The sequence below is a fragment of the Elephas maximus genome, chromosome 10 (genome assembly GCF_024166365.1).
Source record: "Elephas maximus indicus isolate mEleMax1 chromosome 10, mEleMax1 primary haplotype, whole genome shotgun sequence".
Lineage (NCBI taxonomy): Eukaryota > Metazoa > Chordata > Mammalia > Proboscidea > Elephantidae > Elephas > Elephas maximus.
In genome coordinates, this window is record NC_064828.1 from 26,144,833 (window position 1) to 26,216,921 (window position 72,089).

Sequence of the window (72,089 nt, forward strand, 5' to 3'; positions counted from 1 at the left end):
TCCACACTTCAGAGATGATAAAACTGAAGCATGGAGAGAGTAGATAACTTGTCCAATGTCACAGAGCTAGTGAGTGGCAGAGCTGGTATTTGAAACCTAGACAATGGGGCTTCAAAGTTTGTTTTCTTAATGATCGTGCCTGCTGCAAGGAGCCCTGGTGGCACAATAGTTAACTTCTCGGCTGCTAACCTAATGGTGGGCAATTCAACCTACCAGAAGCTCTTCAGGAGAAAAGACTTGGGGATTTGCTCCCATAAAAATTTCAGCCTAGGAAACCCTGTGGAGCAGTTACACTTTGCCATATAGAGTCCCTATGAGTCAGAATTGACTCAACAGCATACAACAACAATATGCATGCTGTTAGGGCTGATGGCATCAAAATCACCATATCATCTTACTCACCTGAAAGTCTGAAAAAAACTCCTTTTCTGCTGATTATGAAGAGTCTGGTCTATTCTTTTAAGCATATCAGTATTTAGATATAAAGACTACAGTTGCAACTGGCAAGATCATCATAACATACATAGTTTGTGCTCAACTTTGCTCAAATTAAACTTAGAATGGTAATGCATTAACAAATGATGCCATTTTGATCATAAATCCAGACATTATTTCACCTGGAGGAGATCTGCATGTAAACTAATGATCAAGGCAAGGATGCCTTTCCAAAGAATATCACCACTGTGTAGAATTTTGAAAGATGAGTCAGGGTTAACCTAATAATGAAAAAAAAAATTGTGGAGTGTGGAGACAGAAGAGTGAAGAGGGCAGGAAGGACATTCCAGGCCAAGTGAATAGCATACATGCAGATATAATGGTGTAATGGCATCCTCTGTGGAAAATGCCTATAAGTTTGACATGATACAGGACAGAATCTAAACAAATGTTGGAAGATGAGGCTGGAAAGATGGCAGATCCGAAATCATAAACATTCTTGGGCGTTAAACTGGAGAGAGGAATTTATCTTGAATAATTTGGGAGACCATGAAGAAAGATCACTCCCACATGAGAAGCGCAAGTAGAACGGGAGGTGCTAGAGAACAGTTTTTACAAAGAAGAAGCCTGGAACCCAGCTAGCCAAGATTCAAGCCTCAGCTCTACCACTAACAGTATTTTAGGCAAGTTGTATGCCTCAGTGTTCTCAACTGTTAATGTGATAAGAATAGTACCTATCTCATAGGGTACTGTAAGGATTGATTATGTGCTACATATAAAGCACTTATGTATACGACACACTTTAAGTGTGTTACCCATCTTAGCAACTAGAGGTTGATTGGAAGCCTGGAGAGGCATAATCTTTGGACACTAATATCCTGAGTATGGACATCTTCTAATTCCCACTTATATATATTACCATGCTTGTTGAAATCCTAGAAAGTACATCTACTGCTGACACCCTTCCAAATATATTCTTTTGACTGGAGCAGTAAGAAAGTATAGCCCATATCACCGTATGGTTTTCCTTAGAGTTCAAGCAAGGATACTCAAAGATGCTTAGAGTTGCTGTATCCCTCCTGAACAGTGACAACTTGTCTTTATCTGGGATATATCTCAGGAGCACAGAAAATTAAGAGTAGTCTAGGACTCATGATATCTTTCTACCATCTTCATTGGGAGAAAGAGGACAGGACTTAATGATAGAAGAACTGGACTTAACTCCCAGCTCTGCCTCTTACAAGCTGTGTGACAGTAACACAAGTTTCCTAACTTCTATGAACCTCAAGAGTCCTTCCCTATAAGTAAGTTAACAATGTTGCCATGGTAAGGATCAAATTAGATATAGATGTAAAAGCATCAAGCAATCTACAAACCTAAGTCAAGATTGTTTTGTGGTGGAATTTCAGGAGTATTAGTATCAGACATCTGAACTCTGTAGATCAGAAAGTCTATGGAACTAATTGATTATTCTCCTCGGTTTGCCCAGGTTCTTCAGTAAAATTTGGTCTCTCTAGGATGATGCCAAGGAGTATATACTAGTTATAATGGGATCTGTGCTGTTACAGAAACACCGCTGGTCCTTTATTTAACCCCATAAGTCCACTTAAATTACTTCAGATAGAACAAATAGAAAAGAATGCAGCTTCTGAAATCCTCCAAGAGGGAGCTTTAGTCTTAGTTTTTCCTGTGAGTGATTTGAAAAGGAACGAGATCAAACATTCAGGATCTCTTTCTTAATAGCAAGCTCCTTCCTATGGCAAGGTCTTTGCGAGACAGTGTTCTTGACTTCAATATCCCTCATAGAGACATTGTGACACATTTCATGTTTTAATATATCTGGTCAATTGTCATCATTTTATTAACTACCAATTCTTTAAAATTTTACCCATAGAAAGGTTTATAGTCTCAATTTTTTCTGTTCCTATAATTGTCCATAACTAAGTAAGCAATTAACTGATTGTGGGGCTAAGAGATAAGTAAAACTTTGAGAAAATCTACAAATGACTTAAGAGGCCTTCACAGAACGCAAGGTAGAGACTTTTAAGTTATGATCTATTTGATCCTCTATAGTTCCCAGAGCACTAATATTTATTTACCCTTTCATTCAATCAATATTTATTGAGAACGATCTTCGTTAGGCACTGTTCTGGGAATATAAAAAGATTACTGGAAATCATTTTCTTACATTAGAGTAATACCTTTAAATGACCTTTCAAATTCCCTTTAGATTGAACCATTTCTTATGCAAAAATCCTATACATGGATAAAAAGAATATTAGTGATCACTTGATGTTATTCCACTCATTTAACCACTGGTGAAACAAATGAGGTTCAGAGCACAATCTGAATTATCTAGGCTTCACTGTTAGTTTCACCATTAGTTAGGAGAAATTCCAGTTGAAATAATACTGATACATGCTTTCAAATGTTGCAAACTGCTCTCTGAATAGCTTAATTGAATTACTGAAAGAAATGTTGTAAAGTGGGTGAAGAATTTAAAGATTCCTCCTTATGCCTGAATATAATTTGAATCAGTGAAAATTGTCCTTGCCTTTTTCACTGATAGCTGAAGTTCCAGTCCAGATAGGAAACTCACTCTTCTTGAGCGTGGTCCCACAACATGGATTTGGACAACATGAAATCTTGGATCAATAAACCCCCCTGGGATATAAATGTTATCTCAATTCTGTGAGACTGAGGTCTTCTGTATAGTGATTGTTCTCTTATGCGTGTGTAATATTTCTCGCTAAAGAAACAGTCCTGAATTTGTTCTCGCTCTCTCTCTCCCTCCCTCTCCTGCAAAGATAAGTTGTTATGTGTTTAGAGCCATGCCATGGTTGCTGATCTTGGTCTGCAAGAGCCTCTGGGTCTGTGGCTGCCAAGAAGCAGAAATCCTCGGTAATCTTTATGCATCACTGGAACCCTGAGGGAAATGCTGGGCAGTGATTGGGTAGCAGCTAGAGCGTTATCAGACAGAGAAAGGACAAGTGTAATCCTCATTAAATGATTATTTTTAAAACTATATGAAGACTATTTGGTAAGTAACGAGTTAATAAATATTCATGTATTGTCACAATTTCCAAATTTATTCAAAGTCGGGGCAAGGGAAAAGGGAGGATGATACTGGGTATTATGACATTGAACCACTAACCCAGCAATAAAATAGTTTCTTTGCTTATGAAACTATTAAAATATTTTACTTTCTTTTAGTAATTACTGCAGCTCATTTGGGCAAACAAAATGTTTAATTTAGTGGCACAGTGAATATACTGCCTCAGTCCCATTATTATATGAATGCGTTTCTAAGGGATTTAGATCAAAAGGGCTTGAGCAGAGTTGGGGAGTACCTCTGTGAAATCTAGTATAAAATTTATCACTAAATTGCAGTGTAAACTCTTTAGGCCAAGCTTAAAGTTCTGTGTGTGCTGAACTTTGGGACAACCGTAATAACAGGAAAAAATGCAGCACTCACCTTAGAGTGATTTTCTGGGGCAAAAAGGATTATCATGTTACAGCATAAAAGTGCTTTATGTTGTCGTTATTGTTAAGGTTTTATTGCTCTATGAAGCTCTAGGTTACAAATAAAGTGGCTGTTTAAACAAGGAAATGGCTAATTCTGACTGTGCTATTTTCAGTGGGTTGTTCTCTCCACACAAAAAATTCCTTGAGATGAAGGTCTGTGCAGAACTCTTTTCTTTCTTCTTCTTCTCTCTCTCTCTAAATCTCTTTTTCCCTTTCTCTAAATTTCTCTCATTCTTTTCTTCCTTCCTAAGTTCCTTTCTTTTTTTGTTTCTTCATTTTCTCCCTTTTGTTCCTTCCTATCTCTCCTTCTTTTATTCTTACCCTTCCTGCCTTCCTTCAAAGCAGCATTTATTGAGCATTTATTTGTGTGAGATACTGTGCTGGACACTGTCGCTACAAAAACCACTGACTAATGCGCAGCCCAACAAGTAAGAAGAAAATAGTAATAAATATGGTAAGTTCTGTGCTAGCTACAGATATGCACAGCATGCTGTGAGAATCTATATGAGAGTCAGTTAATGAAACTATACTACAGCAGGATCAAAGGTGGCTTCCAAGAAGATGAGACTTTCAATCTGAGTATTGAAAGTGAAAACTGGGTCAGTAATTTAGCAGAGGAAGCAACATGTTCAGCAGCATAGAGGCAAATGGAACTGCAAATAGTTCAGAGATTTCTACAGTGGGACAGGCCTGGGACAAGACGTGGGAACCAGAATAAACTCTTAGTCTCAGAACAAGCTTAGCCACTAAAACTGGGCCTGAGGTTTAGAGTGGTCCTATACCAAAGCTAGTACTATGGAGACCCCTGGGTATTATCCTAGATATTCTTATCCTCATGCATACCCCATAGCCCTACAGACTCCCATGATAATATATTGTATCAGAGTCTGGAACAGGATAGAACTTACAGATGAGAAACTACAGCCTTGAAGAAACAAGAAGAGGATACTGGTGGGAAGAGGAAGTCAAAGAGTTACTCACTTAAGAGATAGAAACTAGAATTGTACTGTATTTATATCATAGGTTTTATGTTTCCCTTAAATAACATAAACTCATCAGATTTGTTTAAATGTTTATTTACAGAATAATTTAAAAAAAGATTCTAGGGAAAAGAAAAAGCATATAGACAATAAATCAATAAATAAAGTGATTGGCATGACAAATAAAAAATGGATAACCTTGGGTAATCTACCCATGAAAGAAAAACCATAAAATCTGGGAAAATATGCAGTTTAATTAATAATAATAAATCAATATTGCTTCATTAGTTGTGACAACTGTACCGTAGTAACATAAAATGTTAACAATAGGGGAAATTGAGTATGAGATAGATAAGAACTCTTTGTATTACCTATGCAACTTTTCTGTAAATCTAAAAGTATTCTAAATTTTTAAAATTATTTTAATTAGGAAATGATGCCATAAAAGCCTTGAAAGTAATGTTAGCCAGAACATTTAAAAAAAAAAAAAAAACACTTAAAATGATTTTTTATGTAATATCTAAAGATATATATATCACCTAACATGAAATCTCTTCGTCAAGGCTGATATCAGTATGAAACCCAGTGCCGTCGATATCAATATGAAGAGGGGGGTTATTAAAGTTTTTGCTATTATGTGGCAAAATCATTAGTTCATCTTTCTTTCTTGTGATTCTCCAGGATCAAATAATCGTGTAATCTTCTTTCAGCCTACATTTCCTTTTAATTTGCTTGTCACAGTAATGACAGAACCATTAGTAATAATAGCAATATTTGCATTCACTAATTATTGAGTTCTGACCATCTATAGATACTCTTATTACAGCTTTACAGGTATTACTTTGTTTAGTTTTCCTGAGAACTCTGTGAGGTGGATACTATTATTGTTCTTATTGTAAGACAAGAGACAGTTGAGAGAGTTAGTCCCTTGTTCTGTAGTAAGTGGTGGAGCTGGGCCATGATGAGGCTGTCCAACTCCAGAGTCTACACTTTTGACCTTTCTACTCTACCATCTCCAATTGTCTAGGGTCACATATTGCCCTAGAATACTTTTCACTTTCCTTTAGTTGATGTTGAGGGACTCTGTAATTGAATATTTAGATGATATAGCAATGTTTGGTGGAGGATACAAATAGCAAGATGTCTACCACATTTCCAGGCAAATAAAAGGCATTTGACAAATAGTTGTTGAACTAATTAATGCATAATTACTTGATAATGAATTAATGAGTGAAAAATGAATGAATGTTACAAGATACTAAAATCACTAGGATAATTAGAGGAAAATCTTCTAGAATTTTTCTTCTCTAAGTTAGGAGTAAATGTTGGGATGGCATGCTGATTTCTTTCTAACAACACCTCGTAGTTTCTAGGGCTTTTAGAAGGAAAAATTTGGCAGTGAGGTAGAGGGAGGGGAAAGCAAAATTCCTTAATTTACATAAACTTATTGGTCCATTGGACAATGTATACTTTGGAATTAGGCTATAAATATGCATAACATTAATTTCCATGATGTATCCTGGAAATATGAAGTCAAAAAATTCTGCCATGATTTCATGAATCAGAATTGCTTTGTCTCCTTTCAGTTATTTCAATACCCCAAAGGGTCGCAGGTTCTGGAAACCGAGGGCAGACCCATCTCAAATACCTGTGGGACCCAATGTAAAAATGGAGCCCATGAACCATATGTCTAAAGACTTAAAATTATAAATCAAGCTGACAAAATTAAAAAAAAGAAATTCTTATACTCTCCTAACAACTGAAAGGCCAGTTGCAAATTTACTATCCTCAGCCTCCTGGATGTTCTATGCCAGGATATAACGGTGGAGAGAGAGCAGAGCTCCAGCCCCCGGCTCCCAGCGGCCCTGCTTCTCATTCCGAGCTCCACCGCGCTCTCTGCATGAACGTGGTACTGCAAGCACACGTCCAGGCTCCGGCCACGGGCTTTACACACAGCACCCCTCGGCCGCCCCTCCGGCTTGGGGTGCACACGCCAGGGGTGTTGGCCCCCCTCAGGAGGACAGACCCAAAGAAAAGACCCAGGAAGGACCTGGAAGCAGGATCAGGGCATCTGAGAAGGGAACGCTGGAGCCCCAGGTACCCGGATAATATCAGTCATGTACAGTTAGGAAAATGGAAACTTTACCAATTATATTAATAAAGAAAATTTAATACAGGTAATTGGTCAAACATGGATTAGAAGATTGAAAATGCAAAAGGAAATACACAAAATTCTTGATTTTCTGAATATAGTGCTACCATTTCCAGCTGTTGGAGTCCTGGTTGCCCTGTGGTTAGGCGTTCAACTGCTAACCAAAATGTTAGTTTGAATTCACCAGCTGGTCCTTGGAAACCCTCCAGGGCAGTTCTACTCTATCCTACAGGGTTTCTGTGAGTCAGAATCAACTCAACATTTAAAAGGGTTTTCCGAGACCCTAAACTTTGCTACAAAGGAGGAGCATCAGAAATGAAGGATGCTGCAGCCAGCTGACGCTAAAAGAAAGCCTGGAGCTTCGTGTGCCTGGCTGACACACGTCACTCTCTGATTGGCAGTTTCCGCCCGTCTGCTCTTCTGGGTATTCTTTGCAGTCAGAGGAGCCCTGTGGAAATGTCGAGGAGAGTAAAGTGAAGAAAGGAGTGGTTGATCTGTAGTAGGGATGCCATTCCCACCCTAAACCATCCTATGTGGAAATCACCCAATGGCAGCCTTCTTCCTGGCTCATGAGGAGTCCTTCTGTGCACAGACAGACATAATTTCTTAAAGATAAAGTCATTAAGTCTCTCTCCAAAATGAAAATTCAATCCTTGTTCCAACATAAGGAAAGCTCTTACATGATTGGGGATATTGCAAATTACCCAGTAAATCCTGCTAATACTGGAGTTTTAGATTTTTTTTTTTTTTTTTTTTTTGCCAAGGGTTAATTTTCAGCTGGCTAATCAAAAAACTCCTCTCCATAACAGCTGATTATGAAATAAAGTGAGCTAACATAAAAATGGAGTCTAGTGGCACAGTGGTCAGGAGCTTGGCTGCTAACCAAAAGGCCAGCAGTTTGAATCCATTAGCCGCTACTTGGAAACTCTATGGGGCAGTTCTACTCTGTCCTATAGGGTCATTATGAGTTGGAATCGACTCAACAGTGATGGGTTTTTAGGTTTAATACAAAAATATCACTAAAAGTTGATAGATAGATTTTTGTTTAGTAAATCAAATATCTTCCTATAGCCATGAAAAGTTGCAGGAGCTGTATGTATGTCAGAAATAGATAACTTAAATATAAACGTTTAAGTAACTATTTTGTTTTTCAGATATCCTAGCTCTGAAGCTCCTAAACACATATAATAGAAATTAAGAATTAGACCAGATAATGGAGATAAATACTCTTTCTGGAAAGCAAAATATTAATTTGATATTAATTTTATAAAATTACTAGTTTCATTAGTTGGTTACACTTTTTCTAAGCCATCTTAGGTAGGTCAGTTAATAACCCTGGAGTTCATTTATAAAAATGAAGTTGAATAATGTAACCTACTCCTCAAATCACTTTTGAGACTCAGTGGTAATAACTACAAGCACTAAAAGGACAGGGATCAGGTGGATAAGTACATGAAGCCCATAGCTTTTTTCTTACTTTCTCTTTTCTTTTGAAGCTCAAAACTCTTAAACACTATGAGCAGTTTATCAACTAAAATTTCACCCAAGGAAAATCTCAAGGTGAAAAAGGATGTGTCCTCTAGAGAGGCCTCTGCAACAGAATACTAATAGCTTCTATCACCCAAGGACTCCCAGACTTCCTTTCTCTCACGTGCAAACTGGCTTAAGAGCATATGTTCAGACAAGTGAGTTGTTCAACTGCATTTCTAAAATTTGGCATAATATAGAACACCATTCCTTGGTGCACATTAATATATAGGGTGATTAGTGCTGTTTTCAGGGTCGGTTAGAAACAGGGCAAAAGGAATTCACACAGCTCCAGAAGAAACTCTGATGAGACACCGGAAGAAATGTTCTGACATTTAGGCATTGTTAAACCTTAGAGAAGCAGGACTGTAAGTCCTGCATGGAGGTGGAATGTCTTCTTTTATTTGAAAAGGTAAAATGAGTTGAATAAATAGAGCCTGTGTACAGACAAAAGGACAGAAGGATTGATATTTCAAGTGACCTCTGACCCTAGCACTCAATAATGCCTCTTAATATTCATAGTCCAGTATGCGGTCCTGAGTTCCCTGCTTAACATGTAACACCCAAAAAAAAGCCACCTATGCTTCCCAGTTATACTCTAGAGCAGTGTGTTGTAATTTTTATGTCATCTTCTCTTTTATCCCAAAGTCACCAAACTGATTTTTATTCATTCATTTATTCTCTGGTACAGGATGAGTTAAGAGCACCTCAAGAAAGAGTATGCTTTCTAAGTCATCTCTTCTTGTTTATCCTTCAACAAAGCAGCAGAATGCCACATGCTTTTTTTCTCAGCTTCTGCATAGCTGTTTTCATATCAGTATTTCTAAGTGTTAGAGGAGGGGGTTCAACATAGGTGTGATCACTGTATAAAATATAGCAAATACCTTATCCAAGGAGAAGCTGCAGAAAGGTCTCAAGTAGATGAATATACATGGCACAAAGATAAGGCTGACCACTGTTAGGTGAGAGGCACAGGTAGAAAGTGCCTTGCTCTGGCCCTGGCAGAAGCAAGTCCTCAGGGTTATCAGGATGACAGCATAGGAGAATAACAAGACCAAGAAGCAGATGAGAGACAGCAAACCACTGTTGGAGACCATCAGCACCTCTACTACATAGCTGTTCATGCAGGCCAGTTTGATGACCTGTGGGACAGCACAGTAGAAGTTATCCAGTTCATTGGGACCACAGAAGTGCAGTTGGATGATGAGAACTACCTGTGTGATGGAATGGATGAAGCCACCACACCAGCAAGCAAAAAACAACTGAAGGCATAGCTGGCGGTTCATGGCAGTCAGGTAGTGCAAAGGATTACAGATGGCAACATACCTATCATAGGCCATGTCTGTCAGCAGAAACATCTCGCTGGCTCCCAGAAAGTGGAGGAAGTAGATCTGGGCCAGGCACCCTGAAAAAGAGATGGTTTTGCCCTGTCTTAGGAAATCTCCTAACATCTTAGGCACAGTAACACAGCTCAGGAATAAGTCAATGAAGGAGAGATGGCCCAAAAAATAGTACATGGGAGATTGGAACAGGTGGGCATCAGCCCACACTGTCACCACTATGAAGAGATTTCCCAGGACAATAGCCATGTAAAACATCAGAAATAGTGAGAAGAGAAATAGTTCCAGCTCCCAAGAGGATGATAGACCCAGGAGAACAAATTCTGACACCTTCGAATCATTTCCATTTTTCATCAAGCCAAGAACACCAAGTGACCTAGAGAAGAAAAAAAAAAAAAAATTATATTGGAACAAAAGTCTTACGTAAGACAAAAGGCAAAAAATATATATCTGTGTTACCAGATTTTGATTTTGGGCATTTATAGAATCATATTCCAAGATGAAAAGAACTTAACTTCTGAAAGGTAGAAAGTGTACACTCCCGTACAGATATAACAAGAATTTTTTTTCAATCTCTTCCAATTCTAGTTCTGAAATGCTTTTTAATTATATTTTCAACAACTGGGAAGGGAGACAATGATCTAGACATGAAGGTGATTACAGGCAAGTGGATTATTCTATTTTTTAAATAGAGAGATGTAATAATATACTTTAAGGACTGGAAGGAAGTATCCAGAGTCAATTCCCTGCTCTACTCCCCTCCAGTGGAGTGACCTCTGGCAAGAGATTAAACTGTTCTGAGTTTTAGTCTTTGTTTATTCAGTCCAGGGCCTCTAACTGTTTCAAACTGGTTCAGTTATGGTCAACAAAGCGAAACTGGAATAGACCTGAATTTTTATAGTTTGGGTGCTCTGGAACGATCACTGGAATGGGAAAATTGTGAGTCAAAGCCCTGGAATGGGAAACTTGGAAGAGATATAGTGAGCCCTTTTGGAACCCTGATGTGTGAGGCTGAATTTGCCAACACTGTGGAGAGCAACACACATTCAAAGCAGTATAGTTGAGAGCCATCTTTGAGTGGGGCACCGCTATTTCCAGGTCTGCTCAAAATCTGTTGGGCAACACATAGGCTACTCTTGTTTCCTAAGAGGGAGATTAGATTTCTAGCAAGGATTGACCCATAATTTTTCTCATTTTGGTTACCGTTCCAGTTCATCCAAATTTTAAAAATTTAGGTCTGTTCTGGTTTCACTTTCATGGCCATGACTGAACCAGGAAGAACCGTTCTGAAGCCTTAATTCAATCTAACGTAGGGATGATAATGTCTCACAAGGTCATTTTGAGAGTCAAATGTAATATGTCTATGAGCACCACAAAAAATAATTGACTAAGTTTCACAAGGTGAGGGTATATTTCTTACCCATCTTTGTACTCCATTACAATGTCTACTGTATAGCTAACCTCTTGCCATTGAGTCGATTCCAACTCATAGTGACCCTATAGAACACATTAGAACCATCTCACAGGATTTCCGAAGCTGTCATCTTTACAGAAGCCAACTGCCACATCCTTCTCCCAAGAGCAGCTGGTGGGTTCAAATCAGTGACCTTTCAATTAATAGCTCAGTGTTCAACCACTGCACCACAAGGGCTTCTTTACTGCATCGTAGGAGCTCAAGTATCTATCATATTAAGTGAAGAATACTTTGTAAATTACAAAGTGGTATTTTGTACAAATGTTACAAAGCCAAAACCAAACCAAACCAAACCCAGTGCCGTCAAGTCGATTCCGACTCATAGCGACCTTATAGGACAGAGTAGAACTGCCCCATCGAGTTTCCAAGGAGCGCCTGGCGGATTCGAACTGCCAACCCTTTGGTTAGCAGCCATAGCACTTAACCACTACTCCACCAGGGTTTCCCAAATGTTACCAGTTATTATAAATGTATATACTAGAAAACTTGAATCACATAGGAAGTATTAAAAAGAAGCTTGCATCTTTATTATCCCAGGTTGCGCACTGGGGAAGTTTGGAAAGACTGGGTAAGAAGAAATAAAATCTTTACCCTGAAAGTTTAGGGAACCATCAGACTCAGTGTAAGTAGGACAGTGGCTGGAACATACTACTCACCAAGAGAAGAGATGATGGGCAACATCCCATGCTACTGAAACATGTACAAAACAGCCTACCATGACCCAGTTATAGGGAAGGATAATAAGAGGATCAGAATTATGTGCTTCTGGATTTTCAACAACCACAAGCATACTTTAAGAGAAATAAATAATACATTAAAACAGTCATCTTTCTCCTGCTATACATTCACCCTCAGCATTGGATGGGAATATCCTGGATCACAATTAAAAAATTAGAGAGCAATGATACATTTTTTTTCCACCTCTGTCTAGATTAGGGTATTTGTTGTCTAAAAGAATCTCTAGACAAAATATGAAGTGAGACAAAATTTGTTTTGTCTGCCCCATTTACCTATTCTCAAGTCATCCACAGAAGAGTATCTGATACAATTATTCATACTAGGGTGTCAGGGATTTACATAGAGAATGCAGAAAGGTACCTGGATTTAAAAAAAAAAAAAAACAAAACAATGCCAAGAGATCTCTCTAGGATATCATTTCAAGTGGCAGAGAGATTGGGGGCCTGGAGAATTTTGGTGCTTTTCTCACACCACATGTGTGTCCATCCTCTTCACCTGCCTATAGAGCAGGTGCACTGGTGCCTCTGAATCTATAGACTCAAAATTAATGGAAGGAATCACTCACCCTCTAGAATCAGTTAGAATACAAAACAAAGCGAAAAATCCTGGATGGGAAGTCACGTGCTATCACACTTACAGCCCTACTTGAGTTCTGCTCTATTTAAAAATTTCCAGTCTTCCCTGAGTATACCAAAGACTGTGAATTTTCATGTGGATGTGACATTCTGATCTTCTTTCCAGTTATTATTTAAATTGTCAGATTAACAGGGGTCAAACTCTCACTAATATTCTGGATCTAATTTCCAACATCATTTTGGGAAAACTGGAAAGAGTCTGAGAAAGAACAACCAAAGTTATAAAAATACTGAAAAGCGGTTTCTGAAAAGCAGAATCCAAAAAAAAAAAAAAAAACTCTGTAATTTAGTCTTAGAATATGCTCGAGAAATCACGAGTTCTTAAAGTGAAGAGTTAGTATTTGAAGGGCAGTCATTTGTATTGTACACTTGTTATTTACACAGGATAGATACAGAGAAATGCAAATTTGTATTAAAACAGACAAGGTAAGAAATCAGAAAGGTGGAATAAAAGGAGAGTGTGTAAAATATATTACAAGCAAATTATAAAACAAAATATTTTTAAGCCCTAGTCTATGACATACCTCTTTAAAGTGACATTTAACTTCAGATAATTTCGTACAATAAATATTTTTGAATAGTTCCTAGGATGTTGCTGTAATAGGATTTTGGCTAATAGTAATTACAACTTTATATTTTCATAAGATAAAATGGGCAAACTGCCTGGTGTGAATGTGTCCCGTGAGGCTGTTTCTAACAGCAGTAGTGGTTTATCTCTATTCTCCTCTTCCACCTAAGTGCCTGCCACCACCCCTTGGAAGATTTGATGGACATGAACCCCCTGAGGCTCCAAAACTGTCTTTTTGTCACAAATGAAAGGCCAACAAAGATTATCACTTCAAGGTGGATAGTAATGAAAATGAGTACCAGTTATCTTTAAGAACGGTCAGTTTAGGCGCTGGTGCAAAAGGTGAATTGCACGTTGTTGAAGCAGACAGCAATGAATTATGAAGGCTATGCCATTAAAGTAACATTGGCAACTGTAAAAATATCTGTACAGCCCACAGTCTCCTTTGGGGGCTTTGAAATCATGCCACCTTGGGCCTTAGGCTGAAGTCTGGCTCAGCGCTTGCGCACATTAGTGGACAGCACTTAGCAGCTGTGGAGGGAGATGCAGAGTCAGATGATGAAAAGTATAAGGATGTGAAACTCTTAGGTATATTACGAAAGCCGTCGGCCCCTGCAGGTGGTAACAAGATCCCACAGAAAAAAAATGGACCTTGCTGCTGATGGAGACTATGATCATGATGATGACGATGATGATTTTGATGAGGAAGAAACTGAAGAAAAGTACCGGGTGAAGAAATGTATATTGGATACTCCAGCCAAAAATGCACAAAAATCTAACTAGATTGGAAAAGACTCAAAACCGTCAATACCAAGATCATGAAGTCAAGAGCCCTTCAAAAGACAGGAAAAAAAAAAAAAAACCTAAAACACCAAAAGGAACTAGTTCTGTAGAAGACATTAAAGCAAAAATGCAAGCAAGTATAGAAAAATCACACTGAACAGTCCTGGGCATGACTGGTAAATTAAGCCCAATGTTGAGGAGAGGAAAAGGAGAGAAAAATATAGTCCATACTGAGTATCATGAACAATCCGGACTGAAGGCTTCTATTTTAATCTCAATCCCCTTTCTTGATTTGCCACCCACTCACACCCCGTTGCAGGCTGGGAGGAATCTCACTCTTGATTTCCTAAAGACTTTCCTTTGACTGCTGTGATTTGGTGAACTGTTTCTGCTTTCTCAGTACTTGTGCATTTATCTTTTTGACCATGTAGCTCCCTAGGTGCTCAATAAATATTTGAATAAATCAGACAAATGACAACAACAACAACAAAAAAATAGACCACCCTCTACCTTGGCTATTTGAATTGTATTCAAGGTAAGGGCTGAATACTAGTTATTCTAGGATTTTCTTACCAGCTTGAGGAATTTTCTCCCTTTAGATAATATGAAAAAATAATGCTAACCAAGATAGAAAGTTCACTTTGGGTGTTAATCAAATTGCCACATTTGGTGAAGAACTCTTCCAGCTTCTATTTTTCTGAGGTCTCTAATTACAATAAGAAGCTCAGCCTATTACTGTGAATAATGAAAACAGCATCATGTTTGTCATCATGAATGAATGTCCATCCCCCAAAACCATCTCCCACCACAACAGTTTCTGATGTCAAACCCCGCCAGGAGCCACGGAAGAAATATTCAAGAATGGCAACTCCATCACTACATTGCTAGCAGTAGGATCAGGCCAAACCAAAATTTCATGCTTCACAACCTAAAAATAACCTAGAAAAATTACAAATGGTAATAAAAATATTTTTAGGTTACAAAAATAAGCTGAAGGAGTTGAGAATACTTAATAAGAAATTAAAGTCTTTATGGAAAGGCCCACTGCTGAATGGAGGGAGAAAACTATACAATGAAGGTCTTTAAATAACCAAGGGCTATGAGGGAAAGCCAAGCAGCTATTCTCTAGTTTTTTCTAAGCGGGGAACCAGAGAAGACTATAAGGACAACACTGAGAAGGAGAGTAAAGTTTTTCTCATGGGAATTGTACATTTTTTATTTGTTGTTTGTTTTTTACATCAGAGTATTGGTATTTTTTCTGTTGATTTTTGTCTGTGTTGAACAGAAAGCGTTCTGTCTTACGGTAAGAAACCAGACTACACTGAGGACAGAAAAAGATGTGCCCGTTGGAATTTAAATTTCATGTTTTTGGGGATATGTACTATGTTTTCTAATTTCTCCTGAAATACAAGAAATGGTCACCATTAGTTGGAGATGGTGCTCGTGATAAAATTTCCTGAGAAGAACATAACCTTTCCGCTCTAAACGTTTTTGGCCTGTTTCTACATTTTAAGTTGCATTGGGTGGTGGAGTGAACAGAATTTAGTAAAAAAGCAACTAAAATAATTAAAGGAATAAAAAATAGCATCTAGGAGGGACTGTGGTAGCATTAGGTAGTCTGAAGAGAATATTAACATGAATCCATTGCCTTTTTATATAAAGCCCATATCTTATCCAAACCTTATAACCACCTACCATGACCACCAGCCCTAGGCTTCCCTGATGCTGTGAGAATTTCATAGTTCTGTGAATGCTTCTAGATGTTAAACCTATAACAACAATACTCAAAAGACTTCCTAAATTTAAAACTGATGTTAGAATATATTTTTTTAAAGGGGGGTAGGGTAGGGACAACAGGAGGCATAAAAATGGTATCAGAAACAGAAAGAAGGGCATGTAGCTTTCAATAAACACATCTGAGAAACTTACATCATTGCATGTCAGAAGTTGTGCGGTTTCAAGGGAGGAAAATGTTACCCTCCCATTCATCTCACCAGCCTCCTCTTTACAGTCTTAAGCCAACAAAATGAGAAATCCTCAGATGACCATCATAGTTGCCCAGTCTGTGCCCTAACTCTTTCCTTATAATCCAAACCCTAGTTAAGGGCTAGCTGTGTGAACTGGAAAGATCTCTTGTCCCCAGGGCTCTGGCAGTATGTAAGGTTTTTAAGGTCCTTATACCACTGCTCAGGCTAATGAGCCCTGGAATTCCCTAGGCTGCTGTTGTCTAGATTGACTGAATCTCAGTTCATGCTAGAAAGCTGATCCTGGACCCTGCAGGCTTAGAAACAGCCCGACCTGATTGTTCAACACAACCTACTCTTTTTACTTACTTTGGACTAACGTAGCGTGTTTACCACCCCTTTATCGCCTGAGGAAAAAGGATCACACTCCCTGTAGTGGGTTACCAAAAAAAAAAAAAAAAAAAACACAAACCCTTTGCTGTCGAGTCCATTCCAACTCATAGTGACTGCGTACTGTCAAGTTATACCTAGAATCTGCAGAATTAGAAACACTTCCTTGAAGGTGTTACACAGCCAAGGTATAACACTTGAGTCTCTTGATGATACCTCAAGCAGTTTATCTAACCTGTTCATGGATCTTATCCAGAAAACAAAGCTGTTGTTGTTAGTAATTAGATATTGCTTAGCAATCCAGACTTTCTAGAATCAATGAAGGCTAGACGAATCCCTGAAACTATTGTCCTGAGATAGTCTTTAAACCTTAAGCCAAAAATATCCCCTGCCGTCTTCTTAAAACCAAACAATAGCTTGACTATTCTGCATTGTGCTCTTTTAAGATGTATTTGTATGCCTTGAGCATTGTGCTCTTTTAAGGTCTATCTGTACGAGATCAAATTGACAGCAATAACTCGGAAGATTAGAAAGGAACTTTAGGGGGCAATGAGTTTATGTTAATGGGAGAGGAACAACTTAGAAAAGGAGGGTGAGAATGATTGTACAACTCAAAGAATGTAATCATGGTCACTGAATTATACACGTAGAAATTGTTGAATTGGTGTATGTTCTGCTGTGAATATTCTCAACAAAGAAAATGAAATAAATTACTAAAAAAGAAAAATATTGCTTAGAAAATGTTGCTAAGTATGATTTGTAAGTGCTAAAAAACAATTCTCATGCAAATAATGAACACATGTCAAAATTGTATTTAACTCATTAATGAGTGACAGCAGGGTGACAAAGCCAGTTCAAAAGAGAATAGGAGAAATTAGATTTTATATAATCAAAGAAAAAAACAGAATGCTGAAATATGATTTCTGAACTAAATTTAAAGTAGCTAATTTCTGAAAGGGCAGTACAAGCTTATCTTTTCTACCTCGCTAAAAAAAGAAAGAAATCAACACAATTTAACACTTTTCTTTAACTTTTAACTTATGTAATTGTACAATGTTTAAGTTCTCATAAATAGTAAATTAAACAAAATTACATCCCCTTGACAGTCAGAGGACCCTTAGGTGAGCTTGTTAAACAATGTTTTAACATGATGTCAAAAGATCACACAATTATTGCTTTTACTTATTTCCAAGTTTTGGATAATTTTTATTAAGAGTCCCCGCTTTGTGATCATAAACAGTTCCAAAGATATTCTAAATCACGAAAACATTTTATTTCATTGCATTTTAATTTTATTTGCCTTAATTTATTTATTAGTACACAAAAATCTCCTTGTTATATAGTCAGCAAATCACGAGCAACTAAGGCCAGAGAATTCACTTCTGTCTGAAAGTCATGTAAATAGTCTAGGACTGTATTTTTCAATAGCTTTATATTTCCAGAAGTGCTTTTTTATTGCTTTTATTTGTTTGCCTATTTAGAGGCTAGGAAACTAAACTTAAAAAAATTATCCATGCGCACTCCTGTTTTCAATTCTTTGGGGTATATACCTAGAATTGGAAGGTCTGGATTATATGGTAATTCTATGTTTAGCTTTTTGAGGAATGCCAAATAGTTTTTCACAGCAGCCATACTATTTTACAATTCCATCAGTATACCACTGCTCATTGCAGCACTATTCGCAATAGCCACAGGTGTTATCAACAGATGAATAGATAAAATGTGATACATAGATACAATGGAATATTACTCAACCATAAAGAGAAACAATGTCCTGATACATGCTACAACATGGATGAATCTTGAAAATACCGTCCTGTGCTGAGTCAATCAAGTCATTCACAAAAGGACAAATATTGCATAATTCCACTTATTTAAAATACCTAGAATAGGCAAGCTTATAGACACCAAAGTTTATTAGTGGTTACAGGGGGATGGGAAGGAGGGAGGAGAAAATGGGGCTCATTGCTTAGGTGACACTGACCTTCTGTTAAGGGTTATGGAAAATTTTGAAATGGATAATTGTTGTAGTTGAACAACATGATAAACATAATTAATGTCTCTGAATTGTATATGTGAAGAATGTTGCAAGGGCAAATGTTTTGTTACACACATATTTAGCACAACAACAATAACAAAATCTTTCTACATTAGGTTTTGCTGCATGTAAGTGAATTCCTGCCTCCTCAATATCCTCTAAATTTTCTGGAGGCCAGTCAAGACATAACCTTCCTTACCGCATGTTAATATGGAACTCTGTAGGCCATGGGCTGGTACCGGGTCATTTTCTTGGGAGGGTTTTGTAGGCATCTTTTCTGCATATGAAGTACAGTCATTGTCCTGAAATCATGGGCTTGTCATTACCTGATTAAATATAACCTCTTTTCAAATATGACACTAACAGTTTGGACTTGGTTGCATAATTAATTTGTCCAACTATTTCTGTCAAAAGGACAGTGTATTCTTTTCTTAACACACACAAATAACATGTATTGGGATGAAATGCAAAAAGACTCAGTAAAAATATTTCTGTTTCTGAGAGGTCAGTATAAAAAATAAAAAAAAAAAAAATATTTGATAAGTGTTTTGTTTCAGCTTTGGCAAACATAGTCTAACCAACTGAGTGTTACCAATAGATGAAGAGAAAAAAAAAAAAACTTTGTCATATACCCAACTAAAACAAGAACATTAAAAATAATACCAACAATAATTTAAAATAGATAAACATAGGTGTCCTAGGCTTGGTTCTCTAGAGACACTAAAACAGTGAAGCACATATAAAGAAAAAGAATTTTTTTTTTTTTTTTTTTTTTAGAAGCATATGTATGCAGAGAAAAAGAGATTTACCTCAAGGAAATGGCCCACACAGCTGTAGAGACTGGCAAGTCCCAAGTCAGGTGTCAGGCTGGAGGTTTTTCTTGATTCACACAGCTGTATGGATTGACAAACCCAAGATTGGCAGGTCAGTGGACAAGCCACTGACTCAAGGACTGTGAAGGCTGATGAATCCCAAGAATAGCAGGTGAGATGGCAGGCCATTGGCTCAAACTCCAAGAACTAGAGGTCAGATGATGATGATCCAGATGCAGGATCCAGAGCAAGAAAGTGAACTTTGCCAGAACATGCGTACATACATTGGATGCAGGCCACACACTCCGAGGAAACTCCCCTTACAACTAATTGCCTGATCAGATTACATCATGGAAGATGATTACATCATTACATAACTGCCAAGCTGCATCATTACATAACTGCCAAACCACTGAAAATCATGGTCTAGTCAAGTTGATATACAACCTAACAATCACAATCCACCCCTTTTCAACTTGGCACCTGTACACATCTCCTTAAGCCATACACAATCTCTAAATAAAGACAATCACAAAGTCATACTTGCACCTAACATGATACAACTAAAATGCATACAACCTAAGATTCACTGGCTTAGTTTACATCTTATAAGTGAAGGAAACAAAAATATTAGATGCACACATACAAAGAAGAAATGCTCATAGTAATTACAGTCCTTGTTTCTTCAGTTGGTCACGTTGTTGTAAGTGGTATTTAGAAGTACCTTTTTCAACACCCATTCCGTATTCCCTTTGCCCTCAGAAATTACCTCAGCTGGTCATCACTCTTTACCTGGTGGGGAGACCTAAACCTTCAACCCTGAAGGGTCTGGGCCATTATCAGTCCTGTGGGACTCGGGTTGTTGTAGTTTCCATTGACTTTAATCACAGAGCGTGGTAGTATTAAGAGATGCCTGTAGGTATCTCCTGTATTCCAAACATACTCTTTTTTACCTCCGTTATGCAACATCAATCCAATTTTGCCTTGGTAGTTAGGGTCAATAACACTAATCAATACATTAACTCCTTTCTTTGCCTGTTGACCCAGAGGCATAAGGAGGCCAAAGTGGCTGCGTGACATTCTTAACTTCCAGTTCAACAGAATACATGTTGTGTCTATAGGTGGAAGCATTCCTCCCTTTGAAACTATGACCTGTAGACATGCAAAGCATAGGGTCACGGGGATTGGAAGCAAAAATTTTGCAATTGGGTCACTAGGAGTAATAGTGAGTCGCACCAATCCTATCTACACCCCTTAATTCCTGAAACCATGAATCCTAGCTATGGGAGAAGCAGCACCATATATTAGATGCTGGTTTAGAGCATATGCATTGGAACATTGCCCCAACCCAGCAGAATGTTGCCACCTACCTGGTAGTGTAATTGTGTCTTTAGAAGACCATTCCATTGTTCTATCAAGCCAGCTGGTTCAGAATGATGGGGAATGTGGTAAGACCAGCGAATTCTGTGAGCATGGTCCCATTGTTGCACTTCATATGCTGTGAAGTGAGTCTCTTGATCTGAGGAATACTGTGTGGGGCACCATGACAGTGGTTAAGACATCCTGTGAGTCCATGGATGGTAGTTTTGGCAGAGGCATTGCATGCATATTCAGAGTCTTTATCCCAGTAAGAATGAAACACTGCCCTTTCCATGATGGAAGCAGTTCAACTAATCAATCTGCTGGATGGCCTCCTTGAGGAATGGTATCATATCGGGGATGCAGTGTTCATCTCTGCCGCTGACAGACTGGTCAACCAGCAGTGGCTATAGCCAAGTCACCCTTGGTGAGTGGAAGTCCATGTTGCTGAGCCTATGCATAACCTCCATTCCTGCCACCTTGGCCACTTTGTTGATGAGTGCATTGGGCGACGACGAGAGTGGCTAGAGAAAAAGGATAATTTCTTTTGATAGAACACATCATCTTATCCACTTCATTGTTAAAATCTTTCTCTGCTGAGGTCAACCTTTGGTAACCATTCACATGAGGTGCAAATATCTTCACTTCTTTGGCCCATTAAGAGAGGTCTATCCCACAGATGTCTCCTCCATAAATCCTTGTCACCAATTTTCTAATCATGTTCCCTCCAAGTCCCTGACCATCTACCCAAACCACTGGCCACAGTCCATGAACCAGTATACAATTGTGCATCTGGCCATTTCTCCTTCATTGGAAAGTGGACAGCCAGGTGCACCACTCGAAGTTCTGCCAGTTGGGAGGATTTTGCTTCACCACTGCCCTTTAGGGAGGTCCCAGAAAGGGACTACAGTACTGCTGCTATGTATGTATATATATAGTTATATATATATATACACACATATACATATCCCACTCTTACTCACCCTCTCACTGCTAATTGGAAGTAGATATTAATAGACTGATTATACTATTCTGTGCTACTACCCTGGACTCCACAAATTCTCTAAACAGTGATTGAGTTAATGAGATCTTAATGTAATATGTAAGAAATACATGAGAAGAGGTACTTTTGGCATATGGCCCCTTCCAGTCCTTAGAAAAGTTAACTCATTTTTTACACACAAAACTTAGAAGAATGTTGAGAATTTTTTCAAGAACAGTAAGAGAAAACTCATCATGCTATGACAAGACAGAGTTAATGTTAGACCATTAATTCTGAAGAAAACATAAATTTTACCACAATGGGATTTACTTTATCCACTAGACACAAAGCTCCCATATTCTTTAACTTTTCTCTTTTTTCTTCCTCACAAAAGGAAATTTTTGTTTTTGTATTTTTAATTTTCTACATATCTCTGGAGATTGACTATATGGCTGAACTACATATTTCCTTTCCCTAAGGATTGGTTTTAGAGTATATAGGACCATCCATAATTAACTATGAATTCATGAGACACAGCCACATACTTACTTCACATGCCTGCTTTTTATTTCTCCTAATCCCTCTCCCCGAGGCATCTAATTACACAAGGTAAAAGCAGATGCTAGCCTGGGAGACTGGCTTGCCCATAGGACACTTTGAGGCAGGAAATCACTTTTTCTTAAAAAATACACAAAGTATCAAATCTCTGGAAATACTGAAAATGCCAACCAAGGATAAATAGAGAGTACAGCATGCACTCCATTAGATTAGACTTTTCTTATACGTGGTGCTTGAACCCTTTCTTCCAAATTAAAAAATCAGAGACTACTCCCAAAGTCTCCTCTACATCATCTTCCAGATATCTCCCCTGACGAGACTCTTGGCAGTCATTGCAAAGTTAATTGTCTGAAGTGGAGTTTGTTTCTCAGTGAAGGTTCTGGAAATCCACACTTTGAGACTGAGGCAGAGAAGAAAGAGCACGCTGACCTTCGTTGTATGGTTCCTACCCAAGCCTAGGCTCCAGGAATGCAGAAAGTACATTATGTCCACATTTTTTTTTTTTTTTTTAGACAGATAACTGCAAATTTTTGTTTTGTTGTTCTTGGTATCTTTGATGAAAGATCTAAAATATAAAATCCAAATAACTTCAATTCCGGGGCAAAACTGTGGTGTTTGTCATTAACTGGGGTAAGTGCTGAGAAGCCTGCTTTCTAAAACTTTAATTTCCCTAGTTTTTGGAACTTTAAGTAAGTTACAGTATGCTTTCCTTTGAAAATAATAAGAGTTCTGTTATGACCAATAACCCACAGAGGATAATGTTAAACAGGATTAAAAGCTCTGTTTCCCTGGTTCTGTTTTAGGGGCTGTATCCACGTATTTCTACAGGGTCCCAAAGAGATACAGAACTGAAGAGAAAAGCTATACTAAACAAGTACCATTCATTAGGACGTCCAGGTAGGTTGAAGAATTAGGAAAAGCAAGTTTGTTTTCTGATGTCCCATAAATGTATTTTGAAATGAAAATAATTTTAATTTTTTGTTTTGTTTTAACTTACATGTGAATAAAATTGTCTAACTGGTAGGAGCCAAGGTTGGGCAAATCAGTGATGGTTTTATCTGGTAAAAACAGACTGCTTAATATCACTACTAGCTGGGAGAGACAAACCCAGGCAGAAAGCCAGGCCAAACCATGAGAGCGACTGGCTGGGAGTTCCTCCAAAAGAAGAACTTAATGAATCGAACATACGTAAATGTACTTAATAACAATACCAGAATGATCCCTGAAAAAAGTATTTTCCTCCCTAAAGTGAGGAAACAAAATTAAACTACTTTAGATTTTTCTTTCCCCAAGTTGCTATAAATTTTCATTAGATGATCATCAGAGACAAGGTCATTAAATATTTTAGAAAATCATGAAAACAATCTAAACCAGAATGTTGTCGTTGTTGTCATTGTTAGCAGCATAGAGTTAGCCCCCAGCTCATGATGACCCCATGCACAGTAGACTGAAACGCTGTGTGGTCCAGCGCCATTCCTGTAATCAGTGACAGATCAGACCCTTGTGATCCACTGGGGTTTAGGTCGACTGATTTCCGGAAGCAGATCACCAGGACTTTCTTCCTAGTCTGTCTTAGCCTAGAAGCGCCACTGAATCCTGTTCAGCGTCAGAGCAACACACAGCCTCCACTGACAGGTGAGCGGTGGCTGCACATTACTACGTGCATTGGCACTGGCCAAGCATTAAACCCGGTCTCCTGTGTAAGGTGAAAAGGTGAGAATTCTAACACTGAACCACCAATGTCCTCATAGGCTGTAATACCAACCCCTGTTTCTTCTTAAATGCCAAGTCAATCCGTCTCTCTGGCTGCATCTTTCAGTTATATTTCTCCCTTTCCAAAGGTTTCGTGAAGTCTTTTCCTTCTAACTATATCTTTACAGAAAATCGAGTTAAAGTAGCAACTGCCAGAAGGAGAAAAGCAGAGTTGCTCAAAGAAAATCTTTTAAGACCAAAAGTGCCAGAATTACAGAGCAATTCAGCCTTGAAGGAAAAAGAAAAGAAAAAAAAAATGTATATATATATGTGAGTGTGGGTGCATGTCTGTATACACGATTGGCCCCTATTATCAGAAGTTTACAGTTTAGCTGGTAGATTAAGAAATGCAAAGAAATATCCGTGGTGCAAAGTATAAAATGGTAAAGTCTTTGGTACAGAAAAATCCCATTCCATAGTTTTTAGAATGTTATTTCTCATTTCTCCTATCTTGGAAAATAATGATACATTGGTTTAATATTAATTCAACAAACATGTTGATACACTTACATAATTGCTTGCACTGTACCAGACATTAGTAGAACAGAGATGAAAAATACATTCCCTGCCTTCATGAAGCTTACAGGCTGTTAAAGGCATTAAAAAAAAAAAAAAAAGAAAAGAAACAGTTACAGTAGAGTATAATAAGTCTGCACACAAATTCATTGGTTAGTACAGAAGCACAAAGAATTACTACATGATTGGGTGGTCCAGCAATACTTCTTATAGGAGGCAATCATTGAACAGTGTTGTAAATTGCAAGTGCAAGTTACCCAGGTCCCTACCCAGAAAATAAAAAATAAATGAAGATGGAGAGAGAAAAGGAAGGGGTTCAAGAGATTTGGACAAAGAGAGACAGAAGAAAAGGAGAAGCAACAGACATATTAGGTCGCAAGAACAAAATGTCGCTTGGTGGACCACAGCTATTCTCTTCTTACTGGAGCACAGGGCTCAAGGGACACAGGGAAGAAGAAGAGGCTGAGGAAGTAGATAAAGATTAGGTCATAAAGAACCTTGCATGCTACGCTCGGTTGTTTGGATTTGGCTTCACGATGATACTGTCTCATTGCAGCACAGCTTACAGACTAAATAAACATCTCTGAGTCAGGATCCTACACCGAGCCAGTGAGTGATTTTATCCTTCTGGGCTTTCCCTGCAGCCGGGAGATTCAGATTGTCTTATTCACAGTCTTCTCCATCATCTACCTCCTGACTCTCATGGGAAACGGAGCCATTATCTGCGCTGTGTGTTGGGATCAGCATCTCCACACCCCCATGTACATCCTGCTAGGCAATTTTGCATTCCTGGAGATCTGGTATGTCAACTCCACAGTCCCAAACACTTTGATCAACTTCCTCTCTGAGACCAAGGCCATATCTTTTACTGGTTGTTTCCTCCAGTTGTATTTTTTCTTTTCCATGGGCTCCACTGAGTGCTTCTTTCTTTCTGCAATGGCTTTTGATCGATATCTCGCCATCTGTCATCCTCTCCATTATGCCACAATTATGACTGGACCACATTGTTTCAACCTTGTGATTTCCTGTTGGGTATGTGGCTTTCTCTGGTATCTGGTGCCCGTTATTCTCATTTCCCAGATGCCTTTCTGTGGCTCTAATATAATTGACCACTTTGTATGTGACTCAGACCCATTGCTGACACTTTCATGTGCTCCTGCCCCCATGTCCAGGCTTGCCAGCTACACCCTAAGCTCCCTCATTATCCTCCTTAGCTTCCTTTTCATCCTCATTTCCTATGCTCTCGTTCTACTTGCTGTGTTTCGTTTACCCTCAGCATCCAGTCAGCATAAGGCCTTTTCAACCTGTGGGTCCCACCTGGCTGTGGTACTGTTATTCTATGGTACCATCATGGTGATGCATGTGAGCCCTGGATCTAGCCACTCCACCTTGATGCCTAAGATCATGACCTTGTTTTATGCAATGGTAACTCCACTCTTCAACCCCCTGATTTACAGTCTTAGGAATAACGAGATGAAAAATGCTCTATGGAAATTTCTGGAGATGTTTACAATGTCTTTAAAATTCTTTGGCAGCAGGGCCAGGAGGAGTATGGAATAATCTAGTTTAGTGTGATATGGGTGCAGTAACCACCCTTCTACTCTCTCTCGTTGGCAAAGTCATTCATTCAGTAAATACTCACTGAATGCCTGGGGTTGTGGGTGGGGTTTAAGTGTTAGGGAAATCTTCAGTCAACAGAACGTAGTAGGGAGGGAGAAGGCCTTGTATTTCTATTCAACTTCTAGCTAGATTCTTTATCAATCTATGGTGATGTCTTCAAAAACAGATGGGACTTTAAGTCAGAAGATCTGGATCTGGACTTAATTTTTTCCATTTATCAGCTGTGTGCATTTGGCATGTCACAACTTCAACTGTAAAATGGAAATGGGAATTTATACACTACAGAACTCTTAGTATGAGGTTTTAATGAGATAAACGGGTACAAAAATTTCCTAAAACAATCCCTGACATGTATAAAACAATAAATGTTAATCGAATATGAATTTTGATTAATTCTATGTTCTCCTGTGCTTTGTCATAATCAAAAGAAACCACAGATCTCCCTATGAAAGTCACCTCCTCATTACCTTTGGCAAAGTCCTTTACAACAGACCTCAATCTTCAGTTGAGACAGAGTAGATATTGTTCCTCCATTTCAACTCAAAATATCACGTGTTTCGTTCACATTATACTATAAAAGTGGTCTTTAAACTGGGTTTTGTATACCCCTGAGGCTACATGAGAACTTTCCAAGAAGTACAGAAGCATGAAGAGTTTCAATTTCTGGATCCTCAATTTACATATGTACATTTTCCTAAAGCCAGTCTATCAAGGAACACACCTATGGTTGAACCTCTAAATGGTTCTTATTTCACACATCCTCTTTCTCAATTGTTCTTCTCCCATTTCCCTATTCTGACTCTTAAAATGATTCACTGCTTCTAGTTAGGGCATTAAATGAATAATTTCAAGCACTGCTCTCTCATTGTGAAAGCACGTGATTTTAACTATCAGAAAATAAATCCTTTTCCAATAAAAACTCACTGCCATCGAGTTGATTCTGACTCATAGTGAACATACAAGACAGAGTAGAACTGCCCAATAGAGTTTCCAAGAAGTGCCTGGTGAATTCAAACTGGTGACCTTTTGGGTAGTAGCTGTAGCACTTAACCACTATGCCACCAGGGTTTCCTCCTTTTGCAATAGATGGTAATCATTAGTTTTTAACACACTTGAAGGAGGATGTCATAGTTTAGGTTGTCCCAAAAGAAGAACCTGAGGCAAAGACTTGTGTACAAGTAGTTTATTGGGAAAAGGTCCCAGGATGCTGAAATAAGGATTGAAGAGAACCTACTATAATCAATTGGGACTTAATTCCACTGGAAACTCTGAGAATTGTCCATCTGAATGGCATCAGGTGGAGGCATTAATCAACCAGTCCCTGGTTGCCCCTGAAGATGTTAACTCCCCCATATTGCCAAGATGCATTGATTGGTGGGCTAAGCCAATACCCTTGGTTTCAGGAAAGTCCCTGAGAAGAAAGAAGAAAGACACAAAGACATGTTTTGATGTGGGAGGGATGGTGCCCAGCTGATTCTGAGCTTCCAACAAACTGCTCACGACCTCTACAGCTGTTTTAGTCATCTAGTGCTGCTGTAACAGAAATAACACACCTGGATGGCTTTAACAAAGAGAAATTTATTTCCTCACAGTAAAGTAGGCTAAAACTCCAAATTTGGGGCATCGGCTCCAGGGAAATGTTTTCGCCATCAGCTCTGGAGGAAGGTCTTTGTCCTCAATTTTCCCACGGGAGCTTCTCAGACACAGGGATCCCGGGTCCAGAGGATAAACTCTGCTCACAGTGCTGCTTCCTTGGTGCTATGAAGTCCCCCTGTCTCTCTGCTTGCTTCTATCTTTTATATCTCAAGAGATTGCCTCAAGACATAATCCAATCCTGTGGCTTGAGTCCTGCCTCACTAACACAACTGCCGCCCATTCTTCCTCATTAACATTATAGAGGCAGGATTTACGACATATAGGAAAATCACACAATACCAGGAATCATGGCCCAGCACAATTGATACACACGTTTTTTTTGGGGGGGGCATAATTCAATCCATGACAAGAGCTTACCTCTGAGATAGGTCTGGAGACCAGACATGGAGCCTCAAAAACATTCCCTGGAATTCAAACCTTGGATCCACTAACTGTATGACTTCATATGTGTCTCCATTATCGCATGTATAATGGAGCAACAATAATAGAAATTTTTTCATGGTGTTGTTGTGAGGATGAAATAAATCAATTTTCTTATCAGATAGCCTGTCAAAGTGTGAATACTAAAATACTTTCATCAACATATTTCATGCTTTCCAAAGGACGATTATTCTCAGAACAGGGTCTAATTTGAAAATGACTTCCATCCAAAATAAAATAACAGTAGGGAACGGGGGCCAAGATGGCTGACTAGGTAGACGCTACCTCAGATCCCTCTTGCAACAAAGACTTGGAAAAACAAGTAAATCGATCACATACATGACAATCTACGAACCCTGACCAACAAACACAGATTTAAAGAGGACGTGAGTGACAGAGACAGAGAACGAACAACTACAGGGAAGCAGAGACTGTTTTCGGAACCTGGAGCCAGCGTCCAAGTCAGGTAACCTTGGCGCCGTGCTCAGGACTGGGCGCAGGGAAGCTGAGCACCACATCCTGTGATGGTGCTTACATGGGCCACAGCCCCAGCCCCCTGAACTGACCGGGGGGGGGGGCCCAGCCGGTTCGCGCGGGTGGTGCAGCGACACGGCTGGCGGGAGGAGAAGTCGGGGGGAGAAGAAGTCCCTGGGAGGCAGTGACTGGTTTTGGAACCGGGAGTGCAGCGTCCCAGCCGGGGAACCTTGGCGCCCGGCTTTGGACTGGGCACAGGGGAGCTGAGCACGGCATCCTGCCATACTGCAAACACGGGGCACAGCTCTACCCCCCTGAACTGACCCCAGGAGGGGGCCCAGCCGGTCCGCGCGGGCAGTGCAGCGACACGGCTGGCGGGAGAAGTCCCGGGAGGCAGCAACGGTTTTTGGAGCCGGGAGTGCAGCATCCCAGCTGGGGAACCTACACACTGGGCTTTGGACTGGCAGCAGAGGAACTGACTGCGGCTTCTGCGGGCCTGACCCTCGGGGGCAATCTCTACCCAGCCAGCACACATAGGTGACACGCCCCTCGGGAATCTCAGATAAAATAGTCATCCCAAGCAAGATAAGTAACTTGGTCTATATTCCGGGGTGCTACTCTCTCCTGTTTTTATGAACCCTCCCCTCCCCTTCCCAGGTGGCTTCATTAACATTGGAATTTCCTGAGCCAGAGGGAGAACTGCTCCAGGGTTTTCCTTTTCCCTTTTTTTTTTTTGGTCTTTTCCTAACCGATTCTTCCGGCATGAGAGAAGCAACCACAAAAAACCCAGGGACCAAAAATCCTTCCCTAATTGGACTAAAAACACGGAACCAGCTCCATTCAAGCATTTGTGATCCACAGTCTCCAGCTTTCAACCCTACAGGGAACAAGGTGGCTATTATAATGCAAAGGCATTTCTGATAGGAATCTGACTGCATTTTTTCTTAGCGGATTTACTGGAAAGACAAGTTTCCCAGGTCTGATATCTCTGCTTATTCAACAGAGCCCTCACTGACCCACAACAGGGAACTGAGGACTGAAGCGCCCCCCAGACCACCTAGCCTCCTGCCTTAGGGGTCTAAGGAGTGTGACACCTACCAATGTGTAGAGGTACTTGCATTGGGGGCCTAAGATACAGCTGCAGAGCCCACCCACCAAGGTGCTTTAGGAATAGAGACACACCTACCTCACTGACACTTGGGGAAAGCCTGCCAGCATCCTGCCCCCCCTGGAGTGTGAACCCCAGCTGCTAATAGAATCTGGTGCACACAACTATCACCACTACTTCTCAGGGAGGATAGGTGATAGGGTGCATCACACACTTGATGACCCAAAATCAGATTCTACTCAAGAATAGTGAATGGACTCAGGCATATATACCTGGTAACAGCCCAAACCAGCTGGTAATAGGTCATAAGTGATTCAAGGGCTACAACAATCAAGACAGCACAATCTAGTAGCCCATCCACGTATATTGAAAGAAAACAAAACAAGATAAGACTCAGTGAGCAAATGTAGAATAAATCACTACAATATCTTAGTGATGGCTCAGAGACAGCAGTCGATATCAAACCACATAAAGAAGCAGACCATGATTGCTTCTACAACCCCCCAAACAAAAGAATCAAAATCTTTCCCAAATGAAGATACAATCCTGGAATTATCAGATACAGAATATAAAAAAACTAATTTACAGAATGCTTCAAGACATCAGGGATGACCTCAGAAATGAAATAAAGCAATCTGCAGAAAAAGCTAAGGAACACACTGATAAAACACTTGAAGAATTCAAAAAGATTATTCAAGAACATAGTAGAAAAATTAATAAGTTGCAAGAATCCATAGAGAGACAGCATTCAGAAATCCAAAAGATTCACGATAAAATTACCGAATTAGACAATGCAATAGGAACTCAGTGAGCACACTCGAGCAATTAGAATGCAGAGTGGGAAATCTGGAGGACCAGGGAATTAACACCAACATAGCTGAAAAAAAATCAGATAAAAGAATTAAAAAAATGAAGAAACCCTAAGAATCATGTGGGACTCTATCAAGAAGGATAACTTGCGTGTGATTGGAGTCCCAGAACAGGGAGGGAGGACAGAAAACCCAGAGAGAATAGTTGAAGATCTGCTGACAGAAAACTTCCCTGACATCATGAAAGACAAAAGGATATCTATCCAAGATGCTCATCAAACCCCATTTAAGATTGATCCAAAAAGAAAAACACCAAGACATATTATCATCAAACTTGCCAAAACCAAAGATAAAGAGAAAATTTTAAAAGCAGCCAGGGATAAAAGAAAGGTCTCCTACAAAGGAGAATCAATAAGAATAAGTTCAGACTACTCAGCAGAAACCATGCAGTCAAGAAGGCAATGGGATGACATATACACAGCACTGAAGGAGAAAAACTGCCAACCAAGGATCTTATATCCAGCAAAACTCTCTCTGAAATATGAAGGCGAAATTCAGATATTTACAGATAAACAGAAGCTTAGAGAATTTTCAAAAAACAAACCAAAGCTACAAGAAATACTAAAGGAAATTGGTCAGAAAACCAATAATATCAGATACCAGCACAACACAAGGTCACAGAACAGAACATCCTGATATCAAGTCAAATAGGGAAATCACAAAAACAAATTAAGATTAATTACAAAAAAAAAAAATGCTCAAAACAGGGAATCATTGAAGTCAATATGTAAAAGATCACAATAATCAAAAAGAGGGACTAAACACAGGGGACATAGAACTGCCATATGGAGAGGGATACAAGGCGATATAGGACAATACAAATTAGGTTTTTACTAAGAAAAATAGGGGTAAATATTAAGGTAACCACAAAGAGGTATAACAACTCCATAACTGAAAATAAAAACCAAGAAAAACGTAACAACTCAGCAAACATAAAGTCAAATACTATGAAAATGAGGAACACACAATTTACAAAGAAAAATGTCTCAGCATAAAAAAGTAAGTGGAAAAATGAAATTGTCAACAACACACATAAAAAGGCATCAAAATGACAACACTAAACACATACTTATGTATAATTATGCTGAATATAAATGGACTAAATGCACCAATAAAGAGACAGAGAGTCTCAGACTGGATAAAGAAACACAATCTGTCTATATGCTGCCTAGAAGAGACACACCTTAGACTTAGAGACACAAACAAACTAAAACTCAAAGGATGGAAAAAAATATATCAAGCAAACAATAAGCAAAAAAGAAGAGGAGTAGCAATATTAATTTCTGACAAAATAGACTTTAAACTTAAATCCACCACAAAGGATAAAGAAGGACACTACATAATGATAAAAGGGACAATTGACCAGGAAGATATAACCATATTAAATATTTATGCACCCAATGGCAGGGCTGCAAGATACATAAAACAAACTTTAACAGAACTGAAAAGTGAGACAGACACCTCCACAATTATAGTAGGAGACTTCAACACACCACTTTCGGAGAAGGACAGGACATCCAGTAAGAAGCTCAATAGAGACACGGAAGACCTAATTACAACAATCAACCAACTTGACCTCATTGACTTATACAGAACTCTCCACCCAACTGCTGCAAAGTATACTTTTTTTTCTAGTGCACATGGAACATTTTCTAGAAAAGACCACATGTTAGGTCATAAAACAAATCTTTGCAGAACCCAAAACATTGAAATATTACAAAGCATCTTCTCAGACCACAAGGCCATAAAAGTGGAAATCAATAACAGAAAAATTAAGGAAAAGAAATCAAATACTTGGAAACTGAACAATACTCTCCTGAAAACAGACTGGGTTATAGAAGACATTAAGGAGGGAATAAGGAAATTCATAGAATGCAATGAGAATGAAAATACTTCCTATCAAAACCTCTGGGACACAGCAAAAGCAGTGCTCAGAGGCCAATTTATATCGATAAATGCACACATACAAAAAGAAGAAAGAGCCAAAATCAGAGAACTGTCCCGACAACTTGAACAAATAGAAAGTGAGCAACAAAAGAATCCATCAGGCACCAGAAGAAAACAAATAATAAAAATTAGAGCTGAACTAAATGAATTAGAGAACAGAAAAACAATTGAAAGAATTAACAAAGACAAAAGTTGGTTCCTTGAAAAAATTAACAAAATTGATAAACCATTGGCCAGACTGAATAAAGAAATACAGGAAAGGAAACAAATAACCCGAATAAGAAACGAGAAGGGCCACATCACAACAGACCCAATTGAAATCAAAAGAATCATATCAGATTATTCTGAAAAATTGCACTGTAACAAATTTGCAAACCTAGAAGAAATTTTTTAGAAGAAATGGATGAATTCCTAGAAAAACACTACCTACCTAAACTAACACAATCAGAAGTAGAACAACTAAATAGACCCACAAAAAAAAAGAGATTGAAATGGTAATCAAAAAACTCCCAACAAAAAAAAGCCCTGGCCCGGACGGCTTCACTGCAGAGTTCTACCAAACTTTCAGTGAATACTTTACACCACTACTACTAAAGGTATTTCAAAGCATAGAGAATGACGGAATACTACCCAACTCATTCTATGAAGCCACCATCTCCCTGACACCAAAGCAAGGTAAAGACGTCACAAAAAAAGAAAATTACAGACATATATCCCTCATGAACATAGATGCAAAAATCCTCAACAAAATTCTAGCCAATAGAATTCAACATATCAAAAAATTAATCTACCATGACCAAGTGGGATTTCTACCAGGTATGCGAGGCTGGTTTAATATTAGAAAAACCATTAATGTAATCCACCATATAAATAAAACAAAAGACAAAAACCACATGATCTTATCAATTGATGCAGAAAAGGCATTTCACAAAGTCCAACACCCATTTATGATAAAAACTCTCACCAAAATAGGAATTGAAGGAAAATTCCTCAACATAATAAAGGGCATCTATACAAAGCCAACAGCCAACATCACTCTAAATGGAGAGAGACTGAAAGCATTTCCCTTGAGAACGGGAACCAGACAAGGATGCCCTTTATCACCGCTCTTATTCAACATTGTGCTAGAGGCCCTAGCCAGAGCAATTAGGCTAGACAAAGAAACAAAGGGCATCCGGATTGGCAAGGAGGAAGTAAAATTATCTCTATTTGCAGATGACATGATCTTATACACAGTAAACCCTAAGGAATCCTCCAGACAACTACTGAAACTAATAGAAGAGTTTGGCAGAGTCTCAGGTTATAAGATAAACATACAAAAATCACTTGGATTCCTCTACATCAACAAAAAGAACACCAAAGAGGAAATCACCAAATCAATACCATTCACAGTAGCCACCAAGAAGATAAAACACTTAGGAATAAATCTTACCAAAGATGTAAAAGACCTATACAAAGAAAACTACATAGTACTACTACAAGAAACTAAAAAGGACCTACTTAAGTGGAAAAACATACCTTGCTCATGGATGGGAGGACTTAACATTATAAAAATGTCTATTCTACCAAAAGCCATCTATACATACAATGCATTTCTGATCCAAATTCCAATGTCATTTTTTAATGTGATGGAGAAACAAATCACCAACTTCATATGGAAGGGAAAGAAGCCTCTGATAAGTAAAGCATTACTGAAAAGGAAGACGAAAGTGGCAGGCCTCACTCTACCTGATTTCAGAAGCTATTATACAGCCACAGTAGTCAAAACAGCCTGGTACTGGTACAACAACAGACACATAGACCAGTGGAACAGAATTGAGAACCCAGATATAAATCCATCCACATATGAGCAGCTGATATTTGACAAAGGCCCAGTGTCAGTTAATTGGGGAAAAGATAGTCTTTTTAACAAATGGTGCTGGCATAACTGGATATCCATTTGCAAAAAAATGAAACAGGTCCCATACCTCACACCATACACAAAAACTAACTCCAAGTGGATCAAAGACCTAAACATAAAGACTAAAACGAGAAAGATCATGGAAGAAAAAATAAGGACAACGTTAGGAGCCCTAATACAAGGCAGAAACAGAATACAAAACATTACCAAAAATGAAGAAGAGAAACCAGATAACTGGGAGCTCCTAAAAATCAAACACCTGTGCTCATCTAAAGACTTCACCAAAAGAGTACAAAGACCACCTACAGACTGGGAAAGAATTTTCAGCTATGACATCTCAGACCAGCACCTGGTCTCTAAAATCTATATGATTCTGTCAAAACTGAACCACAAAAAGACAAACAACCCAATCAAGAAGTGGGCAAAGGATATGAACACACACTTCACTAAAGAAGATATTCAGGCAGCTAACAGATATATGATAAATGCTCTCGATCATTAGCCATTAGAGAAATGCAAATTAAAACTACGATGAGATTCCATCTCACTCCAACAAGGCTGGCATTAATCCAAAAAAACAAAATAATAAATGTTGGAGAGGCTGCGGAGAGATTGGAACTCTTATACACTGCTGGTGGGAATGTAAAATGGTACAACCACTTTGGAAATCTATCTGGAGTTTTCTTAAAAAGTTAGAAATAGAACTACCATACAACCCAGAAATCCCACTCCTCGGAATATACCCTAGAAAAATAAGGGCCTTCACACGAACAGATATATGCACACTCATGTTTATTGCAGCTCTGTTTACAATAGCAAAAAGCTGGAAGCAACCAAGGTGTCTGTCAATGGATGAATGGATAAATAAATTGTGGTATATTCACACAATGGAATACTATACATTGATAAAGAACAGTGAAGAATCTGTGAAACATTTCATAACATGGAGGAACCTGGGAGGCATTATGCTGAGCGAAATTAGAGGCAAAAGGGCAAATATTGTTTAAGACCACTATTATAAGATCTTGAGAAATAGTATAAACTGAGAAGAACACATACTTTTGTGGTTACGACGGGGGGAGGGAGGGAGGGTGGGGGAGGGCTATTTACTGATTAGTTAGTAGATAAGAACTGCTTTAGGTGAAGGGAAGAACAGTACTCAATACATGGAAGGTCAGCTCAACTGGACTGGACCAAAAGCAAAGAAGTTTCCGGGATAAACTGAATGCTTCGAAGGTCAGCGGAGCAAGGGAGGGGGTTTTGGGACCATGGTTTAAGGGGACTTCTAAGTCAATTGGCAAAATAATTCTATTATGAAAACATTCTGCATCCCACTTTGAAAAATGGCATCTGGGGTCTTAAATGCTAACAAGCGGCCATCTAAGATGCATCAATTGGTCTCAACCCACCTGGATCAAAGGAGAATGAAGAACACCAAGGCCACACGATAATTAAGAGCCCAAGTGACAGAAAGGGCCACATGAACCGGAGACCTACATCATCCTGAGACCAGAAGAACTAGTTGGTGCCCGGCCACAACCAATGACTGCCCTGACAGGGAGCACAACAGAGAACTCCTGAGGGAACAGGAGATCAGTGGGATGCAGACTCCAAATTCTCACAAAAAGACCATACTTAATGGTCAGACTGAGACTAGAGGAATCCCTGCGGTCATGGTCCCCAAACCTTCTGTTGGCCCAGGACAGGAACCATTCCCGAAGACAACTCATCAGACATGAAAGGGACTGGACAGTGGGTAGGAGAGAGATGCTGATGAAGAGTGAGCTATTTGTATCAGGTGGACACTTGAGACTGTGTTGGCATCTCCTGTCTGGAGGGGGGATGGGAGGATAGAGAGAGTTGGAAGCTGGCAAAATTGTCACGAGAGACTGGAAGGGTTGACTCATTAGGGGGAGAGCAAGTGGGAGTACGGAATAAGGTGTATATAAACTTATATGTGACAGTTTGACTTGTTTTGTAAATGTTCACTTGAAGCTCAATAAAAGTTTATTAAAAAAATAAAATAAAATAACAGTAGCCGTCCCCATTACTAGAGTGCAGCCAGAAACAGGAGCATTAGAACAAAGCGTTAACTAATCAAAACACTTACATTCAGATCAGTGAGAGGAAAAGAGAGCATAGCTGTGCTTGTTGTGTGCCACTGAGTCAATTCTAACTCATAGCAACCCTGCAGGACTTAGCAGCCCTGTACGACCCTCTGTTAGCCCAAGACTGGAACCATTCCCAAAGCCAACTCTTCAGACAGGGGTTGGGCTGGGCTATAAGACAGAAAATGATACAGGTGAGGGGTGAGTTTCTTGGCTCAAGTAGACACAGAAGACTATGTGGGCAGCTCCTACCTGGTATGAGATGAGAAGGCAGAGGGGGACAGGAGCTGGTTGAATGGACACAGGGAATACAGGGTGGAGCGAAGGAATGTGCTGTCACATCAGGGGGAGAGCAGCTAGGAGTACGTAGCAAGGTGTGTATCAGTTTATGTATGAGAGACTAATTGTAAACTTTCACTTAAAACACAATAAATAAATTAAAAAAAAAGCAGCCTAGAAAAAACAAACATCATTATCATAGCCACTTATTTCATGAAAAGGAGCTTGAATTCAATATCAAATTTCCACTTTAAAGAGTTCATTGCATAATATATATAGTTTACCGAACACATTAGAGCTACGATCACATTTATATTTCTCATTTTGATGTATTTGTTGCATTTATTCAGGTAATCCTTTCACTGTCTTTTAAATTCCCAATTAACTGCCCTCCCCTATTGATTTTCAACTTGGAGTATGTATCAAAATTAATTGGACCTTCTTTTCAAATTATATATTCCTGAACCCTGTCCCTGGAGATTCTAATTCAGCAGATGTAGATGGATTTCAATCTGTCAATTCTGTAACAGAAAAGCTGTAGATAATTCTACATGTACTGTTGACAAATGCAATTTTTAGTGGATGTCTAAGTGTGACTTACTTGACTTTTGTGCTCCAGATCCTGATATTCAGATTGACAAAACCATGTAAGGAGCCTCCCTTATAGAATGTGTTCTAACTGAGTGATTTGTGCCTAAGTTTGCACTCCTTGCACAGTGTTTAGGCTTTGAGAAAATTGAATAGTAAAACTTTAATACTTATCGCACCCTCACCCAATTCCAGCAACCTAAAAGGAAGAAAATAAAGTAGAATGCATGTGTAGTTAAACCCATATAATAAAAAAAGTCATTTATTCAATAACTATTTAATGAGAAGCAATAAATCTAATGTATTTTTGTTACCTTAATTAATACCAAGGTGTATAATACTTGTTCTCTGCCTTCAACAAACCTAGAATCTGGAAGGGAAGGAAAAATAAGTCCAACGTAAGTATAATATGGAGCAGCTTGCGATAAATATCAAAAGAATGATAAAAAGGTGATTAGATGAAAATCCAGAGGTGGAAAAAGTGCTTTTAATTACAGGAGTAAGGTAAAGCATTATAGGTAGGAAAATTACATTTGAACAGAATCTTGAAAGTAGATGGGATTTTTGCAGGTGTAGATGGATATAAAGGGAATTTCAAATATAGATATTACCACAAAGAAGAGAATATGGGAAACCAAAAACTAATCAGAGAATAAAATGCTGTTCAATTTATCTATAAATGCAAGTAATAAAAACTAAGAAAGAAAAAATAATTTGAAGCCAGATTATGGAGAACTTTGGTGTCTCTTTTGTGAGTAATAGAAACCATAAATAGTTTTTTAGCAGGGAAATAAGAAAAACAAAGTTTTGTTTTAGAAATTGCTAAGAACTGATGTAGTCAGGCTAAGAGATAAGAAAGATCTAAATAATCGTTTTTTCCTCCTTAGTTTCTCTGTGTGAGGAATTTGCTTTTAGATGTTATTCAAACAATCTGTGGACCACAGGCCAGTTTTCCTAGGGCAAAGATACTTAATCTCCTCAATTACTACATGGTAAGTGGAAGGAATACACAGAGTCACTAAACCAAAATGAATTGGTCAACGTTCAAACATTTCAGGAGGTAGCATATGATCAGGAACCCATGGTACTGAAGGAAGAGGCCCAAGTTGCACTGAAGACATTGGCAAAAAACAAGGCTCCAGGAATTGATGGAATATCAATTAAGATGTTTCAACAAACAGATACAGCCCTGGAAGTGCTCACATGTCTATGCCAAGAAATTTGGAAGACAGCTATCTGGCCAACTGACTGGAAGAGATTCATGTTAATTCCTATTTCAAAGAAAGGTGATCCAACTGAATGTGGAAATTATCAGACAATATCATTAATATCACATGCAAGTAAAATTTTACTGAAGATCATTCAAAAGTGGCTGTAGCTATCTAGTGTCTTAAAAGCCTGTGAGTCACCGTCTAGGATACACAACCTTCAGTATGGATTACACCTCAGCATAAAGAAAACAAAAATGCTCACAACTGAACCAAGAAGCAACATCATCATAAACAGAGAAAAGATTGAAGTTGTAAAAGTTTTCATTTTACTTGGATCCACAATCAATGTCCACAGAAGCAGTAGTCAAGAAATAAAATGATGCATTGCATTGGGCAAATCTGCTGCAAAAGACCTCTTTAAAGTGTTAAAAAGCAAAGATATCACTTTGAAGACTAAGGTGTACCTGACCCAAGCCATAGTGTTTTCAGTTGCCTCATATACATGCCAAAGCTGGACAATGAATAAGGAAGACTGAAGATAATTGATGCCTTTGAATTATGGTTCTGGCAAAGAATATTGAATATACCATGAACTGCCAAAGGAACGAACAAATCTGTCTTGGAGGAAGCACAGCCAGAATGCTCCTTAAAAGCAAGGCTGGTGAGACTACATCTCACATACTTTGGACATGTTATCAGGAGGGATCGGTCCCTGGAGAAGGACATCATACCTGGTAAAGTGCAGGGTCAGAAAAAATGAGGTTGACCCTCAACAAGATGGACTGACTCAGTGGCTGCAACAATGGGCTCAAGCATAACAACGATTATGAGGATGGTGCAGGTTTGGGCAGTGTTTGGTTCTGTTGTACATAGGGTTGCTATGAGTCAGAACCAACTTGACTGTACCTAAAAACAACAACACATGGTGTGTGCATTCATTTCTACATGAACAAATTAATCATACCATGTACACCCTAATTGCCTTAAAGTAAAAATGGAAGAGACATCGATCAATGAAAGTAAATACTTAAATTGATTGGCAAATCACATGTTTTAGAAAGCATTTTAATCAATTGACTTAAATAGCAATATTTCTTGCTGTTTTCCCTCATATCCATGCTAAGGAGCCCTGCTGATGCAAGGGTTAAGGATTAACTGACAAAGATCAACCTAGTCATCGAAATAAGAAATATAAATACGACCTTAGCTCTAACGTGTTTGGTAAACTATACATAACCACCAATGAAGTCTTTAAAGTGGCTGCTAACCTAAAGGCTGGCTGTTCGAACCCATCCAGTAGCTCCACAGAAGAAAGACCCAGTGATCTGTTCCTGTGAAGATTACAGCCTTGAAAACCATATGAGGAAGTTCTACTTTGTCCCATGGGGTCACTAGGAGTGGAAATCAACTCGATGGCGCCTAACTACAACAACAACAGCTCTTCTAAAAAGTCATTTCTAATTTCTCCATATTTTATTGTGAATGTCCTATAATGTTCTCTATCTCACCATTTCCCTCACCTGGTTCTCCACATATCACCTCTGTTTCCTCCAACGCATCAACAATGATATTTTAAATGTTTCTCAACTTTACATCTAAATTTTTGGTGACACACCACGTCTTACAGTTCTCCAAACTATGCCTTCTGGAAACTCCTTGGAATCCATATTCCAGATGGGCAAGCTATTTGTAAACAATGGTGCCTTAGAAAAGTTGTCAGGACCCTTTACTAATTCCGCAGAGAACATATAATCATAACCTTTTTAACCATTCATTGACTTGAAGGAGAAGAACTTTTCTAATGCTGTAGAGGCCAAGTCCCAGGTGAATATGTGATAGAGAAAGTACATTCTTAATTTCTGTGCATTTTGTTTATTTAGTCTGAGATAGAAGCATATGGTTCATCAAACAGCTCCTTTAGAGATCTGATCCAGATCAAAGCCAGGAAAATTTCATCTTTTGAGCATTGCTGAGGGTTATGACACCCCTATGTCTATCCTCTTTCATTCCATAATTTCTTAAAGCTGACTTCATAATACTTCTGGTCTAAGGCATTTTAAAAAGAGGTACATGTTGCTGAAAGAAGTACAAACATAAATTCCACTTAACCATTCTGAAAGACTCCCAGAGCGCCGCAGTAGAGAGTAGGTTGGAGGAAGAAATTCTTTCAAAAACCTTGTGTTTGCGTGCAGAAGGTAAGTGCTCACAACTTCTGGAATTCATATCTCTGCATATCGCCAAACACAAAAAAAATTCAGGGAACCTTCCTCCCTGATATATTTTGCATGAGAATGTGGAGTGAAAGAAGTTTACTTATGACAAAACAAAGCATTTGACTTTTGTCAACAGCTTCTGTATTGGAAAATTTTGTTTAATTTTATACTAGCGTACAAGAAAAATCAATCCTGAATATTTAGGGGCAATATCATCCAAAAAATAAAGCCTTATATCTGACTTTCCTTTTGCAAACTTCTGTAAAAGTGAAAGATTAAGCATAAATTTAAAGCCATTGCTATCTACAGAGGATATTGCAACATTACAACCCTAAAAGTCAATGTTGGTAAGTAATATTATGGAATTACATGTTTATGATGCATATACAAACAATGGAAACCCTGGTGGCATAGTGGTTAAGTGCTACGGCTGCTAACCAAAGGGTTGGCAGTTCGAATCCTCCAGGCGCTCCTTGGAAATTCTGTGGGGCAGTTCTACTCTGTCCTATAGGGTCGCTATGAGTTGGGATCAACTCGACGGCACTGGGTTTGGTTTTTTGGCTTATATGAACAATGACAGCAACAGAAAGTCAGCTGTGTTGGCTTTAAAGGAATTATTGTCAACTTGGTCTACAGTATATCCATTTCCATCACATCTTTATATGATACATCAAGTAATATCTTTAACTGAGACTTAAATAGTCATATTATACTTAAAACCTCCTTTCCTAAGTCTATAGTGTTATAGAATGGGTTTAGGTAAGAAACTAATACATTTATTAAGTGCTAACTTTGTGTTCAGTGCTAACCAGAAACTATCATCAATCATCCCTGCCCAAAAATAACAAGCTTACAAAATGAATCTAACTTTACCTGGTTCTTTTTATCATGGTAGCATAGCAAGGGAGAGGTTTAGAAATAGGTAAAGCTTTATTTCTGTGCAGACATCTGCCTGCTGTGCCCTAAATTCAGAGTATATGGCCTAGAAAAGTCAGACTTCATTCTCTTTTTAACTGATGATTCTTTTGGAAAATGACAGGTTCACTGCCTTCCCTTCATTCTTAAAAATGAACGCATTTTAAACTATCCATAACTGTTGACAATGTGTCTCTTAAATTTGCAGATTACTGAACCAATGAATGTCTCCAAGCCAGATTCCAGTTCTGCTTTTGTGAGTGAATTTATACTCCTAGGTTTCTCTTTTGAGTGGCAAGTTCAGGTCCTCCTCTTTTCACTCTTCACTACAACGTATGTTCTGACTATAACAGGAAATGGGGCCATTGTTTGTGCACTGTGGTGTGACCAGCGACTCCACATCCCTATGTACATGTTTCTGGGGAATTTCTCCTTTCTAGAGATCTGGTACATCTCTTCTACAGTGCCCAAGATGTTGGCTAACTTTCTCTCAGAGACAAAGACCATCTCCTTTGCTGGTTGTTTCCTGCAATTCTATTTCTTCTTCTCTTTGGGAACATCTGAATGCTTCCTTTTGGCCATTATGGCCTTTGATCGGTACCTTGCTATCTGTCGTCCCTTACACTACCCTAATATCATGACGGGGCATCTCTGCGCCAAACTAGCTATTGTCTGCTGGGTTTGTGGATTTCTGTGGTTTCTGGTCCCCATTGTTCTCATCGCTCAGATGCCCTTCTGTGGCCCAAACATTATTGACCATGTTGTATGTGACCCTGGGCCACTATTTGCATTGGCATGTGCCTCTGCCCCAACAACCCAACTGTTTTGCTACACTCTAAGCTCATTAGTTATCTTTGGTAACTTCCTTTTCATCCTTGGGTCCTATACTCTTGTCCTATTAGCTGTGTTCCGTGTGCCTTCAGCTACCGGGAGACGTAAAGCCTTCTCAACCTGTGGGTCTCATTTGGCTGTGGTATCACTGTTCTATGGCTCTCTGATGGTCATGTATGTGAGCCCAGGACTCGGACATTCTGCAGGAATGCAGAAAGTCGCAACCTTATTCTATGCTATGGTGACCCCACTCTTCAACCCTCTCATCTACAGCCTCCGGAATAAGGAGATGAAGGCAGCCTTGAGGAAAGTTCTGGAGAGTTCCAACATAAATTAAGACATACTACATGATTCCTCCATGGTTAAGTCAGTATAAAAAAAAACCAGTATAGTCTAACAAAAAAAAACCAGTATAGTCTGACAAAAAATAATTATAGTCTAACAAATTATAGTCTAACCAGTATAGTCTAACGAAAAATAATCAGAGTTACATAGTTATCCAAATCTTCAAACGTGAGTCTGGTAATACTGATTTGATTAACTTATTAAATTAAGCACCTATGGGACCATTTCCAATCATAAAATAGCCAGGTTATGTAGGTAAATTGAACAGTTGGATTCCTCTTTGGCACTTCAGCTGTGTATTAATTAAAGAATCTACACATCTGGGTGTTTTTTTGGATGGTTTTCATATGGCTTATCTGTGATAAAAATCCCTATTTATATTTGATAATTTAAATTTAATAAAATCATAACTGTTGTTTCATTTCTTTATTTGCTTGTCTGTAAATAAAAGGAGAAAAACCCTATATATTTTCTGATTGTTGTTCTTATATTTGACTCTGTTACATGGGTGATATGGTCATTCCTGATAAACCCTTAGAAAGCAATTTATCCAAAATTTCTAGGTAATAATAATAATATTCTAGCCAAATGACATCCAGCCATATGTTGTTTTCTTTTCATATTACCTCATTTTATGCTTCTAAAGGGCAGCTTTTAGTTCTATGTATAATAATACCTGTCAAAATATTCAGAAACATAGTATTCTGGTTACCTATTATTTTTTACCTAAACAAGGTAACACCAAAAACTTGATGGATTGGTTCAGTTTTTGATGAGAGTACCTTCTCCTAAAAACTGGAGAGAAAAATGGTTTACTTGCATTAGATTTGTTACCGAACAGTAACAGCTACTTGTTCATTGTTATTTGTTGCTGAACAACATTATGATAACATTAAGGAAATTTTTAAAAGCATCCATAATTCAGTGACTCTAATACAACTGTTTTTATTGTGTCTGTTTTATTTAATATAATGGCAACCTTGTTTTCCTGTATGAGAAGTTTTTAAAATTATCATTTTTAGGAGATATATTATTTCATTAAACTAATATGTGTGGATTATGAATTTTATGTGTTGAGCTGAACATTTTCCCAGAAGGAGGATTTTCCTTTCAAGTAGCTTGAAGGTGGTGTGTAAAGGATAACAAGAAAGAGAATTTTCAGAAGGCAGTTTAGAAAAAAGAAGAAATTCCACCACTACACAATAATGACCACTTACAGAATTGGTACTTGGCATTCAGAAGTAAGATTCTTAAACACTTCCACATCTTCCTTCCATCTACCACCAATCTTTTTACTGAATGTTTTGTTCCTACTTGTTTTCTGTAAAAAAATGGAAATCTCAATACAATCTTCATGAAGATTTGCCAGGATAAGGTCTTCCAAACCTAAATTAGGACTCATCATCTAATCCAAAAACAGATCTCTCTCAGAAGATCCAGAGTATAAGAACACGATGTGCATGTGACAATTTTCATTTTAGCACTTTTGTCTTGTAACAGCTTCCTGAGAGACAGACAGATTATTCAGTTCAAAAGTTAGAACATAATTGGGAGTTTTAGCATGGGCATCCCCAATAGAAAAACCATCTGTGCCTTTGATGTGAGAAGTTGTCAAGCCCCTTAGTCAATCTTACTTACCAGAAGTCTGCCATGTATCTCTCACATAATCCATTGAGAATGTTGCCTAGCCCTGTATTCCCTTCCCAGGGTAAAGGACTGTTAAGTTTCCTGAGATCAGATCAGTAAAGGGCTCAAGAAGAACAGGCAGTAAAGGTCAGCAATATTTCCACCATAATCTGAGAATTCCCTCTTTTGAGTTACTAAATTAGCATATTTCTTTTCAACTGTCTCTTCTTATAACCCCAGACGCTATGCTTGGTTCACAATCCTTTCCACGGTATTATTTGACCTAACACTACAATTTATATATGACATTTTATCAAAGCCAAACTGCATCCCGAAGAAAGGGAAGGAGGGCAAAGAGAGAGAGAGCGAATTAGGAATAACAGTAAAAACATACTGTTCCTTTTTCCCCCAAGCAAGAAAACTTTTAATAGAACAGAGCAAGATGATATTTAAAAATAGGTGCTGGTTAGTGGTTTCCTTAGAGGAACTGAAAAGAGAAAGTCAGTATTTTCTACTTTCAACTGTAAGTCATGGTGTTGATTAGCTGTGTTTAACCCTGTGGTAAGCTGACCAAGCATTGAATCTACCTCAATTACAACTCCCTCACAAAATAAGATTTATTTATATAATGAAACATTAGGTATGGTTGTCTTTCAGGAAAAATTAGCATGTAGGGACCACAGGAAAGCAATATCACAAGAGAGAATGAAATTGTTAGTCTAACAAGCATAGATTTGTAAACTCACCACCACACCATTTGCTCTTATTGACAATATTGAAAGAAATAATAATTAACATTGCAAAACCACTATTTTGTGGCAGCCATTGTCTTAAATCCTTTACATGCAATACTTCATTTACTATTCATGACAATCCAAAGAGGTTAGGTTGGTACTATTACACCTTCAATTTACTGAGGATGAAACGGGCTCAAAGAAGAACTTACTTAAGTTGGAGATGGGATCTGATCTCAGGCAGACTAACTCCAGAGCGCACACTCTTTACTACTTTGCACAAGAAGTGTCAACACTCTGGAATCTGTTTGTTTTAAAACATACATTCCATCCCTTACTAATTGTGTGAGCTCGTGCAAATTATTTAACCTTTCCACCTTGATTTTTCTTATCTATAAAATGGAGTTAGTGATAATACTTTCATCACAGAGTCTCTATAATAAGTAAATGAGGTAAATCTGAATATCATCTTATACATTGTATTGTAGAGTTGATTAATTTTATTAATGGACTTAATATTATTGTCTTTAGTAATATGACCTTTCATTATATTATTATCTCTTAATATAAATATTGATACTATCATATTATCTTTTATTTGTAAAGCTAACTTATTATCTTTCATTTGTAAAGTTCTTTAACATTTACAAAATACTTAGACATACTCTCTCAGTTCACCCTCACAAAAAGTCTGTAACGTAGTTAGGGTAGATAGTCTCATGCTCATTGCATAGATGAAATACAAAGAAACCAAGTGTGTTGTCCAAGGTCACACAAATAGTAAGTGAGGGAACCGGTTCTGCTGACTTCAAGTTCAGTAAGATTCTAGTTCTGTACCTTAATCTTCCCTGGGACTATGGCTATGTCTCATGTAACTACCTGCAGAAAAGCTGCATGACCATACAGGCCAAAGACCTGGATATATCCCAGAAATGAATATTGTAAAGGAGAATTAAATGTAAGAGACACACTTATACGGAATTTCTTTTCTATTATTTTAACACAAGAAGCACACAAATTATGTGGAGATTCGTTAAAAGAAATATTTAAGATGTAAATGTTTATTATGTTATTAAAGTGGAAAAGACTGGCCACAGAACACTATAATTGTATAATCTTAATTTGAATATAGTGATGGTATTACGTGTGATTTAAATTAATTTTTTCCTCTTTTATGTTAATAGATACATAGTTTTTTTCCATGATAAACATGGATACTTTATCTAATTTCCAAAGGATGAAGAGTTTAAAATTTAATGATTGGCAGGGCCTATAAAATCTAGAGCAACACTTTCAGATACATAACTCTGTCTTTCCTCTTTTTACACAGAAAGAAAAGATAATGCTACCCTCTTTGCTAAGCCTTGTAGCTTGAGCCTTTTCACAGCTTTTCAAAGACTTTTTAATCTGCTGTCACTTTGTGGAGAGGAGTAATTTCAGCTCCCTGGTGCTTCTATCTCACTCAGAATCAACTCTTTCCCTGAAGGTTTTTGGCAGAAAACTCTGGCTTTGAGGTTCTCATACTAGATGCTTGGAACAGAAAGAAGAGAGCAGAAAGGGTTGGATATACCACACAATGAAGTAAATTTCCAATGAATCTTCCCAAACAGAGAAATCTTCTTCAGGGGCTTTCCAGCTGCATGTTTCTACCTCTCACCCAAGCTTCCTGCTTACCTCCACTTCCAGGGCCAATTTTCATAAAGAGAGAATTTGAATAATCATGCCTTGAACACCTATCAGTTTTTTATTGTTCTTTTTTTCTGTTAATATATTTCAAATATCCATCCTTTTTAAAGAACATAAGCTTATTTATCTATCCAAACATATACTTCAAATCATCCTAGCAAAAAGTCATTTTTTAAAAATGGGCTTATTCTCCAAAGAAGCAAAGAATCCAGAACTTATAAATTTGAATAAATAATTATTTTTTGTTAAATAATCAATTTTCTCCACACTTCACCCACTTGAGTAATGGAGACAAAGAAGAAACTCAAGTTCCACCCAAGAACCCAGACTCGGAGTCAGATGCGTGGACTAGAAAATCCAAGTAACAGCAGTTTATGCAATATACAGATTTAGCTTGTTCTCTCTTCAAAACAGCTGGAGGTAGACAGTCCATGGCAACCCAGAGGGAGACAATTCCAAGATGCCATCAGGGGACCAGGTTCTCCTAGCTTTTTAATCTCTCTTCTTACACATGTTTCCATTCACTAGGTGACTTCATTATCTAAGGAGGACAGCTGAAGCTTCAGGCGACAGGAAAGAGGCCAACCTATATTCCATTTATATTTTTTAATTGAACAGAAGTGTCTTAGACATCTAGTGCTGCTGTAACAGAAATACCACATGTGGATGGCTTTAACAAAGAGAAATTTATCTCCTCGCAGTGAAGTACGCTAAAAGTCCAAATTCAGGGCATCCGCTCCAGGGAAAGGCTTTCTCTCTCTGTCGGCTCATGATGAAGGTCCTTGTCCTCAGTCTTCCCCTGGTCGAGGAGCTTCTCAGGCACAGAGACCCTGGGTCCAAAGGACACGTCCTGCTCCTGGTGCTGCTTTCTTGGTTTTATGAGGTCCCCCTGTCTCTCTGCTTGTTTCTCTTTTTTATATTTCAAGAGATTGCCTCAAGACACAATCCAATCTTGTAGGTTGAGTCCTGCCTCACTAACACAATGCTGCCCATCCTCCCTCAATATCATCATAGAGGCGGGATTTGCAACACATAGGAAAATCACGTAATACCAGGAATCATGGCCCAGCCCAACTGACACACACATTTTTGGGAGGACATTATTCAATCCGTAACATGAAGTGTGTCACATAATGTCCCCTTTTACAAGGTTGGGTGTGACATTTAATTTTTTTAATTGGGTACATTATTACCAGGATAGAATTGGGAATTAGGTAGGAAGATTTAAAAAAAAGAAAAGGAAGATTAGAAAAAAAAAAAATCAATATTAAGCACACAGCTAATCCACTCTACCAACAATGTATTGAGTATAAAATAAGAAAGTAAATACAGTGACGGAAATTTAGAAGTAACCCGTTATATCAATGCTCCGCTTTAAGAGGCTGAAGTTCCTCTCAAACAAATCTTTATATTAGATTAAACAGAAAAAAAGACTGATTGGTGGATAAAAGGGATTTGAAAGACAAAAATATTAATAAGCAAAAAATTGAAACATAGAGACTAAGATTTTAATCACGACTTGTGAATATATAGAAAAAATATACATAAATTTGTTTCCCCAATGTTTAAACAGAGCAAAAGTATCTCACCTGGTACTTGAAAAATGAATGCTTGAGACAAGAGATACAAGAACTACTTTAATGCCCACATGTCAAGCTTATGCAATTGTTACTCTAAGAACCCACCCCCCAAAAAACCCACTGCCATTGAGTTGTTTCCAACCCACAGTGACTCCATAGGGTTTCCATGGTTGTAAATCTCTACAGAAGCAGACTGCCATATCTTTCTTTCCTGGAGCCACTGTTGGTTTCAATAAGAACAGAGGCAGAAGAACAAAAAATATTCAAAAAGGGTTTCAAGCAAGTCAAGCATTTTAAAAATCAGAGTTGGGGGACCCTCTGACTTTTATTACCCAGTCCTGGCTCAGATTTCACTGATTCCTTCCAAGAAGTTTCTAGATGGCCCATAAAATACCACCTAGAAAAGAAAATTCTCTGCTCAGATCATCTACTTTTCATTTTCTTCTCCCTTCAACCTTAGTTTGAGGGTCAAGTTCCCTATGGTAAGATTGTGGGTTACTCTTCAATTTCCCTGCTGCAAAGCAGCTTAATATTAAGACTCTGGGAGGACTGGGAGGACTGGGGGCGAGGTAGAAATGTTGGAGCTGGCTGGGGTTGGTGTTATGAGGGAGCAAAGTCTCCTGGAAAATGGAGAAGAAGCTTATTCTTTAGACCCCAGGAGGATGTGATAGAGAACTGAAAACTCCAAGTCAGATTGGAAAAGAGGAAACATGAAATAGAAAAAGTCGAGTTGGAGGGGAAAACAAAATGTGCAAAGGGCTTTCTTTCCTCTTTGCCCCGACATTTCCCACTCCTGATCTAATGACAGGGGTGTCACACCTATGTGTGAGACAAGGCACAAGCCATTGTGGAGGAAAGAATCACAGAAGAAAAGGTGTTTGCACTTTTGCTGCAACAGAAAGTGAGAGAGAATCCTTCTGACTCTGACTCTGGCTCTGCTGATGTCCTTTCCTCTGTTCAAAGGTAAGCAGACGTCTGCCCCAGGGCCAGGTAAGCTTTGTAGACAAGGTAGAAGAGCAAGTAATGAAAATTGACCGGGAGGAAAGTAAAAAAAGGAGCATCTTCCCTATATAGAGACGCTGGCCATCTCTAGGGAAGGTCAGGGACCAGGATCTAGGCAGGAGCTAGGCGAGGCTTTGGGAGAACATTTAGGTTAAGGCTTACTTTCTCCCCTCCCCCCACCCCTGGCAAATGAGTGACTGTCATTTGTAGACAATTTAAGTGATGTCTTTGAGTAATACTGGTAATTCCTGAAGACAAAGGACCATCCCTGGTCCTTGATCCTGCTCCTCAGCCAAGGATTATTATGTATTCCTAAAATCTCAAGGTGATTATACCTCGTTGGTTTGAGATTTCATAACTAATCTAGCCCTTGAAATCTTCCTAGATCATAGAAGAGAGTGCAAAGTTCAAGCACAAAATGGCACATTAATTGTGCTGTCAGAGGCTACACAGGGGCTCAAGAAGCCCTTCAAAAATGCAAGGAACTAGCCATGGAAATAGAATGATGGGTGGTGCAGTGATTGCACTCAGCTGCTAACCAAAAGGTTGATGGTTTGAGTTCACCCAGAGGCTCCTCAGAAGAAAGACCTGGCAACCTACTTCCAAAAAAATCAGCCATTGAAAACCCTATGGAACACAATTCTACTCTGGCACACATAGGGTCACCATCTATCTGAAGGCAAATGGCATTACTAACAGGTGTATTGAGTAAAGGCTATAATGAGGTTGATGGTTTTGCAAGGTTGAGTCATCTAGATAATGAATCCCAAGGCCCTTCTCCTTAGGCCTCTGCTCCTCTGAAGTCTGAGGCATGTATGGACCATGAAGCTATAGCAGCTGCAGGCTTATTTCTTGAGGAAAAGCAGCTTCAGTGCTTCCAGCACCAGCTTTATTGTCATTACAGACATGCTGTCCTCATGGCAAACTCAAGGGGAAAATGTAAAGTAGACATGTGGCCAACCAGGGGACTCAAGTTATCCACACTCATGCATCCCTCCCTGCCAGCAGAGAGCCAGTAGAGACAAAAATATGACTTTTAATGCCAAATCCTCTTTTTACCAAAAGCATGGGTTACTGAATAAGCTCGAACCCTCCCAGGAGAACCATGCCAGTCACCTATGGTTAACTGACACCTAGCTCTCTGCACCGATCATGGAGATGGCACAGGACCAGTAAGCATTTTGTTCTGTTGTGTATGGAGTCACCATGAGTTGACTCCACAGCACCAGACAACAACATCCCCAAGAGCACCAGTCTGGTCTACTGCCTCTTTCCGTATTTTTAGGAGCTTAGATGGGGGATATACAATTACTGTCCATCTCGTAATGGAGAATTGGAGGCCTTACCAAGGAGAGGAACAAATAAGCAGTGAGGAAAGACTCAATGCTACCTCCTACCTCTAGCCCTGTGTTCTGACCACAAAAATAGCAAGACTTCATGTTTCCATTGTTTTTCAACTTAGTCATTCCCCTGCTTTCTTTCTCTACTGTACACTTACTTTGTTTTCCTGAACTAGCTTTCGAGGCCCTGTTTATTTCCCACAAACTCAGCAGGTTAGAATTCACTTAAAACATTTCCCTTATCCTGGATGAAGATGGCTGAAGTGGAAAGAACACCAAAAGTAAAGGCAGAACACCTGGACTTGTCACTCCGACTCTCATTTTCTACTTCTATGACCAGCCACTTAGCTTCTCTGATATTCAGTTGGCTCATCAGTAAAAAAAAGGATAATGATATTGGGTCCACACAAGTCATACGGTTAACAATCAAATCAGAGTGTAGGTCATGGCCTTTTCATGTGTGCATCATCACCATTTTTCCCAGCCAGCAAATTCTATTATGAGACAAGTAGATTTGCTGTCGAGTCTTGGAAGTAGCACACTCATAAGCTGAAGGCTCCCTCCCAAAAAACTCAAAAGCTTGAACTATCCACCCCCAGCAGGAGGATGGGGAAATGTCACCAGTTTCTCTGCTGATATCTATCCTGTGTCACAAGCTTTTCTTGTTGGCCTGTGTCTTCATCCCCACTGGCTCTCTACCTGCAGGGGGGGCTCACAGGAGTGTGTACAACCTGAGACCTCTAGTCAATCAAGTATATTTTTTGTATCTTAACCACAGAACTGTGTCTCCAACATGTTGTAGAAGTCCCCAAGGTGTTATATGGATCAGAAGGGCTTAGGCTAGTATTGTTGGCTTTGGTAAGATTGACAACTATATTTTTTTCTCCTCCTTCCCTAGAAGCAGTATCAAGGATGAGAAGACCTTTGCTCTCCCTTACTCTCCTTTCTTTCTTGATGAGCCTGGGCTCAGGTTGGGCATGGAGTACTCCTGATTGCACCATAGCAGACAGCTCGCTGTTATCTAACATCTCCTACTACATCCCATCGTGTCCCTTGGCACCAGGACTGCACCTTTTTGCATCATGCTCCAATGTTAGTGACCTGGCTCAGACTCTGACAGCACTGCCCAGGAGATTAGAGGCACTATGCCTCCAGGGCACAGTTCCTGTCCTGCCAGCTGATGCTTTTGGACACTTTCCTACACTACAGCTACTGAGGCTGCAGCTGGGCACTCTCAGAATTACATCTGGAGCATTTCAGGGATTGGACCAGCTACAGCACCTTTTCTTTGAGCATCCCACTCCCTGTTGCCTGAGTCTACTCCTCCCTTCAGATGCTCTCGAGCCCCTCAGATTCCTCAACAGCCTTTCATTCCAAGGCTATTGCCTGAATTCTAGCCAGAACATCCAGTTGCCTCTCAGTCTTAGTCATCTGACTCTGAGGCACAGCTGTCTGACAGATTTGCAGGAATTGCAAGGACTCTTCCCAAGCCTTGTGCCTGGTTCCTCTCCTACTGCCATCTCTAGCCTATGGACCCCATTTCTGGAGGTTCTGGATCTCTCTGCCAACAGGCAGCTGAGTCAGGTTGGTGTCAAAACCTTGCGTGGCCTCCAACTCCACTCTCTGAGACTGGATGGCACTTCTCTGAGTGCATTAGAGCTCCTTGCCTCAGGGCTGCTTCACCTGGATTCCCTCTCCCTTGAGGATACAGGTGCAGAAAAACTGCCTGGGAATGTGACAGCCTACTTTGAGCTTTCTACACTTGATCTTGGAAGGAATCAAATCCAGCACATAGGGGATGACGACCTCTCAGGCTACCACTCCCTAGAACACCTCAACCTTCATGCCAATAGTCTGCATTCACTGCCCACTAGGTTCTTGAGTGCCTTGCCCCAGCTTCAAAGGCTTAACCTATCAATGAACAAGCTGGGCCCAACCTTAGTGCTCCCAGAGGGGCTGGTCAGCTCAAACCTGAGAGTGCTGGATCTGTCCCACAATGAGCTCAGTGCTCTTCCCTCTGGGGCCTTCTCCTCTCTTCCTCAACTGGAGGAGCTCTGGCTGGGTGGTAACAACATCTCTAACTTATCCAGTGAGGCCCTAGAGGGGTTGAGGTGGCTGAAGACCCTAGATCTAAGTTGGAACCAGATTAAGGTGCTGAAACTGGGCTGGCTTTCCTCTCTTCCTGCTCTCATCTCACTGAACCTCCTGGGGACTTATATAGAGAATTTCTCTGGCCGGCTGCTTCAGGGTCCCCAGAAGCTGAGCCATCTATGGCTGGGTTCTCCTGAGATCCTGGAGCTCTACCCTCCCTGGCCTTTGACATTGCTCAGCTTAGAAGTATGGGCACAATCGTACATCCAGTTCAGTGTTCCACGTGGAAAACCCTTCCAGTTCTTGGAGAGCCTTACCTTACAAGCATCTTATGTGTTGCTGCACCCAGGCAACAACACAGTCCATTTCCCTTCCCTGCGTCACCTCACCCTGAGAGGCTGCAGCCCCGGTATTTTCTCTACCCATAAATCCCAGAGATTCTTCCCACAGCTGCATTCCTTGGAGCACCTGCACTTCTGGTCTTATCATGGGGGTACAGAAGGCCTACAACTGTTTGGGTTGCCCAGGCTGCGAGTGCTGGAGCTAGGGAACCTGGACAGCCTCTCTGAATCAAGGCCTGTGAATCTGGAGGTGCTACTGGAGGATCTGCCTCAATTAGAAGTACTGGCATTGAGCAACCTAAACCTTGGGAACCTCTCAGTCTCCAGCTTCAGGGGCTTGGGCCTCCTCCAGCTGCTGCTGCTGAACTCTGAATGGGCCCTGGGGCTGGACAGCAGCCTCCAGGAATTCATTCCCCAGATGCCTCAATATGTGTATTTCTCAGATGTCACTTTCATCTGCCAGTGTGAAAGCTCTTGGGTAGGGCCTTGGGCAACACAGGCCCCAAATACCTTTGTGTATGGGCTAGAGAAATCTATCTGCATGGCCAATGCCTCTGACTATTTCAAGACTCCATTGTTCTCTTTCCTTTCTGGTCACTGCCCAGATAATCTTGAGCTTCAGAGCTTTCTAACCAGCTTCACTCTGTTGGTCCTGGTGATCATTTTTGCTTTGCTTGGCTGCCCTAACTGGCCCTGGCTCCACCATCTCCAGGCCCTATTTCATGCCTGGTGGTGGAAGTTGGGTGGCTGGAACCACAGAAGCCAATACCACTATGATGTCTTTATATCCTATTGCAGGCAAGACCGAGCCTGGGTGTTGGCAGAGCTGATTCCTGCCCTGGAAAAGCCTCTTCCAGCTGGCGAGGGCTTGAGGTTATGCCTACCAGAGAGGGATTTTGGGGTCGGACAGGATAGGATGGACACAACGGCCGCCAGCATAGAGAGCAGCAAAACCACCCTGTGCGTGCTCAGCCGCCAGGCCCTGGGCAGTCCCTGGTGCAATCTAGAGTTAAGGCTGGCCACCTACCACTTGGTGGCCAAGCCTGGGACTACTAGCCTCCTGCTGCTCTTTCTGGAGCCTATTGATCTGCGGCAGCTGTGTAGCTACCACCGTCTTGCCCGGTGGCTTCAGAAGGAGGACTACTTGCATCTGCCCCAAAGGAGTGCCGACTGGGAGGCTTTCTGGGAGCAGCTTCGGAGAAGGCTGAGGAAAGCTGTACAAGAGAAAGAGGATTAGTGGACTATAAAAGAGAGGTTCAGCCGTATGGGAACAACTCCCAACATGTCACTGGATTACCATGGCATCACTGGAAGCAGGCTCACAGATGGGTCTCTAGGCAATGCTTAGCTAAAGCCCAATTGTCCACTAAAAATAATACAAATAAAGAAATCAAATTCCAATGGGATAATATATTTAAAAGCACTTGGAAGCAAACAAGGTATCAATTCAAATAAATAAATAACTCTACTACCTGCTAGTCCCCTCACAAGACAGGCACTGTCTAGGAAAGAGCACAGGGATGTGTTTTCTAAAATCACTTCCGCATTTTTCAAAATGAATTTGTTCTGCCTCTGTTGGAAGCAATGTATTTACTTGGACTTGCTAAATATTCTACTTTATTCTGGAAGAAAGGCCAAGAATCAATAAGCTATGTGTTAGTGCCTAGAAATTGGACCAAAACCAAGTTTCAAATTCACAAATTGTCCAACAAATTCAGAGAGCTTTCCTAACTCGTGACATTCTCGTGATAACTGTATTATGTAGGTGGGAGCAATAATTTGATCCCGTGTTACACATTGGGAATCTAAGCATATAAAGGTTAAGTGATGTACCACACTCCCACAGCTACTATATCACCAAGTTCAAATCTAGACCTCTGAGTCACAATCCAGTTCTCTACGCTTGTTACTCTACTGTCTTCCAGTCATCCCTAACCAATGAAAAATTACCAAGCTACAAACTTAAAACAGGAAACCTGGCAAATATATTTCAAATACGCATACGTATGACCTATTTTCAAGAACTGTTTCTAAAGAGGAGCACTTACGGTGCAGTGGTTAAGAACTCCTCTGCTAACCAAAAGGTCAGGAGTTTGAATCCATCAGCCACTCCTTGGAAACCCTACAGGGCGGTTCTACTCTGCCCTATAGAGTCTCTATGAGTCGGAATCAACTTGATGGCAACAGATTTTTTTTTAAGAAAAATAACAAATTCCAATAGATTTACATAAAATATTTTAAGTGCCCCCAAATAGACAAATGATTAGATAAGAAAGAATACACTCATAAGAATGGAATATCATGAATCCACGAATAATCATGCTTCAAGGAATACTTAGTTCTACAGAAAGAGATTCATGACATAATATTGAAAAAAAATATTTACAAACTCCATGTACTATGATTCCAATTTTGAAAAAAGAATTTCATATGTATCTATCTAATGTCTAAAATATGTACAGAGAGAAGACTAGAAATGTAAACTAGAAATGATGCTAGAAATGGGATTATAGATGATTTCAATTTCTTCCTATACATTTATGTATTATTCATTTTTTCTAAAATAAACATTTACTTCATAATAAAATAAAATCAATGCTTTATCATAAATTAATTTAACTAATAATTTGATAAAAAATAATTTAGCTAGTTTAAATAGTTCTCAGATTTGTGGTGACACAGCAGCAATGGGAGCTTGTGAGAAAGTATGGGTGCTAAAATCTAAAAAAAAAAAAAGGAAGAGTTGAAAAGCCACTAAACAAACTGTATCCACTTCAGAGACTATCTGTGCGGAACCATCCCTAGCCCAACTAAAGAGTCACTCAAATTCGACTTTAGAAAGTAGAAGCTTTCCACATTTATCTTTTCTGGATAAAAGACCAATTTCTTCAATTAATAGAGCTGGGCTCTTTGTAGTCCCATGGCATAACTCCAGAACTTTGCTGACCGAGCCACAGTTCAACATTTCCTTTCCTTTGGCCCTTTGTCCTGATGTCAACTAGTAGCCTTTGGAAAATACTATGCCTTTGTATTCATTTTAATGAAAACCTCAATTTCTCATTAACCTCAATATTTTCCATAACATTCTTTTATGTCACTGAGGTTACCCAGCTAGGTTTTCATTTTCTCTTGACACTTCTTGGATGTGTATCATGGAGTTTCAGAATTGAAACAAATTTGTATCTGATGCTTGCATCCCTTCTACCACTTCCCCAGCCTCTGTTTGATCAGATCCTTGACAGAAGGTAGCCTCCTTCCAAGGTTTACTCATTCAATCACTACAGATTTCTCTGATAGAAAGTTATTCTCTAAATTGAGCTAACATGTGTCTTCCTATAACTCTTACTCACTGCTCTTAATTTTGTCCTTTGAGGTTTAAATGGGACAAATTCAATTCCTCCATTAAGTGATCATTTGTTCCAATTGAGTCTCCTGTTCTCCAACTTAAATATCCCATTCCTTCTACTAATTTCCATATTTTAAGTCCCCTTTCAGTGTTCTCCCCCAAATCCATTGCCTTTTACCCATTTATTTATTAGATTATGAAAACTAGAGCTTCCGTAGGGCTCTATATTTCACCCATGTAGAATCAAACAGGATCATCTTTCTGTTTTAAATCACTGCTTCCATTTATACCATCTAAAATCACATTATTGCTTAGGGCAATCATACTGCTGATTTAAATGTTTGAATTACTTTTCTCTCACTGAACTGGGATTGAAAGGACAAATTCACAAAACAAATACGATGATACCTTACGGTCAAGTACTGGCATAACAATAGGTGCTGATCTAAAAATCCCAACATTACCACAGCACACTTAGGTTAGTATATGCGTAGAATTGTGGATAGAAGGAAATAAATGGGTAAGCCTCTGAAGAATTTTGTAAATTATTTGCAAAAACTAACCTCTGTCTTTATATGATTTGGCTTTGCAAAACCCCTTGCTTTTACATTTTCTCTCCTAAATCATATCTTATCTCTTTTGTGGGAAAACATAACTGTATTGCTATAAAAATGTGTATGGACACTTGTGATCCAAGGCTTAAGGCCAACTTATTCTTCAGCTTAACCCAGGCCTCATCATCTTTCCCTTTTCCCATAGAGGTTGAAACAATTTAGATCTCAGTTAAAGAACTGCTTTTGGAGATCTAGCCAAAAGTTTCTCACTGCTATCCTTAGAGGAGGCCACTGGGAGATGCTGGGTAATCCAGGAGGGTCAAAAACAAATCTTGGCACAATTAATAAAAAGTGCACGGGGAACTGGAGACCAGCAGTAAGAACAGCATGCTCTGATTCACCAGCCCCCAAGATGGGCTGCCAAGGAAACAGTAGCCAGGGTTCAGAAAATGTCTGCTACATCCTCTCCTTTGGAGACACGAATGTCATAGGTCCTTCTCAGATCAGGAAAGACTTCAGCACCTTTTATATCAGCATGCCACCACATTTTCAGCCTATTTAAGCAACATAGTCACCACTTGGGCTTCAAATCATTCCCATACTTGGTGAGGTTACCTTCAAACACTACCCCCCTTTAGATGCCTCCTAAGAAGTGCGGATGTGATTGCCACTGTCCTTGACTTTGCTGCACACTTTCCACTGCTGACATGGGAAGCCGAGCAGACAGAGGCTGACTTGCATCCTCCAGGGGAGAGCAGCCTACATTTGGAAGTCTACCCTTACAGAATTCTAAAATTCTCACACACGAGAGCTTCAGGTAAGGTGCAGCTCAGACATCTTGTGAAGTCTTTTTCCCTTTCCTCTAACACTGCATTTTATTTTCTCCATATGAAAATGTAAATTGGGATAACTTCTTCATAACGACAGTTGGTTGGATTCTCAACTATAGAGCAAAGCTTCCAGCATCAGTTATACACGCTTTATTTATAAGCATATGAGTTAAAATATTTAACAAAAATTAAAATATTTACTCACAGGGAGATGTTAATTGAACCACAAAATCATAACGGTCAGGAAGAAATTTTGGAATGACAACGTTATTCTATGCTTTATTACTTCGCTATTCAAGTCACACATACTAGATTTCCTGACTCTGAGTATCCAGCGAAAAGTAAGAGAAAAAAAAATTCTATTAAAGTACAGTGGCTACAAAATTGGACAGGCTCATAAAACAAAATGATACCAAAGGGGCACACCAGCCCTGGGACAAAGACAAAAAGGCAGGAGGGGACAGGAAAGCTGGCTATAGGGACCCCAGGGTTGAGAAGACAAGAGTGTTGACATGTTGTGGGGTTGTTAACCAATGTCGTAAAACAATATGTGCAGTTACTGTTAAATGAGAAACTAGTTTGCTCCCTAAAACATCATCTAAAGTACAATAAAAAATAAATAAATAAAACAATGGGAAAAAAGTACGGTGGATAACCACAGAGGAAAAAAATATCAGTCACAGGCCACAAACACGTTTTCTTTAAGAGAGATAAACTAAAAGAGCTCCCTTATTTACCTACGTAATAAAAGCAAAAAAATTATAAAAACTCATTTGATAAAAAATAGTCACTAAAGATATGGACAAGCAGATGTGAAAAGAGACCTGGAGAAAAGACAGCAAAGAAGAGTACAATCCACACATGGAAATAGAGAGAGATAGCTTTTCGCTCACAAACAATGAGAAAACACAGTGGACAAAGGGTCAGAAAGGAAGAAGTGAGACAGAGGGAGAGACATCTCTCTATTGAGTTGTCTTGTGTGTCCTCCCATCATGGATATTGTGCTATTCACTTGAACAGAAGCCATGTTACCAAAACAAATAAAATCTTTGTTGCCTTGCTTTTGTTTTTAACAAACTAGAGATTCCAATCTTTGCACCTTTTTTAAAAATATTTTGTCCGAATACAAGCAATTGTTTTAAGTGGTCACTATAAAGGCTTATTCATTTTTGGAGACAGCAAATATTTACTGAGCACCTATACTGTACCAGACACTGTTCTAAATTCTGGGAGCAAAACAAAATCCTCATCTTATACTTCGGTGGGTAAGACAGAAAATACATAGAAAGTATATAATGCAATGACAGGTAATGAGAAGGGCTTTGAAAAAAAAATACAGTAGGATTGGGGATTGAGTTTCAACAGGAGCATTAAATTACAGACAACAGTTGAGGAAAGACTCTCTGAGTCTCTGAGCTTTACCAGAACTCTGAGTGAAGTAACAAACTAAGGCACATGAATATGGGGAGAGAAGGTGGAAGCATTCCAGGCCTTGATATGGCCCACACTTGACATAGTCAAGTATCACAGCATGGCAGGAGTGGGGTAAGTAAGATGAAGAGTGGTAGAAAACCAGGGCAGGGAGCAAGGCCATACTTAAAATTCAACTAATCTGAGTTTTAAGTATATTTTAAAGATGGAGAGCAAATACTTGATGGGATCTGATTTCTTTTTCTTTTTTTAAATATCAGTCTAGCTGCTATGTGGGTGTTAATCTCCAAACATATAAAAATAGAAGCAGATCCAGGGGAGAATTTCACAGAGGACTGGATAGTTTATGGAGATGGTGAAAACTGTTCAGATTCTGAATATGCTTTGCACATGAAGTCTAGAGGGTTTATTGATGGCTTGGATAAAAGATATTAAGAGAAAAGGAAAGGATGTGGCCAAAGTAGTGGCCTAAACAACTGCGTGAATGGAGGTCTCATTCTTTGAGATGGAGAAGAAGTAGGAAGTCACATGTTTGGGGTGAGAAGAGCCAAAAGCTCAGTCTTGGGCATGTTTATGTTTAAGTTGCCTGTTAAATATCAAATGGTGATGTTGAGTAAGAAGTCGGGTAGAAAAATCCAGGATGGAGAAGTGACATCCGGGCTAGGACATCTCAAAACCAAGACCAGACCTGTTGCTGTTAAGTTGATTTCGAGTCATGGTGACCCTAGAGGACAGAGTAGAGCTGCACCATATGGTTTCCAAAGCAGCTTGTTGATTCGAACTGCTGACCGTTTGGTTAGCACTAGAGCTCTTAATCACCGCACCACCAGGGCTCTCGTGTGGATTATGTTACAGACAAGGGCCTAAATGACAGGTCACTTACAGAGATTACAGCTGGAAAAGAGAAAATATCCAAGGAATGGGTCCTGGAAAAACATTTGTAGGAGGGGTCAACCAGAAAGAACTCTAGCATAGGAGTCTCAGACAATGTGCATAAAGAGTAATGAGAATAAAGACAAGGCACAGACCTTCACCTAATGTAATTCAAATTTCAGAGTGCTTTCAATGATACAATGCTGTGAATATTTTTGCTCTATGTGGCAAAATGTATATCAAATACCACTGTGAGGAACTTTCCTCCACCTCATAAATTCCAACTAAAGACTGAAGCCTGCACACTCTAAACCCAAACTCAAACCAAACCCATTACCTTCAAATCGATTCCACCTCATAGCAGCCCTGTAGGATAGAGTAGAACTGCCATATAGGGTTTCCAAGGCTATAAATCTTTAGGGAAGCTGACTACCACATCTTTCTCCCATGGAGCAACTGGTGGGTTTGAACTGCTGACCTCCTGGTTAGCAGCTGAGCACTTTAACCACTGCACCACCAGGACTGCACACTCTACTTAGGGTATATTTCAGTTAAAAGAGAATCATGTTAGTTTGTATTCTGTACCTCATTCATTTATGCCAGCTTTATTATAAAATGTTTATTGAAAATAACACTACCTGAACTTAATCCTCTTGACCAGTGAATTTTTAACCACAAAGGGGACCATTGTGCTAATGACCTTAAATACTGAGAGAAAATAAGAATACATAGTGCTCAATTTCTTTCATTGATGTCTTTAAAAAACAAGAGACACACAAATATATGAACCGGCCTTGCTGTAGGCAATCACTGATTAAAGGTCATTTTCCTTATCCCTTTTCTAATGTTGCCAAGTCTATATGGACAGGAACCTCATCTAAAACTATGCATGTGTTATTATTAAAGAGTACAATAGTGAAAAAGCAAACAAACAAATAAACCTTGCTTTGAGGCTCTAAGTTCTTGCAATATCGTCTTCTCTATATTTACTCAGGGCTTCCACTGCACAAATTATTTAAACTTCTCTATGTTCTCATATACGTTTTGCTCAGGCTGATTTTTCTGAACTAGATTGCAAGCCCCTGAATGGCAAGAGAACATCTGTCTTGTTTTATGCAGTGCTGGGGACCCTCAACAAAGGAAGATATTTAAAGGGATGTGATGGCAATGATGGGCACAATAAGGAGGTTGTAGTAAGTACCCACAGGTCTCTGGGTGACACAAACAGTTTGCACTGGGCTATAAACCTAAAAAGTTAGTGGTTCAATCCCACCCAGCTGCACAGTGGGAGAAAGTCCTCATGATCTGCTCCCATGAAGATAACAGCCAAGAAAACCCTGTGGAGCAGTTCTACTCTAACACATTGACAACAGGTCATGACTATCCACACCCACAGGTTCCTTATGTCCTCTCAATATCAGAGTGGGACAGAAAAAAATGCTGAAAATCTTTGCGTGATCTAAAACTATGCAACTAATTCAGTTTTAAGAAATTCAGAGAACATCTTAACGAGAAAAGTTCTGTAGTCATTTGCAAAATGTCAATGTCTTGTCGTTGCAGTTTGGAGGAAAAACATGAAAAACCCAGAAGGGAATAATCACTCTGACCCTGTGAGTGAATTCATTCTTCTTGGATTCCCTTGTACCTCAGAGATCCAGATCTTCCTCTTTGCACTCTTCTCTGTGATCTACGTCCTGACACTGGTTGGAAATCTGTGCACTATATGTGCTGTGAGGGGGGACCACCGTCTCCACACCCCCATGTACATCCTGCTGGCCAATTTCTCCTTCCTGGAGATCTGGTATGTCACCTCCACAGTCCCCAATATGCTAGCCAACTTTCTCACTGAGACCAAAACCATCTCTTTCTCTGGTTGCTTCCTGCAGTTCTACTTCTTCTTTTCCATGGGCACCACTGAGACCTTCTTCTTGTCCGTCATAGCCTTTGACAGGTACCTTGCTATCTGCAGGCCCCGGCACTACCCCTCCATCATGACAGTCCGATGCTGCATCAGAATGGGAGCCTGCTGCTGGGTGTGTGGCTTCACCTGTTTCCTCCTCCCAGTTTATCTCATCTCTCAGCTCCCTTTTTGTGGCCCCAATACTATTGATCACTTTCTATGTGACCCAGGACCCCTTATGAACCTGTCCTGTGTGCCAGCTCCTGCCACTGAGGTCACCTGTGCCATCTTTAACTCTGTCCTCATTTTCTCCACATTCCTCTTCATTAGCAGTTCCTACACCCTGGTAATCAGAGCAGTGCTGAGGGTCCCCTCAGCAGAAGGCCGACATAAGGCCTTCTCCACATGTGGCTCCCACCTGGCTGTGGTGTCCCTGTTTTATGGCTCCATCATGGTAATGTTTGTGAGCCCAACAGCAGGCAATGCAGCTGGGATCCAGAAAATTGTAACTTTGTTTTATTCTGTGCTGACTCCACTTTTCAACCCCTTGATCTACAGTCTGAGGAATAAGGAGATGAAGGAGGCACTCAGGAAACTATTTAGGACTTTGAGATTACCTCAAAGACAGCCTCTCAAGACCTAGAATTCATAATTTATGTGTGTGTAGGACATACAGTGATATAAAAACACAGAAGCCTTAAGGAAAATTGGGACGCAAATATGTGCTTCTAGATTTCCTGGAATCTTTTTAGGAATTAAATTAAATGAAGCAAATAGCATGTGAGATCTTACAAGGGTTTACATAAATCATTTTTACTAAGCTTTAGTGCATCAATATGCTATCCCCCTGGGTATTGCACAGAAACAGGAAAATACCAGACATTCTCAGGCATATTCAAGATAAAACCCTAAATAACCCAGGTGTCAACAGGATCGTTTGTATCTTTTGCTGATTAGGTAAATTCCCAGTTTCCCAGTCAGTAGACGTCTAGAATTTCCAATACTATCCCTCTACACACATATACACAAACACACACACCACGAAGATGTATCTCTTCACTTCTCTTCCCACTCCTGAATCCACCTGCTTTCTTTTTTTGATCACATCAGTCCAGATGTGAGATCTAGTCTCTTCAGCGTTTTATCCAAAACAGCACTCCCCTACACCTTTGTGTGGGCAAATTAGCCTGACAGCAGATTGGAGTTGTTAAAGTGATTAGAATCAATGTGAAATATTAGAATGGTGGCCAGATGGAAAATAACTACCCACTGCTGTTAAGTGAATTCCAACTCATTTGGACCCTACAGGACAGAGTAGAACTTCCCCATAACGTTTTCGAAGTTGCAAGTCTTTATGGAAGCAGACTGCCACATCTTTCTCCTGAAGAGCAGCTGATGGGTTCGAACTGCCGACCGTTTGGTTAGCAGCCAAGTGCTTAACCACTGTACCGCCAGGGCTCCTAAAGTAACTATACAAAGAGGATATTAGAATAAAGAATTATAAAGGAAGGATATGCATTTATAATAGCAAAAAAAAAAAGGTAATATATCTCAAAATAAACTCCCCCAAAAGAGGTAAGATCTGCGTGGAGAAAACTACAAATATTTACTTCAAATATTTTTTTAAAGAAATGAGTAAATTGAGACATATATCATGTTTCTAGGTGTGATAAGCAACTGTTGCAAATTTGTTATTCTATACCAACTAAATTTATAAATTTAGTGAAAATAGTGAAATGATAATAAGATCAAAATAATACCAATCCAAATGTCCAGTAATTTAGAATTAATTAACTGAATTATGGTACATACAGAGTATGGAATATTTTACAGACATTTAAAATAAGGTTTTGAAGTGTATTTCATGAGTTGAGACAATATAATGCTAAGCGTTTTATTGACTATGTGAAGGTGTTCAACTATGTAGATCACAACAAATTATGGACAACGTTTCAAAGAATGTAATCCCACAATACTTTATAGTGCTCATGAGGAATCTGCTCACAGACCAAGAGGCAGTTGTTCAAACAGAACAAGCAGATACTGCATGGTTTAAAGTCAGGAAAGCTGGGTGTCAGCTGTGTGTCCTTTCACCGTACTTATTCAATCTGTATGCTGAGCAAATAATCCAAGAAGCTGAACTATATAAAGAAGAACATGGCATCGGGATTGGAGGAAGACTCATTAACAACCTGCACTAGGCAGTTGGCACAACCTTGCTTGCTGAAGGTGAAGAGGACTTGAAGCACTTACTGATGAAGATCAAAGACCACAGCCTTCAATATGGCTTACACCTCAACAGAAAGAAAACAAAAATCCTCACAACTGGTCGAATGAGTAACATCATGATAAACAAGGAAAAGATTGAGGTTGTCAAGGATTTCACTTTACTTGGGTCTACAATCAATGCTTATGGAAGCAGCAGTCAAGAAATCAAATGACGATTTGCAGTGGGCAAAGCTGCTGCAAAAGACCTCTTTAAAGTGTTAAAAAGCAAAGATGTCACTTTAAGGTCAAAGGTGTGCCTTACCCATGATATGGCGTTTTCAGTGGCCTCATATGCATGTGAAAGCTGGGCAACAAATAAGGAAGGCTGAAGAAGAATTGATGCCTATGAATTATGGTGTGGGTGAAGAATATTGAATATACCATGGACTGCCAAAAGAATGAACAAATCTGTCTTGGAAGAAGTACAGCCAGAATGCTCCTTAGAACCAAAAATGGGGAGCCTTCATCTCACATACTTTGGATACGTTATCAGCAGGGATCAGTCCCTGGAGAAGGACAACATGCTTGGTAAAGTAGAGGGTCAGCCAAAAAGAGGAAAACCCTGAATAAGATGGATGGACACAGTGGCTGCAACAATGGGCTCAAGAAAATAACGATTGTGAGGATGGTGCTGGACTGGGCAATGTTTGGTTCTATTGTACATAGGATCGCCTCAATGGCACCTAACAATAATAACAGCACTATTAAGTGTTTAATTGTTATTTTGTTTGTTTTTTAATAGAAAAAGACCCAACAATTATTTCTAAATTTATGTTATAATTAGGAAAATACAGGAAGGAAGTACATCAAAACTCCATAGCTGCAATCTCTGGGTAGTGTGTTTATGGATGATTTTTTCTGCTTCTTCATATGCTTTGCTAATTTACTATGACTAGCATTTTTTTTTATGAAAACAGAATATTTAATATTTTTTTTACTCAAAAATCTCAGCTTGACAGTTTTGCAGAAGGCTTGTTTTTTTGTTTCTAATTCTGCTCTCAGAAATGGGGCGAGATCTTGCTTCCGGAACCAAAGGTGGGTCAGCAGTAAGAGACTTCCGTTTGACGTCTGAGTGCTACCTCACGGGAGACTTCAGGAGCAAAATCTGAAAAGAGTAGGGGTGAGAGACCCTAGTCCCCAAATTAAAATTGGTTCAGAACCAGTAAGCAGAAAAAATATATAACCTTGCAAGGAAAAAAAATCATACACGTATATATCTGTTTATATGTATGTATGTATAAAACCCTGGTGGCGTAGTGGCTAAGTGCTAGGGCTGCTAACCAAATGGTCAGCAGACGACTCGAGAGCACTTTTTTTTTTATGTATAAAACAGAAAACCACACCCTTTGCTGTCAAGTTGGTTCCGACTCATAGTGGCCCTGTGTTCAACAGAATGAAACACTGCCCTGTCCTTCGCCATCCTCATGATCATTGTTATGCTTGAGCCCTTTGTTGCAGCCACAGTATCAATCCATCTCATTGAGGGTTTTCCTCTTTTCCACTGACCCTCTACATATATATGCATGTAAATATGTACATATATATATATGCGTATATGCATACATACGTACACACACAAATAAACTTGTTATATCTTTCATTCCCTATAAATGGTCTTGGAAAATATTCTTGCTACCTTGAGCTCATTTAAGACACAGGGTTCTGTGTCACTGTAGCACGTGTTGTTTGGGGGACCTTGCTAGTGTCTTCTTACATAAACAGATAAAAGTATGATAGGGATCCCAACTTCTTGGTTTTGTACTCTCCCCCCAGATTTGTTCTCCTTTATATCATCTTCATTCCTCGTATCCATCTCTGTCCATCAAGTTCCATCATCACAAACTCTTCCCTGGAGAAAGGTCTTAAATTGTAAATACATTAAACATACACCAGTAGAGAAATGGTTAAGAACACTGTGGTATTATATACGACAAAATGCTTTACTGGTATTAATCGCTTCAAAAAATTGTCCTGAAATATGACTAAAGACTGAAGATAGGATATTAAATGGGAAAAATGGGCTTCAAAATATAGCTGTAGGATTATAATAAATAGGTTGGAATGGAATGGGGAAATACAGCATGGTATTAGTGATGATTTGATTTAGATGGACTAGTGGTGTGCAGTGCCTAAGAGTTCAGCTGCTAACCAAAATGTCAGCAGTTCAAATCTACCAGCCACTCCTCCATGGAAATCCTATGGGACAGTTCTACTCTGCCATATAGGGTTGCTAGGAGTTGGAATCAACTCTCTGGCAATGGGTTTGTTTTTTTGGTTTAGTGTTGCTATTAGTAATTTTTTTCTATGTTTTTTCACTTTTGTCAATTTTTCTTAGTTTTATTTTCTAAAATAATTATTTAAATTGTGTATAATTTTGTGGAACTTCTGTAAATACCTAATAAGTTGAAGAGAAAATGTGCTACAGTGCTATGGAACTCAGTATAATTAAAACCTTTGTGTAAATTCAGAAAAGAATGTTAACCATTTCTGGATGGCTGTACATTAGAAGAGGCATTTTGGGAGAATGGGTTGATGAATCTCAGGCCTTAGTTGTCCCCTTGAGATAGCCTCATTCTCAACCTTGTAACTATCAGCCCTGTGTGTGAGACAGAGACCAAGTTTATGTATTTCGACAAGTTGCATTTCCTCGGCAGTGTGGCTTTAGCTTTCCACATCAACTTCCAGGCCTTCCAGTCTTTATACCCAGAATTCTATTCTGATTTTCCTCTGGAATTATATTTCATTACACAAATGTGCTTGAGATTTCTTTAAGGCTTTAAGCAAAAATGAATCTATCTTTTCTAAATTCTATTTATCTGTTGTTGAGAAGATACACAGCAAAACATACACCAATTCAACATTTTCTGCATGTATGTTTCACTGACATTGATTAGTCTTCGAGCTGTACAACCACTCTCATCCTCTTTTCCGAATTGTTCCTCCCTCATTAACATAAACTCAGTGCCCTTTAAGGCTCCTACGTAATCATTCAAGTTGCTCTTGTCACTTTAGTCCCATGTAGATAGTTCTCAAAAGAGCATAATACTCAAGGCAGACCTTTTTTACTAGTTAAGCTAAACTATTGTTCGGTTTTAAGATGACTTTGGGGGATATTTTTGGTTTAAGTTTTAAAGATTATCTAAGGGCAATACTTTCAGGGGTTCATCCAGCTTCCATGGCTTCAGAAAATCTGGAGTCTATGGAATTTGAAATTCTGTTCTTCACTTTCCCCCTTTTGATCAAGTTTCTTCTACGGAATCTTTAACCAAAATATTCAGCAGTGGTAGCTGGGCAACATCCAGATCTTCTGATCTCATGGCAAAGGAGGCAGTTGTTTGTGGAGAAAATTAACCACACTTCCCATATCTTCCTCCTATTTCTGTTGCTTCTTCTTCCTTTGTTGCTCCAGGTGAATAAAAACAAATTGTTGTGCCTAGATGGCTGCCTGCAAGCTTTTAAGGCCCGAGGCACTATGCAGTGAACTGGAAAGTAGAACAGAAGCACCAAACATGTTATTAGGTCAATTAAGTGGGAACACCCATGAAACCATGACCCTAAACCTCCAAACCAAGGAACCAAATCCCACGAAGTTTTTGGTTGTACATAAGGAGCCTCAGCAGCCTTTTTTTTCTTTTTTTCTGTCATTGTTGTAAATATGTCTATCACACAGGTTTTGCCAATTTAAATTCTTACAAACGTACAGCTTATTGACAGCAATTACAATAATCGGCTGTGCAACCCTACCCTTAATCAATGTGATTTTTCCATCACCACTGACCCCCTTTTCCCCTCCCACCTGCCACTGGGAAGCACTAATAAACTTTCATCTCTGTACATTTGCCTTTTCTTGTCTTTTTATATACGTGAGGTCATACAATATTTATCCTTTTGTGGTTGACTTATTTCACTCAGCATATCTTCAAGCTCCATCCATATTGTATCATGTATTAAGACTTCATTTCTGTAGAATTCCTTTGTATGTATGCACCACATTTTGTTTATCCATTCATCTATGGATGGTTATTTAGTTTGTTTCCATCTATTAGCTACTGTAAATAGTGTTGCAATGAACAATGGTGTACAAGTCTCTGAGTCTCTACTTCCAAGTCTATTGGGCATATACCTAGGAGTGGACTTGCTGGGTCATATGGTAGTTCTAGATTTGTTTCTATTCACCTGGAGCAACAAAGCCAGAAGAAGCATCAGAAACAGGAGGAAGATATGGAATGCGTGGCTAATTTCCTCCATGAAAAAATGCCTCCTTTGCAATGAGACCAGAAAAGCTGGATGATGCCTGGCTACTACTGTTGAACAAATTTTTTTTAGTTTTTTGAAGAACTGTCACACTGTTTTCCACAACAGCTGTACTATTTTGCATTCCCACCAGCAATGGATAAGAGCTCCAATTTCCTCACATCATTGCCAACACTTGTTTCTTTCTGTGGTTTTGTTGTTTGCTTGTTTGTGTTTTATCTAGCCATCCTAGTGTGTGTGAAGCTGTATCTCATTGTAGTTTTGATTTGTATCTCTCTGATGGCAGGAGACTCTTGTCATCAAGCAAGGGAGAGTGTGTCACATCTGCAGGCCCGAAGAGTTCAGAAGAATCCTGGGATTCAAGGTTTAAGTATATCTGTTCAGCTGTTCCCATCCAAGTCTCAGGGTCCAGTTTTTCCTGATCATGTCAAGACTTTGAGCATCTTTTCATGTGTCTGGTGGCCATCTGAATGTCCTGTTTGGTGAAATGTCTATTCAAGTCCTTTATCCATTTTATGAATAGGCTGTCTTTTTGTTGTTAAGTTGCTGAAGTTTTATATATATTTTGGTTATTAGGTTCTTAGTTGATATATGGTTTCCAAAGATATTCTCCCAGTCAGTATTTTGTCTTTTCACCTTTTTGGTAAAATCTTTTGATAAACAAAATTTTTAATTTTTATGAGGTCCCATTTATATATTTTATCTTTTACTGTTTGTGCTTTTCTTCTTATATTAGATAATCCATTGGAATGACAGTGTTGTCCCCACATTTTCTTCTAGGAATTTTATGGTTTTTGTTTGCACATAAAAGTTACCTATTATATGAAAACAAGTAAATGTTTAGTGGTGCCATTATAGTCTGTGTCATTCCTAAAAGGGAGTAAGAAAGGTCACTCTCTTAGGGAGTAGACAAGGTCATGCTTGGGCTAAGCTTTGAGACATGAATCAGGGATGATGGGAAGGGCAAAGCTAACATAAGAATCAACAAAGGCAAAAGAGCATCCACATTTGGCAATCCGCAATCAGTGGGAGGCTTGTCCACTATGCTGTTTTAAAATAATTTCATCTCTAGAAATATGGTTTCCACTGAGAGACATTACAGTGTTATGCTTGTGAGCATGGCCCCTAACACCAGACTGCCTGAGACCAGTTATATGAAATACAACAAACAATTTGTTTGTGTATGTATATATGCATACACATACATATTTATGTATATGTTATTTTTCCTATGAAGGGTTAGATGTGTGTTCAGAATATTAGTTATGAACCAATTTTAATTTGGAGGATAGGGTCTGTCACCCCAATTATTTCCAGATTTTGCTGCTGAAATCTCCTATGAAGCAGCACATGAACACCAGACTGAATTTCCTTACTGCGGACCTTCCTTCAGTTCCTGAAGCAAGATCTCTCCCCACGTCACTCAGAGAGCAGAAATAGAAACAAAGAACAAACGTTCTGAAAAACTGTCAAGCCGAGATTTTTTATTTAAAAATTTTAAGACATTTTTTGTTTTGATGAGAAAAAATAACATGTTTATCACAGTAAATTAGCAAAACACATCAGGAAGCAGAGCAAAAACATCCATAATTTCACTACCCAGAGATTGCAACTGTGGAGTTTTGATGTTCTTCCTTCCTACACTTTTCTAATTGCAATATAATTTTGGGAAACAATTCTATATTTCTTTTCTACTTTCAAAAGACAATTACACTTAACATTATGTATTTCCAAATCATCAAATATGCTTGAAAACTTGATTTTTAATGACAGCGAAATATTCTATACTCTGGATGTACCATAGCTCACTTATTGGACACTTGAATTGATATTATTCTGATGTGGTCATTACTGTATTGTTTTCATGAAATTTTTGATTAGCTCCTGGGTGATGCAAGGAGTTTGTAATCTGCTACTAACCAAAAGGTTGGTGGTTCAAACCCACCCAGCAACACCACAGGAGAAAGGCCTGCTGCTCTGCTTCCATATAGATTAACTCCAAGAAAACCCTATGGAGCAGATCTACTCTGTAACACATGGGTCACCATGAATTGAAATCAACTTGATGGCAATGGATTAATTTTGCAGCACCGTGTACATTGGGTTTACTGATAACTCTCTGCTACTCCTGCAATTTAAATCAGTATATTCTTTTCTATAATTGCAGGAAACAATTGGCTCTTTAAAATTTCCCATGGAGGCTTTCTGACTGTCATAGGGTTCTGAATTAATAATCAGTGGATTTGTGCCTGTTATATCTTTTTCAAGGCATCAAAGGTAGTATAAAAAATCAGACATCTCCAGTCTTTTTAAATATCATCACCCTCCTACTGTTCATCACATAAGCCAGTGCCACCACATAAACAAATGATTCCCTTTCTACTTCCATTTCATCTAAATACCACAGTGAATGCCTTGGTAATTATGATGCAACTGCCTGTCATGTGTTATCACCACTTCACTTACTACCAACAATGTGGTCCTTAACTGTCAGTCATCCAAACTCATCATTTCATTCTGAGAGTCTACTTTCTAAGGCCATTTTTAGTATAAATTATCTTACCCAGAGTTTCCTCAGAAAGTGGGACCTGAAGCAAAGGCTAGCATGGAGGTGGTTCATTTTGGAAAGTTGTCCCCAAAAATAAGAGTGTGGAACTAAGAATAAAGAAAACAGAAGAAAAGAAAGCTAATCCCAGAATGCATTATTGAACTAGCCAATACTATGAGCAACAGGGGCCCTCTATTTCTCAGTTGAAGCCCTTGCAGAGTCTTCAGAAAAGAAGGGGCAGGAGACTCATTTCACCAAGCCAAGGGAGAGTGTGTAACATCTGTAGGCCCAGAGAGTTCAGAAGAATCCTGGGATTCAAGGTTTAAGTGTATCTATTCAGATGTTCCCATCCCAGGCTCAGGGTCCAATTTTTCCTGATCACATCAAGATTTGATGTACAAAATTTGTTAAGACTGAAAATTCTTTTAATTCTTTTGAATTTTAATTCTTTGTAGTTCTATTGAATTTTGTTGAACTCCACTTCTCTAACATACATCCTAGAGAACAATCTATCCTCTGGCTACAGAAGATAAAAGTTTCTTTAAATTCAGCCCAAAGTGCCTCCTGACTTTTATACCTTATATACATTGGTAATTAATTAACTTGAGCTTGTCATTTTCACCCTTCAATGCATCCATGGAGCCCAGCAACAAAAAACCAACTCCACAGTCCT

The 72,089-nt window shown here is 39.1% G+C and overlaps 5 protein-coding genes and 1 pseudogene across 5 annotated transcripts; 5 read left to right on the forward strand and 1 right to left on the reverse strand.

Moving 5' to 3' along the window:
• Positions 1-9,449: 9,449 nt before the first annotated feature.
• On the reverse strand, positions 9,450-10,313 carry LOC126083934 (olfactory receptor 4Q3-like). The gene has a single exon (XM_049898027.1). It carries the CDS (start codon positions 10,311-10,313, stop codon positions 9,450-9,452), a length of 864 nt encoding a protein of 287 aa, XP_049753984.1.
• A 2,091-nt stretch (positions 10,314-12,404) lies between these two features.
• LOC126084468 (nucleophosmin-like) lies at positions 12,405-14,314 on the forward strand (annotated as a pseudogene).
• A 10,790-nt stretch (positions 14,315-25,104) lies between these two features.
• On the forward strand, positions 25,105-26,088 carry LOC126084469 (olfactory receptor 11G2-like; the record flags this gene model as incomplete). Its single annotated transcript, XM_049899069.1, has 1 exon — positions 25,105-26,088. A coding segment is annotated over one exon (984 nt), but the record flags the coding sequence as incomplete, so codon positions are not given.
• Positions 26,089-42,023: 15,935 nt separating this feature from the next.
• On the forward strand, positions 42,024-43,004 carry LOC126084471 (olfactory receptor 11H12-like). The gene has a single exon (XM_049899070.1). It carries the CDS (start codon positions 42,024-42,026, stop codon positions 43,002-43,004), a length of 981 nt encoding a protein of 326 aa, XP_049755027.1.
• An 8,888-nt stretch (positions 43,005-51,892) lies between these two features.
• On the forward strand, positions 51,893-54,658 carry LOC126084472 (toll-like receptor 11). The gene has a single exon (XM_049899071.1). The coding sequence runs from the start codon at positions 51,893-51,895 to the stop codon at positions 54,647-54,649; it is 2,757 nt and encodes a 918-aa protein (XP_049755028.1). The 3' UTR covers positions 54,650-54,658.
• A 7,224-nt stretch (positions 54,659-61,882) lies between these two features.
• On the forward strand, positions 61,883-62,989 carry LOC126084473 (olfactory receptor 11H6-like). Its single transcript, XM_049899072.1, has one exon. The coding sequence runs from the start codon at positions 62,021-62,023 to the stop codon at positions 62,987-62,989; it is 969 nt and encodes a 322-aa protein (XP_049755029.1). The 5' UTR covers positions 61,883-62,020.
• Positions 62,990-72,089: the final 9,100 nt, after the last annotated feature.

Excerpts from the sequence above, each read along its gene's own strand:
- LOC126084472 (XM_049899071.1), top strand. The coding sequence starts at position 51,893 with ATGAGAAGACCTTTGCTCTCCCTTACTCTCCTTTCTTTCTTGATGAGC.
- LOC126084471 (XM_049899070.1), top strand. The coding sequence starts at position 42,024 with ATGTGTCTCTTAAATTTGCAGATTACTGAACCAATGAATGTCTCCAAG.
- LOC126083934 (XM_049898027.1), bottom strand. The coding sequence starts at position 10,313 with ATGAAAAATGGAAATGATTCGAAGGTGTCAGAATTTGTTCTCCTGGGT.
- LOC126084473 (XM_049899072.1), top strand. The coding sequence starts at position 62,021 with ATGAAAAACCCAGAAGGGAATAATCACTCTGACCCTGTGAGTGAATTC.